At 44.4% G+C, this 72,089-nt stretch overlaps 1 protein-coding gene across 1 annotated transcript; it reads right to left on the bottom strand.

Moving 5' to 3' along the window:
• Window positions 1-12,323: 12,323 nt before the first annotated feature.
• Window positions 12,324-69,872, bottom strand: LOC137097768 (tumor necrosis factor receptor superfamily member 1A-like). Its single transcript, XM_067472897.1, has 5 exons — window positions 69,701-69,872; window positions 47,682-48,097; window positions 28,705-28,833; window positions 27,422-27,542; window positions 12,324-12,517 (listed from the first exon to the last, which is right to left on the bottom strand). The coding sequence occupies exons 1-5, from the start codon at window positions 69,870-69,872 to the stop codon at window positions 12,324-12,326; spliced, it is 1,032 nt and encodes a 343-aa protein (XP_067328998.1).
• Between the last annotated feature and the right edge of the window lie 2,217 nt (window positions 69,873-72,089).

Raw genomic sequence — 72,089 nt, 5'->3', positions numbered from 1 at the left:
ATACACCATATCACTCAGAGGCTCACCAGGCTCCTCAAGCCCCATCACCGTCCTCCCCTCATGTTGATTCATGTAGGAACCAATGATACTGCTAGGCATACTTTTCAAAAGATCATAAATGATTTTCGAGCTCTCAGAACAAAGCTAAAACAATCTAATGTACAGATGGTCTTTTCATCCCTCCTGCCAGTTGTAAGACACGGTCCTACAAGGGCCAGAAAAATAGTACAGGTCAATGACTGGCTTAGAAAATGGTGTCAGGAGGAACGCTTTGGCTTCCTCGACCATGGCCTGCTTTTCCAGGAGGATGGCCTACTGGCAAGGGATGGGGTACATCTCGCACAAGTAGGAAAACACCTTTTTGCTCACAGACTCGCAAATCTCATTAGGCGCACTTTAAACTAGGTCCACCGGGGGAGGGGGACAACAGCCTTGCGAACACTACTTTACCCACAATGTCAGGGAACTGCCAGAAGGCTAAACAGAGGGCTGCACAAACACAAAAAGGACCAAGTACCAAAAGCACAATAATCCCAATTCAACAACTCAGGGGAAGATCTCAGGGACTCACATGTCTTTACACTAATGCACAGAGCATGGGAAATAAGCAAGACGAACTCCAACTTTTAGCACAACTCCACAAATATGATATCATAGGCATCACTGAAACCTGGTGGGATGACTCCTATCGCTGGAATGTAGACATCGAGGGCTATAACCTCTTTCACAGAAACCGAACAAAGGGGAGAGGAGGTGGAGTAGCCTTATATGTCAACAACTGTTATGCTGCAGAAGAGATGCAAGAGAGCAATCCAGGAAACCAGCTTGAAAGCATCTGGATAAGAATCAAGGGAACTGGGACTCAAAAAGATCTCATTATAGGCGTCTACTACAGACGTCCAAGCCAGGAGGACGAACTTGATGAAGTTTTCTGCCAACAGTTGACCAAACAGGCACAGAGAAGAGATGTAGTAGTCATGGGCGATTTCAACTATCCCGATATTTGCTGGAAAACAAACTCGGCCAAGAGCACAAGGTCCAACAAATTCCTCGCTTGCCTTGCAGACAATTTCTACGATTCCTGCCGGTACCCAGGCAAGAAGTAGAGAAGGAAAGAAAAAAAGGAAAGGGAGGAAGGAGGGAGAGAAGAAAGGAGAGAAAGAGGGACAAAGCCAAAAAGGACCTGATCTTATATCTTTTCATATTATCTTACCCTCATTGATGTTAAACTCCATGTTGATCAGGGCTTTGGGTGGTTGAGGCTGATGCCATCACTGGACTCCACTCAATTAGATAACTTTCGGCCAGTTTCCAACCTCCCCTACTTGGGCAAAGTCATGGAATGTGTGGTGGCAACACAACTCCAGGCATTTCTGGTAGACACTGATTATCTAGATCCAGCACAGTCTGGCTTTAGACCGGGACATGGAACTGAGACAGCCTTGGTCGCCTTGGTCTTGAACTTCACCGGGAGCTGAACAGGGGGAGTGTGCCCCTGTTAGTTCTGCTGGACCTCTCAGCGGCCTTCGATACCATCGACCATGGTATCCTTCTGGGACGCCTCGTAGACATGGGACTTGGGGGTACTGCTCTGCAGTGGCTCCGGTCCTTTCTCGAGGGATAGTTTCAGAAGGTGTTACTGGGTGACACCTGTTCAGCCCCACAACCATTGTTGTGTGGAGTCCCACAGGGTTCAATTCTGTCCCCGGTGTTGTTTAACATCTACATGAAGCCCCTGGGAGAGATCATTCGGAGTTTTGGAATGAGGTGTTATCTCTATGCAGATGATGTCCAAATCTGTCACTCCTTTCCACCTGTCACCAAGGAGGCTACCCAGACCTTGAACCGGTGCTTGGCTGCTGTGTTGGACTGGATGAGAGCTAACTAATTGAAACTGAATCCAGACAAGGCAGAGGTCCTACTGGTCAGTCGTAAGGCCGAACAGGGTATAGGGTTACAGCCTGTGTTAGACGGGGTTACACTCCCCCTGAAGACGCAGGTTCGCAGCTTGGGAGTGATCCTGGACTCATCGCTGAGCCTGGAACCCCAGGTCTCGGCGGTGGCCGGGAGAGCTTTTGCACAATTAAAACTTGTGCGCCAGTTGTGCCCATACCTTAGGAAGTCTGATCTGGCCACAGTGGTCCACACTCTCGTTACATCCCGAATAGATTACTGCAACGCAATCTACGTGGGGTTGCCTTTGAAGACTGTTCAGAAACTTCAATTAGTCCAGCGGGCGGCAGCTAGATTACTCACCGGAGCATCATACAGGGAGCATACCACCCCTTTGTTATGTCAGTTCCACTGGCTGCCGATCCAATTCCGAGCACAATTCAAAGTGCTGATTTTGACCTACAAAACCCTATATGGTTCCAGCCCAGCGTATCTGTCCGAACGCATCTCCTTATACATCCCGCCGCGGAGTTTAAGATCTTCTGGGGAGGCACTGCTCTCGACCCCACCACTATCACAAGTGAGATTGGTGGGGATGAGGAGCAGGGCCTTCTCGGTGGTGGCTCCTCACCTGTGGAACTCACTCCCCGGGGAAATTAGGTCATTGACATCCCTCCTCTCCTTTAGAAGGAAATTAAGGACATGGATTTGGGACCAGGCCTTAGGGTAATCTGGTGGATAGATAAGGGACAAGCGACGACTAGAATTGATGGATTGGACAATGTGGAATTTGAATTTACGGACTATGAGCTGGTAAACGTTGAGCACTATATTGTTTTTAGGGATTGTGATGTATAATGGATTGTTTTCATTGTTTTAATTACTGTTTATATGATTTATTTTTTACCTTGTTGCTGTGCCGGCATCGAATTGTGCCTTTTTGTAAGCTGCCCTGAGTCCCCCCTCGGGAGTCGAGAAGGGCGGGGTAGAAGTGCGAGAAATAATAATAATAATAATAATAATAATAATAATAATAAAGAGGGTGGGAAAAAAAGAAGGAAAGAGAGAAGGAAGGATGGAAGCAAAGCGCAAAGGAAGGAAGGTATCACCGCAACGGCCCTTGCCCGGTATATATAGTCCCTACATCGTGGATTTTCACTTATTGTGGGTGGTCCTGGAACGTAACACCCACAATAAGTGAGGGAACACTGTATAGTAGGGCTAGTCAATTCGTTTCGTTAATTCGTAATTCATTAAAAAATTCGTTAATTTTTGAATTACGAAACGATTACAAAACTTTTTTTTTAACCTGGAAGTGTTTTTAAATATCGAAACGGCAGGCGCCAAAAAAATTTGTATTTCCGTCCATTTCGGAAATACATAAGATGGCCGCCTGCCGATGCTTGCTGGGAGCTCTCCTCTCTCGGCGCCGGCTGAGCAAGCGAGCGAGCGGCGAGCGAGAGGGGCGAGCGAGGCATTCTCTCCTGACGTTTTGCCTGCATCTATGGCAAGCATCCTCAGAGGTAGTCTGTTGGAAGTAGGAAAAAAGGTTTATATTTATGTGGAATAATGACCAGGGTGGGACAAAGGACTCTTGTCTGCTGGAGCGAGGTGTGAATGTTTCAACTGACCACCTTGATTAGCATTTGATGGCTTGGCAGTGCCTGGAGCAATCTTTTGTTGAGAGGTGATTAGATGTCCCTGATTGGGTTGTTGTAGGTTTTTTCAGGCCATATGGCCATGGCCTAGAGGCATTTTCTCCTGACTTTTCGCCTGCATCTATGGCGAGTGAGAGGGGCGAGCGAGTGGCGAGCGAGAGGGGCGAGCGAGTGGCGAGAGAGCGGCGAGCGAGAGGGGCGAGCGAGCGGCGAGCGAGAGGGGCGAGCGAGGCATTTTCTCCTGACTTTTCGCCTGCATCTATGGTGAGCGAGAGGGGCGAGCGAGCGGCGAGCGAAAGGGGCGAGCGAGAGGGGCGAGCGAGAGGGGCGAGCGAGGCATTCTCTCCTGACGTTTTGCCTGCATCTATGGCAAGCATCCTCAGAGGTAGTGAGGTCTGTTGGAAGTAGGAAAAAGGGTTTATATTTATGTGGAATAATGACCAGGGTGGGACAAAGGACTCTTGTCTGCTGGAGCAAGGTGTGAATGTTTCAACTGACCACCTTGATTAGAGGGCCCGCCAGAGTGAGTGCCTGCCTTCCCTCCTTAATAATAATTTTAATTTCTCCTCCCTATTCTACTAAATTAATAATTAAATTTAAAAAATATTTAAAAAATATTGGAAAAAAAAGGGCGCCATCTTTACAAAATGTTTTGTAAATATTTACGAAATTTCGTAAATACCGAACTTTTTTTTGGGAAAATTTTGTAATTATTTTAAATATCGAAACAAAAAAAACCCCAAATACAAATCGATTTTAGAAACAATTTTTTGCGTTGTTACCCAGGCCTACTGTATAGCAGTTAACTTTCATCATTTAAAACCATGTATTGTTGAAATGCAGTCATTCCTACATGAAAGGAAGCTACGTTTTGGTTCGGGAGTGGCAAGAGAACAATGTTGGCACCAGTTGGGCCTCCAAAGGGAGGGACAAAGCCAAAAAGAACCTGATCTTATATCTTCTCATACTATCTTACCCTCATTGATATTAAACTTGGGTGGTTGAGGCTGATGCAAAACAGCTCCCTTGGCATTGCAGCGATCCATCGATCCGTCTCCCAAATTGCAGAGAAACCCTCCTTCGAATCAAGACGTTTCCTTATACTTTGGGAAGGGGTTACTGATCCCGGCAATTTGTCACTCGGAAATTATGAGCGCGGAGTGCAATATGACAGGGGCTGAGCGAAAAAGCTGCAGATCAGATGCATAATGCATTGGGGCGGGGATTAAAAGCCCCCCAAAATTTGGATATATTCCTAAAAGCCTTTGTTGATCCGGTGCGCTCTGTCTTGTCATTTGCTCTTCCGTAGTTTCCTGCATAAATCAACTCGTAAAGGGGCTTCAAAGTCTGACAAGCTTCAAAAAAAGGGGAAAGTATTGATTAAAGGGCGTTTAAGAGGATTGATCTTAGAAGCTGAGGAGGGCCGGTTTCGGTTATTACATGGATGGGAGTGAATCCTGAATGCTCCATTTCTGTTTGCTTTTCCCCGCTTCGCCTACAATCAAAGAGCATGCTGAACTCCACCAATGAGTGAATTGGGCCAAATTGGCATACAGAACTTGTCAGGATTAATCTATATATATAAATCTGTTAGGTTGGTTCAACCGGACAGCAAAACTCCACAACCCCCCAACGAAACTTAACCAAAATTCCCATGCCCATAACACAACCCACAAGGTACAAACATATCTACTCAAAATGAAAAACAACACAACAACACACTCACAAAACGGCAAAACAACAAAACTCACAAACCCCTCAACGAAACTTAACCAAAATTCCCATGCCCATAACACAACCCACAAGGTACAAACATATCTACTCAAAATGAAAAACAACACAACAACACACTCACAAAACGGCAAAACAACAAAACTCACAAACCCCTCAACGAAACTTAACCAAAATTCCCATGCCCATAACACAACCCACAAGGTACAAACATATCTACTCAAAATGAAAAACATCACAACAACACACTCACAAAATGGCAAAACAACTGAGCATGCGCATTGGTGCCCAGGCGCAAGTTCCCTGGCGTGCGCACACAGCCTTCCGGCCAACGTTCCCTCTGCAGAAGCCATGCCCACTCCAAGCCCTGCCGCGCCGCTTCCTGCACACACACCCCCGCCGCACGCACACACACAACCCCATGCTCCATCACTCCCCCCGCCACCGCACACACACACGCAACCCCACGCTCCATCACTCCCCCCGCCGCCGCACACACACACGCAACCCCACGCTCCATCACTCCCCCCGCCGCCATACACACACAACCCCACGCTCCATCACCACCCCCCCCGCCGCCGCACACACACACGCAACCCCACGCTCCATCACTCCCCCCGCCGCCATACACACACAACCCCACGCTCCATCACCACCCCCCCCGCCGCCGCACACACACACGCAACCCCAGGCTCCATCATTCCCCCCGCTGCCGCACACACACACGCAACCCCACTCCCCCCGCCGCTGCACACACACACGCAACCCCACGCTCCATCACTCCCCTCGCCGCCGCACACACACACGCAACCCCACGCTCCATCATTCCCCCTGCCGCCGCACACACACACGCAACCCCACTCCCCCCGCCGCCGCACACACACACGCAACCCCAGGCTCCATCATTCCCCCCGCCGCTGCACACACATAATAGTCCAGATATCTACCTCAACTTTGATAAGTTTTACTATAGGCCACAGCAACGCGTGGCAGGGCACAGCTAGTTTAGTTATATGTGTGTTTTCAAATGTGCTTCTATGTAATTCCAAGAGGGATTCTACTGTGTATTAGAAATGCAGAATGTTCATGAGGCTGTGATAATGTAACCTTGAGAGAAGTGAGATAATCTTTTCTCTTGCCGGGAACAGAAGGGAGTATTTCATCTCAGCAGAGAGAAGAGAGATAAGCAGATGTGAAGAGACTTTCGTTTTGACTAGTTTCTGAGTTGTAGCTCGCTGTAGTAAGACGTGTCTATTGAATGTGCTTAGTAGGCTTGGGCGGTTTCGTTCGATAATTTCGTAATTCGTTATTAATTCGTATTTAAATTAGCTTACGATCCAATATTGAGCCATGCAGGAATTGTGTGAGGAGTAATTAAGATTTGAAACATTTTTTTCAATTTATTTCGTAATTATTTCGTAATTATTTCATAATTATTTCGTAATTATTTTCGTATGTCTGGTGCATTGTATTGCATATTATATTATATTATTATATATTATATTATATTACTATATTATTATATTATATTATCATTGTATAATATAATATAATATATATAATATAATATAATAAATTATTATATTATATTATATTATATTATATATATATTATATTATAATAATATATAATATAATAATATTATAATAATATAATATAATATATAATAATAGAATATAATATACAATAATATAATAATATTATAATATAATATACAACAATATAATATAATATAATAAATATAATATAATATAATATAATATAATATAATATAATATAATATAATATAATATAATATAGTTGTTTGTTTTATCACACCAACAGTCAACAACAGAGGGAGAGGAAAGCTTCAGAAGTTCCCCCTGTCCCATTTGGAGGTTTTTTTAGCATATTGCGCAATCGCGTCCGCCATTAACGAATCGATTTGTAATTTACGAAATTTCGGAAATTTTGAAATCTTAAATTTTGGAAGTCCTCAGAATTTCGAAACGCTAGCGAACCCTAGAAACGAAACGAGTTTAGAACCAATTTTTTTCTAGATCGCCCAAGCCTAATAAGCAGGTGTGAAGAGACTTTCGTTTTGACTAGTTCCTGAAATGTAGCTCGCTGTAGTAAGACGTCTCTATTGAATGTGCTTAGTAAAACTTAGTTTCTTTTGGGAAAGAGTTCCAGAGTCGAGGGGCCACCACCGAGAAAGCCCTATCCCTCGTCCCCACCAATCACACTTGCGATGCAGGTGGGATAGCGGGTAGGGCCTCTACAGATGAACGAAGAGATTGTGTGGGTTCATACACCGAGATGCGGTCACGCAGGTAGGTGGGTCCCAAACCGTTTAGGGCTTTGTAGGTAAGAACCTGCACCTTGAATTGGGTCCAGAAAATAAATGGCAGTCAGTGGAGCTCCTTAAACAGGAGGGTTGACCGCTCCCTGTAAGGAGCACCGGTTAGCAACCTGGTTGCCGCCTGTTGCACCATCTGGAATTTCCGAGCCATTTTCAAGGGCAGCCCCACGTAGAGTGCATTACAGTAATCCAGTCTAGAGGTGACTAAGGCATGGACCACCTTGGCCAGATCCGCCTTCCCGAGGTACGGTCGCAGTTGGCGCACGAGTCTTAATTGTGCAAAGGCTCTCCCGGGCACCGCCGATGCCTGAGCTTCAAGCGTCAGTGATGAGTCCAGGAGGACACCCAAACTGTGGACCTGTGACTTCAGGGGGAGTGTAACCCTATCCAGCACAGGTTGCCACCCTATACCCCGGTCCAGTTTACGATCGACTAGGAGGACCTCTGTCTTGTTGGGATTGATCCTCAGCCTGTACGTCCTCATCCAGACAGCCACACTGGTCAGGCACTCGTACAGCACCCGAGGGGCTTCCTTGGAATTGGGTGGAAATGAGTAGTAGAGTTGTGTGTCATCTGCATAGAGATGGCACCCAACTCCAAAACTCTGGATGACCTCTCCCAGAGGTTTCATGTAGATGTTAAAAAGCATGGGAGACAGAATAGAGCCTTGCGGGACCCCACAGGTCAAAGGCCAGGGGTCCGAGCAGGCGTCTCCCAGCTTCACCATCTGGGTTCGTCCCTCCAGGAAGGATCGGAGCCATGACAGGACTGTGCCTCCAAGGAGAGTCGACCCAGAAGGATACCATGATCAATGGTATCAAAAGCCGCTGAGATGTCCAAGAGAACCAACAGAGTCACACTCCCCCTGTCCAGTTCCCTACGGAGATCATCCACCAAGGTGACCAAAGCTGACTCGTTGCCATGGCCAGGTCTGAAGCCAGACTGTGACTGGTCCAGGTAATTGATGTCATCCAAAAACCCCTAGAGCTGAGAGGCAACCACCCGCTCCAACACCTTGCCCAGAAAAGGGAGGTTTGAGATTGGTCTGTAGTTGTTCAGCACTGTGGAGTCAAGGGATGTCTTTTTCAGAAGTGGTCGAACCACCCAGGGCCGTAGCCAGAAAAAAATTTCGGGAAGGGTTGAAATTTTCGGGGGGGGGGGGGGTTGAAACCTGCCTCCTAGCTCACGCTGAAGCAAAGAGTAGAGCAGGGGGCAGAGCAGCCTTCAATAGCCTGCAGCTCTGCCCTTGTCAACCACCTCCACCAAGTCTGGCCTCCTTAATGAGAGCATTCAACATCCCCCCGCCCCAACTTGGTAGCTTCACTACTGTTCTGTCGTGTGCTGGGCCTGTAAATAATTGCCTTTAGAACAGGATGTGCAACCTTTGCCCAGCGGGAAGCCAGGGGGCCTAAAGAGAAGTTCTCAGAGGTTTCCACCACAAACAGTCTTTAGATGGCTTGAGAAGTACAACAAAGTCTTTTATTAATGAACAATCCAACAGAAACTTCTCTTGTCTTCCGTAAAGTTAAGCAAATGATTCCAAGCTTTTAGGCAACTGGTGAATTCCTAATCTTGCCCACAAAGGACAGGCAACTGTCTTCAATAACTTCTTCTTTAAAGGAAAATCCCCGTTTTAACTTCTCCCGGGCTGACTGTAATCTAACCCTTACTGATGTGGGCTCCGCTACCGGGTCGAACTGCGTCTCGAATGCCGAGTGGACCTACCAGCAAGGCAGTAGATGTTCTCCAGCTGGAGTTCTTTGGTCTTTAGGGCTGTTTTCCTGGAAATTCTTTGGAGACTCTTAAGACCTTTCTCCCCTGGAAGGTCTTAAGGGTTGAAGCTTTTGTACAGGGGAAGCTTGCACACATCCTATACATAAGCTTACCTTGCTGAGACTAACTAAAAATGGCTCCCTTCCCTTCCCAATTGCCCTGAGCAAGGGGCGGGACCAAAACTTAACAATACTTGGAGGAATGAGGCCCACCACGTCCATCCTAGACCCCTGCCCATCCTGGCTTCTAAGGGAGGCCAGAGCGGGATTGGCTGAGTGGGTAACAGTGGTGGTGAATGCCTCCCTTCGGGAAGGCAAGATTCCAGCGAGCCTAAAACAGGCTATTATAAAGCCGCTGTTGAAGAAACCATCACTGGACCCCACTAAATTGGACAACTTTCGGCCTGTTTCCAATCTCCCCTTTTTGGGCAAAGTCATGGAAAGCGTGGTGGCCTCACAACTCCAGGTATTCTTGAGAGACACGGATTATCTGGATCCGGCACAGTCTGGTTTCAGACCGGGACATGGTACCGAGACGGTCTTGGTCGCCTTAGTGGATGATCTGCGCCGGGAGCTAGACAGGGGGAGTGTGTCCCTGTTGGTGCTCCTGGACCTCTCAGCGGCCTTCGATACTGTCGACCACGGTATCCTTCTGGGGCGCCTTGTGGAAATGGGTCTTGGGGGCACTGCTTTGCGGTGGCTCCGGTCATTTCTGGAGGGTCGCACCCAGAAGGTGTCATTGGGGGACTCCTGTTCTACACCACAACCTTTGACTTGTGGGGTTCCACAGGGTTCCATACTGTCCCCCATGCTGTTTAATATCTACATGAAGCCGCTGGGTGAGATCATCCGGAGTTTCGGGGTGCGGTGTCATCTGTACGCAGATGATGTCCAACTCTGTCACTCCTTCCCACCTGCTACTAAGGAGGCTGTCGAGGTCCTGAACCGGTGCCTGGCCGCTGTGACGGTCTGGATGAGGGCGAACAAACTGAAATTAAATCCAGACAAGACAGAGGTCCTCCTGGTCAGTCGCAAGGCCGAGCAGGGCAAAGGGTTACAGCCTGTGCTGGATGGGGTCGCACTCCCCTTGAAGGCGCAGGTTCGCAGCTTGGGTGTGACCCTGGACTCATCGTTGAGCCTGGATCCCCAGGTTTCAGCGGTGACCAGGGGAGCATTTGCACAGCTCAGGCTCGTGCGCCAGCTGCGCCCGTATCTCGGGAAGTCTGACTTGGCCACGGTGGTACACGCTCTGGTCACATCCCGCCTTGACTACTGCAACGCTCTCTACGTGGGGCTGCCCTTGAAGACGGCCCGGAAGCTTCAGCTGGTTCAGCGCGCGGCAGCCATGTTACTAACTGGAGCGGGTGGCAGGGAGCATACAACACCCTTGTTGTCCCAGCTCCATTGGCTGCCGATTTGCTACCGGACCCAATTTAAGGTGCTGGTTTTGGCCTACAAAGCCCTAAACGATTCCGGCCCAAAATACCTTTCGGACCGCATCTTGGCCTACGAGCCCACGAGGACCTTGAGATCGTCTGGGGAGGCCCTTCTCTTGATCCCGCCTGCCTCACAGGCACGTTTGGCGGGGACGAGGGAGAGGGCCTTCTCGGTGGTGGCCCCCCGGCTGTGGAACACTCTCCCTGCAGACATCAGACAGGCGCCCTCCCTTATGTCCTTCCGAAAAAGCCTCAAGACATGGCTGTTCGAGAAGGCATTTAATTAAGTGCTATAACAATGTGGTAAAGATGACTGGAATGGAACAAGGAATATGAGATTGGTTATGATTCCACTATGAGACGAAGCGGATTTTTAGTGTAGTTTTTGTAATTGTTATGTAGTTTATATGTTGTTGTAATTACCTCTTTGTAAATTGTCTTTTATATGTGTGTACACCGCCATGAGTCGCCCTAAAGGGCTGAGAATGGCGGTTAATAAATGCATCAAATAAATAATAAATAAATAAATAAATGATGGACAGGTGACTTGCCCTATGACTGCAACCAAAGAAGCCACCTATCTGCAGAGTCCCTGAAACCTAGGACTGCAAGCAAACATTGAATACAAAGCAAATAAAGTTGGAGCTCCTGGTACAGCTGTACCAGAACAACTACATCGGCTATTGCTGCAAGTAAGGACAGTGTGAATAAATGGCTAATATTTGCTTGAGATAGTGCTTGCAGTTCTGGAGGGACTCTTGATTTTTTGCATCTCATAGATTTAGCATGGGGATTTGGTTAACCAGTTAAAATTCATGAGTAAACCAGGTTTTTTAAAAAAATCTGAAACATTTCGGGGGGGGGGGTTGAACCCCTAACCCCCCCCCCCTTGCTATGGGCCTGGAACCACCGCCTGTTTTAGCCGAGATGGAAATTTCCCTGCTCCAACGATGCGTTAATGATCAACACAAACCAATCAACCAACCCATCCCTGGCCGATGGATGCGCTCCTTTCCTCCAGCTTCGAACCTTTGCAAAATGGCCCTGGATCCAACCTCTGGGTGTGAGGATAAAGAAAGGTGGGTCCCTTTGTCTTTTCCTGCCCCGCTCGCAGGATTCAGAGAGTTCCTTTCCCCAACCGTTCCCTAACAAGAGGATGATTGATGCGTCAGATTCCTCTTTCCAATATCCTGCTCATTTCTCTTTCCTCCCTGCAAGCTTTTTTCGCCCATCGTCGCAGGCGGGGAAAGAAAAAAAAGAGAGATTTCAGGAATCATTGTCAGATTTGAGGTCACTTCTCCCCGTGATTAAAACATCCCAAATTAGAAATCACTCAACGAGGGGTCCAAAAACCCCTCCTTGTTGTAAGGCAAGGCTTTGCGAGAGCCAACTTGGGAGGCTGAAGGTTGGCAACGTGGAAGGCGCCTGGGCCTCTTCCCTCCCGTCTGTTTAAGACCGAGCCGTGTTTGAAAGTGACACTTGTTTAAGTGGGTCAGTCATGCTTGCGGTGCGCAGGACGCCGGCCGCATATTAAGCGCGTGGCGAGAGGCAGAGCGGTCGGCGGAGGGGAGGCTGGAAGCGTGGATTCGAAATAGGTTGTCATTACGGCGGGGAGCGGCACAAAGCAAACGCCCCGCTGGGGGCTTAATGGGGACGGCGACGGCGTTTCTCGGAGGACGTTTTGTCCTGAATGTGTACATAGAGAGAGAAATAGATAGAATTGGGAAGACACCCCTGGGGGCATCCAATCCAACCCTTTGCTATGTAGGGAAAGCACTGTCAAAGCACCCCAAGAAATGGCCTCCAGTGGACTCCTAGATTTCACATTCCACTGTTGAACAGCTCTTAAGGTCAGAAAGTTCTTCATATTATTCAGGTGGGATCTCCTTTCCTGTCAAACCATGGCTCCAAGTTATATTCTCCAGAGCAGTGTTTGCAGAGGCGGCCCTAGGTAATTTTCAAGGGTAAGCAAACAGTATTTTGCCCCCCCCCCCCCAACCAATCATCTATATATATAAATCTGTTAGGTTGGTTCAACGGGACAGCAAAACTCTAAAACCCCCCAATGAAACTTAACCAAAATTCCCATGCCCATAACACAACCCACAAGGTACAAACATATCTACTCAAAATGAAAAACAACACAACAACACACTCACAAAACGTCAAAACAACAAAACTCAAAAAACCCCCAATGAAACTTAACCAAAATTCCCATGCCCATAACACAACCCACAAGGTACAAACATATCTACTCAAAATGAAAAACAACACAACAACACACTCACAAAACGGCAAAACAACAAAACTCAAAAAAACCCCAATGAAACTTAACCAAAATTCCCATGCCCATAACACAACCCACAAGGTACAAACATATGTACTCAAAACGAAAAACAACACTACAACAAACTCACAAAACGTCAAAACAACAAAACTCAAAAAAACCCCAATGAAACTTAACCAAAATTCCCATGCCCATAACACAACCCACAAGGTACAAACATATCTACTCAAAACGAAAAACAACACAACAACACACTCACAAAACGACAAAACAACAAAACTCAAAAAAACCCCAATGAAACTTAACCAAAATTCCCATGCCCATAACACAACACACAAGGTACAAACATATCTACTCAAAACGAAAACAACACAACAACACACTCACAAAACGGCAAAACAACAAAACTCAAAAAACCCAACGAAACTTAACCAAAATTCCCATGCCCATAACACAACCCACAAGGTACAAACATATCTACTCAAAATGAAAAACAACACAACAACACACTCACAAAATGGCAAAACAACTGAGCATGCGCATTGGCGCCCAGCCGCAGAAGAGAAAGAAAAGGGGGGAAAGAAGGAAAGAGGTAGAGAAGGAAGAATTTATAGACAGAGGGAGGGAAAGAAAAAGGGGGAAGGAAGGAAGGAGAGAAGGAAAGAAAAAAGGGAATGAAGGAAGGAAAGAGGGAGTGAAGGAAGGGGGAAGATGTAGAGAAAGAGGGAGGGAAGGAAAGAAGGAAAGAGAGAAGGAAGAAAAGAGACCAGAAGAGAAAGAAAAAGGGGGAAGGAAGGAAAGCGATAGAGAAGGAAGAGGAGAAGGAAAGATGGGAGGGAAGGAGGGAAAGAAGGAGAGAAAGAGGGAAGGTTGGCCACAGCATCATGTGGCGGGTAACGGTTGTTATTTCTATGATGATTATTATGCTATTATTCTTCCTCTGAGACCCTTTTAGGGGGAATGGGAGAGGTGTCAGGTCCCAGAGGCAATGCATTGCATTATTGTTATTGTTATGATGGTGGTGAAATAAAAGGAAATAAAAAGTGAAAGAAGGAAGCAAACAGGGAGGGAAGAAAGGCAAAGGAAGAAAGGGGGAGGGAATGAAGGAAAGAGAGAAGGATGAAACCAAGTAGTGAAAGAAGGAAAGAAAGAGGTAGAGAAGGAAGAAAGGAGAGAAAGGGGGAGGAAAAGAGGGAAGGAATAGGTATGTACCTCTCTTTCATAATAGTCCAGATATCTACCTCAACTTTGATAAGTTTTACTATAGGCCACAGCAACGCGTGGCAGGGCACAGCTAGTTGATATATATTTTCTGTTTGTCGTGGGAGTTCTGTGTGCCACAACCAACCAATCATTGATATATATTTTCTGTTTGTCGTGGGAGTTCTGTGTGCCATATTTGGTTCAATTCCATCATTGGTGGAGTTCAGAATGCTCTTTGATTGTAGGTGAACTATACATCCCAGTAACTACAACTCCCATATGTCAAGGTCTCTTTTCCCCCAAGAGCGGCCCTGGGCAAAATCAACTATACTGCAAATGCTTACTTTGCGTAATGGGTTGAGCCGCTGCTGCTTGTCAGTATTCTTGTGTAAAAGGCATGGCCCGACTTACCGGGCCAAGAAGTTGCGGTGCAGGACGTCCCCCACCTCCATTCTTGCCTTAGGGGGGCTTCTTCTTCCCAGAAGCCCCCTCTATTGGCGGGAAGATTCCCGCCGGCGGGTCAATGGGCCTATGGCCAACTGACCACGCCCGCTGCGGGAGAGGCCTGAGATGGCCTCTCCCACCTTTGTGGGCAGCCTTCATAAGGCAGCCCCAGGCTCCCCAGCAGGCATTGGGCCTGCAACAGCTGTTCCATCCCACCCACCCTGCATGCGGTTTATGTTTTCATTGGCAGTTAACTTTTCTTGGTGTTTACCTTGTCATGGTTACCTGTTAAGAGTTACTTGTTTGTTTTATACTCCTTGTCACAACTCCTTGTTGGCGTGAGGCATGGGCCCTGGATCTCGTTTGGTACCCCCCCCCCCCAGCGGAAAGGAGGGATGCCCGGTGGTCCCAGGGGTGCCAAGTTGCGTTTGCCCGGTATTGTGCCGGCGGCACCCTGGTGTGTGCGGGATCGGGCAGTATTGGGCTGCCCGATCGTGATCCAGGAGCCATGCTTGGCTGCCAATCTTTTTTTCCTGTTATCAATAAATGAGTTGTGGCCATGGTTTATCCCAACAACATGTGTGAGCGTACTTCTTGGGTTGGCTGTGGGAGGTGTATCGCACTTGCACACGCAACTAAGTCAGAACTGTTTATGTAACCATTACGCTTTCAAGACAAATCTCTGTAACAGCCAAGGTTAGTTCCTGCATTCTTCCAGTTCTTGTAAATAAACATCATTGTTTAGTTTTCATTACATCTGATTTAAGTGTTCCTCTATCCTTAAAGGTTCAAACGCAGCTTTAAGCAGAAGTCAAGGTCTATTTCCTCCCAAGAGCGACTCAAGAGCACCCCTGGGCAAAATCAATTCTACTGCAAATGCTTACTTTGCGTAAAGGGTTGAGCCGCCCCTGAGTGTTTCTCATCCTGGGGGTCGGGACCCTTGGGGAGTCATGAAGGGGTTTCAAAGGGGTTGCCAAAGACCATCAGAAAACATGGATTTTTGATAGTCTTAGGAACTCCTTTGGCAGAGAAGGCTGAAGATCTCTCCGCCTGTCCTTCTCTTCCTTTTTGGAAACAGAGGGTGAATCCTCCCACCAAAAGCCCTCCTCCTGCTGTGATTGGCTGGCCTCTCAGCCAAGGAAATAATAATAATAATAATAATAATAATAATAATAATAATAATAATACCCCGCCATCATCTCCCCAAGGGGACTCAGGGCGGCTTACTTGAGGCCAGGCCCAACAATACATCAATGCAAATAAACAACATACAACAACAAGGGTTGTTTCTGAGACTCCAAGCAGGGAGGGGAGAGCAGGCATGCGTTCTGCATGGCAGCGTAGAGAGCGTTTAAGGCTGGAGGGAGACTCGCACCAGTGACACTTCAAGTCATGGGTGTTCTGTGTGGGAAGTTTGACCCAATTCTATCATTGGTGAATCCTCCCACCAAAAGCCCTCCTCCTGCTGTGATTGGCCAGCCTCTCAGCTGAGGAAAAAGATGTTTCTGAGACTCCAAGCAGGGAGGGGAGAGCAGGCATGCTCAGCATGGGCATTCTGTGTGGGAAGTTTGACCCAATTCTATCATTGGTGAATCCTCCCACCAAAAGCCCTCCTCCTGCTGTGATTGGCCGGCCTCTCAGCCGAGGAAAAAGATGTTTCTGAGACTCCAAGCAGGGAGGGGAGAGCAGGCATGCTCAGCATGGGCATTCTGTGTGGGAAGTTTGACCCAATTCTATCATTGGTGAATCCTCCCACCAAAAGCCCTCCTCCTGCTGTGATTGGCCAGCCTCTCAGCTGAGGAAAAAGATGTTTCTGAGACTCCAAGCAGGGAGGGGAGAGCAGGCATGCTCAGCATGGGCATTCTGTGTGGGAAGTTTGACCCAATTCTATCATTGGTGAATCCTCCCACCAAAAGCCCTCCTCCTGCTGTGATTGGCCGGCCTCTCAGCCGAGGAAAAAGATGTTTCTGAGACTCCAAGCAGGGAGGGGAGAGCAGGCATGCTCAGCATGGGCATTCTGTGTGGGAAGTTTGACCCAATTCTATCATTGGTGAATCCTCCCACCAAAAGCCCTCCTCCTGCTGTGATTGGCCGGCCTCTCAGCCGAGGAAAAAGATGTTTCTGAGACTCCAAGCAGGGAGGGGAGAGCAGGCATGCTCAGCATGGGCATTCTGTGTGGGAAGTTTGACCCAATTCTATCATTGGTGAATCCTCCCACCAAAAGCCCTCCTCCTGCTGTGATTGGCCAGCCTCTCAGCTGAGGAAAAAGATGTTTCTGAGACTCCAAGCAGGGAGGGGAGAGCAGGCATGCTCAGCATGGGCATTCTGTGTGGGAAGTTTGACCCAATTCTATCATTGGTGAATCCTCCCACCAAAAGCCCTCCTCCTGCTGTGATTGGCCGGCCTCTCAGCCGAGGAAAAAGATGTTTCTGAGACTCCAAGCAGGGAGGGGAGAGCAGGCATGCTCAGCATGGGCATTCTGTGTGGGAAGTTTGACCCAATTCTATCATTGGTGAATCCTCCCACCAAAAGCCCTCCTCCTGCTGTGATTGGCCAGCCTCTCAGCTGAGGAAAAAGATGTTTCTGAGACTCCAAGCAGGGAGGGGAGAGCAGGCATGCTCAGCATGGGCATTCTGTGTGGGAAGTTTGACCCAATTCTATCATTGGTGAATCCTCCCACCAAAAGCCCTCCTCCTGCTGTGATTGGCCGGCCTCTCAGCCGAGGAAAAAGATGTTTCTGAGACTCCAAGCAGGGAGGGGAGAGCAGGCATGCTCAGCATGGGCATTCTGTGTGGGAAGTTTGACCCAATTCTATCATTGGTGAATCCTCCCACCAAAAGCCCTCCTCCTGCTGTGATTGGCCGGCCTCTCAGCTGAGGAAAAAGATGTTTCTGAGACTCCAAGCAGGGAGGGGAGAGCAGGCATGCTCAGCATGGGCATTCTGTGTGGGAAGTTTGACCCAATTCTATCATTGGTGAATCCTCCCACCAAAAGCCCTCCTCCTGCTGTGATTGGCCGGCCTCTCAGCCGAGGAAAAAGATGTTTCTGAGACTCCAAGCAGGGAGGGGAGAGCAGGCATGCTCAGCATGGGCATTCTGTGTGGGAAGTTTGACCCAATTCTATCATTGGTGAATCCTCCCACCAAAAGCCCTCCTCCTGCTGTGATTGGCCGACCTCTCAGCTGAGGAAAAAGATGTTTCTGAGACTCCAAGCAGGGAGGGGAGAGCAGGCATGCTCAGCATGGGCATTCTGTGTGGGAAGTTTGACCCAATTCTATCATTGGTGAATCCTCCCACCAAAAGCCCTCCTCCTGCTGTGATTGGCCAGCCTCTCAGCTGAGGAAAAAGATGTTTCTGAGACTCCAAGCAGGGAGGGGAGAGCAGGCATGCTCAGCATGGGCATTCTGTGTGGGAAGTTTGACCCAATTCTATCATTGGTGAATCCTCCCACCAAAAGCCCTCCTCCTGCTGTGATTGGCCGGCCTCTCAGCCGAGGAAAAAGATGTTTCTGAGACTCCAAGCAGGGAGGGGAGAGCAGGCATGCTCAGCATGGGCATTCTGTGTGGGAAGTTTGACCCAATTCTATCATTGGTGAATCCTCCCACCAAAAGCCCTCCTCCTGCTGTGATTGGCCAGCCTCTCAGCTGAGGAAAAAGATGTTTCTGAGACTCCAAGCAGGGAGGGGAGAGCAGGCATGCTCAGCATGGGCATTCTGTGTGGGAAGTTTGACCCAATTCTATCATTGGTGAATCCTCCCACCAAAAGCCCTCCTCCTGCTGTGATTGGCCGGCCTCTCAGCCGAGGAAAAAGATGTTTCTGAGACTCCAAGCAGGGAGGGGAGAGCAGGCATGCTCAGCATGGGCATTCTGTGTGGGAAGTTTGACCCAATTCTATCATTGGTGAATCCTCCCACCAAAAGCCCTCCTCCTGCTGTGATTGGCCGGCCTCTCAGCCGAGGAAAAAGATGTTTCTGAGACTCCAAGCAGGGAGGGGAGAGCAGGCATGCTCAGCATGGGCATTCTGTGTGGGAAGTTTGACCCAATTCTATCATTGGTGAATCCTCCCACCAAAAGCCCTCCTCCTGCTGTGATTGGCCGGCCTCTCAGCCGAGGAAAAAGATGTTTCTGAGACTCCAAGCAGGGAGGGGAGAGCAGGCATGCTCAGCATGGGCATTCTGTGTGGGAAGTTTGACCCAATTCTATCATTGGTGAATCCTCCCACCAAAAGCCCTCCTCCTGCTGTGATTGGCCGGCCTCTCAGCCGAGGAAAAAGATGTTTCTGAGACTCCAAGCAGGGAGGGGAGAGCAGGCATGCTCAGCATGGGCATTCTGTGAAGTTTGACCCAATTCTATCATTGGTGAATCCTCCCACCAAAAGCCCTCCTCCTGCTGTGATTGGCCAGCCTCTCAGCCGAGGAAAAAGATGTTTCTGAGACTCCAAGCAGGGAGGGGAGAGCAGGCATGCTCAGCATGGGCATTCTGTGTGGGAAGTTTGACCCAATTCTATCATTGGTGAATCCTCCCACCAAAAGCCCTCCTCCTGCTGTGATTGGCCGGCCTCTCAGCCGAGGAAAAAGATGTTTCTGAGACTCCAAGCAGGGAGGGGAGAGCAGGCATGCTCAGCATGGGCATTCTGTGTGGGAAGTTTGACCCAATTCTATCATTGGTGAATCCTCCCACCAAAAGCCCTCCTCCTGCTGTGATTGGCCGGCCTCTCAGCTGAGGAAAAAGATGTTTCTGAGACTCCAAGCAGGGAGGGGAGAGCAGGCATGCTCAGCATGGGCATTCTGTGTGGGAAGTTTGACCCAATTCTATCATTGGTGAATCCTCCCACCAAAAGCCCTCCTCCTGCTGTGATTGGCCGGCCTCTCAGCCGAGGAAAAAGATGTTTCTGAGACTCCAAGCAGGGAGGGGAGAGCAGGCATGCTCAGCATGGGCATTCTGTGAAGTTTGACCCAATTCTATCATTGGTGAATCCTCCCACCAAAAGCCCTCCTCCTGCTGTGATTGGCCAGCCTCTCAGCCGAGGAAAAAGATGTTTCTGAGACTCCAAGCAGGGAGGGGAGAGCAGGCATGCTCAGCATGGGCATTCTGTGTGGGAAGTTTGACCCAATTCTATCATTGGTGAATCCTCCCACCAAAAGCCCTCCTCCTGCTGTGATTGGCCGGCCTCTCAGCCGAGGAAAAAGATGTTTCTGAGACTCCAAGCAGGGAGGGGAGAGCAGGCATGCTCAGCATGGGCATTCTGTGTGGGAAGTTTGACCCAATTCTATCATTGGTGAATCCTCCCACCAAAAGCCCTCCTCCTGCTGTGATTGGCCGGCCTCTCAGCCGAGGAAAAAGATGTTTCTGAGACTCCAAGCAGGGAGGGGAGAGCAGGCATGCTCAGCATGGGCATTCTGTGTGGGAAGTTTGACCCAATTCTATCATTGGTGAATCCTCCCACCAAAAGCCCTCCTCCTGCTGTGATTGGCCAGCCTCTCAGCCGAGGAAAAAGATGTTTCTGAGACTCCAAGCAGGGAGGGGAGAGCAGGCATGCTCAGCATGGGCATTCTGTGTGGGAAGTTTGACCCAATTCTATCATTGGTGAATCCTCCCACCAAAAGCCCTCCTCCTGCTGTGATTGGCCGGCCTCTCAGCCGAGGAAAAATATGTTTCTGAGACTCCAAGCAGGGAGGGGAGAGCAGGCGTGCGTTGTGCATGGCAGCGTAGTGAGCATGTGTGGGTGAGGGAGAGTGTGCGAGGCTGTAGGGAGGCTCGCACCAGTGAGTCCCTTTACGGCATGGGCATTCTGTGTGGGAAGTTTGACCCAATTGTATCATTGATGGGCTTGAAGATCTCTCTGCCTGACCTTCTCTTCCCTTTTCGAAACAGAGGGTGAATCCTCCCACCAAAAGCATGCTGTTATTGGTTGACCTCCCAGCCAAAGAAAGGGCTGTTTCTGAGACTTCAAGCAGGGAGGGGAGAGCAGGCGTTCCTTGTGCATGGCAGTGTAGTGAGCATGTGTGCTCGAGGGAGAGCGTGCAAGGCTGGAGGGAGGCTCACGCCAGTGAGTCCCTTCAAGGCATGGAAGTTTGACCTCACTCTATCGTTGGTGGGGTTCAGAATGCTCTTTGATTGTAGCCGAACTATAAATCTCAGCAACTACAACTCCCAAATGTCAACGTCTATTTCCTAGGGCTGGTCAATTCGTTTCGTTAATTAGTTAAAAAATTCGTTAATTTTTGAATTACGAAACGATTACAAAACTTTTTTTTTAACCTGGAAGTGTTTTTAAATATCGAAACGGCAGGAGCCAAAAAAATTTGTATTTCCATCCATTTCGGAAATACGTAAGATGGCCGCCTGCCGATGCTTGCTGGGAGCTCTCCTCTCTCGGCGCCGGCTGAGCAAGCGAGCGAGAGGGCGAGCGAGAGGAGCGAGTGAGCGGCGAGTGAGAGGGGCGAGCGAGCGGCGAGCGAGCGGCGAGCGAGAGGGCCCGCCAGAGTGAGTGCCTGCCTTCCCTCCTTAATAATAATTTTAATTTCTCCTCCCTATTCTACTAAATTAATAATTAAATTTAAAAAATATTTTTAAAATATTGGAAAAAAAAGGGCGCCATCTTTACAAAATGTTTTGTAAATATTTACGAAATTTCGTAAATACCGAACTTTTTTTTTGGAAAATTTTGTAATTATTTTAAATATCGAAACAAAAAAACCCCCGAATTACAAATCGATTTTAGAAACAAATTTTTGCGTTGTTACCCAGGCCAATTCCAACAGACCTCACTACCTCTGAGGATGCTTGCCATAGATGCAGGCGAAACGTCAGGAGAGAATGCCTCTAGAACATGGCCCTATAGCCCGAAAAAAACCTACAAGAACCTTTTAATTACTACATTTGGCCCTGCCATAGTTTTTAATTGTGTCATTGTGTGTTGTTAATGTTATTGCTTTGTCTTTGATTTATTTTGCTGTATTATTGTTGTTATTGTTTTATTGTTGTATTTGGGCTCGGCCTCATGTAAGCCGCACTGCGTCCTTCATTCTTTCACGTAGGGAGGTGTATGTGGCAGCTTTCTGATCGGCTCCCACTTTCACAGGCCACTGTGACCCGCACAAGTGATGGACCTGGACCAAACTTGGCACACATAACCCCAATGACCCACGCTACATCGTGGTGCAATTTGGGGGAGGTGGACCATAGATTATGGGATTTGTAATACTTTCAAACTCTTCAGTTCCCACAGACCACCGTGGCCCCCAACAAATACCTATAAAGACCAAACTTGGCACACAGACTCCGCATGACATGCTTTACGTCCTGGTGAAGTTTGGAGGAGGATGGACCATGGATGATGGGACTTCCAGTACCTTCATTCACTTACTGATACTATTTCTACCCACACCAACAGCCAATAAAGTCAAAACTGTCCCACAGAGCCCCCATGACCCTCTCTACATCCTGGTGCAGTTTGAAGGAGGATGGACCATGGATGATGGGACTTCCAGTACCTTCACTCACTTTCTGAGACCACTGCGACCCTCATCCAATGACTGATCAAGACCAAACTTGGCACACAGAGCCCCGTGACTCACTCTACATCCTGGTGCAGTTTGGAAGAGGATGGACCATGGATGATGGGATTTGCAGTAGTTTCATTCAATTACTGATACTATTTCTACCCACACCAACAGCCAATAAAGACCAAACTTGACACACAGAGCCCCCATGACCCTCTTTACCTCCTGGTGCAGTTTGAAGGAGGATGGACCATGGATGATGGGACTTGCAGTACCTTCACTCACTTTCTGAGATCACTGCAACCCTCATTCAATGACTGATCAAGACCAAACTTGGCACACAGAGTCCCCATGACCCACTCTACATCCAGCTGCGGTTTGCAGGAGTTTGGACCATGGGTAATGGGTCTTCCAGTACCTTCACTCATCTTCTAATGCGACTGTGACCCAAATCAATGATGGATCAGGACCAAACTTGGCACACAGAGCCCCCATGACCCACTCTACATCCTGGTCCAGTTTGGAGGAGGATGAACCATGGACGATGGGACTTCCAGTATTTTCACTCATTTCCTGATGCCACTGCGACCCAAATCAATGATGGATCAGGACCAAACTTGGCACACCGAGCACCCATGACCCTCTCTATCTCCTGGTGCAGTTTGAAGGAGGATGGACCATGGATGATGGGACTTGCAGTACCTTCACTCACTTCCTGAGACCACTGTGACCTACACCAATGACTGATCAAGACCAAATTTGGCACACAGAGTGCCCATGACCCACTCTACATCCAGCTGTGGTTTGCAGGAGTTTGGACCATGGGTAATGGGTCTTCCAGTACCTTCACTCATCTCCTAATGCCACTGCGACCCAAATCAATGATGGATCAGGACCAAACTTGGCACACCGAGCACCCATGACCAACTCTATCTCCTGGTGCAGTTTGAAGGAGGATGGACCATGGATGATGGGACTTGCAGTACCTTCACTCACTTCCTGAGACCACTGTTACCTACACCAATGACTGATCAAGACCAAATTTGGCACACAGAGTGCCCATGACCCACTCTACATCCAGCTGTGGTTTGCAGGAGTTTGGACCATGGGTAATGGGTCTTCCAGTACCTTCACTCATCTCCTAATGCCACTGTGACCCAAATCAATGATGGATCAGGACCAAACTTGGCACACAGAGCCCCCATGACCCACTCTACATCCTGGTGCAGTTTGGAGGAGGATGGACCATGGACGATGGGACTTCCAGTATTTTCACTCATTTCCTGATGCCACTGCGACCCAAATCAATGATGGATCAGGACCAAACTTGGCACACCGAGCACCCATGACCAACTCTACATCTTGGTGCAGTTTGGAGGTGGATGGACCACGGACAACGGGACTTGCATATGGGAGTTGCAGTTCACCTGCAACTTGGAGACTAAACTGGGGCACAGACAAACAATGCCTTTCTCAAATAACCCGTGCACCACCCTGTCCCCATTATAATAAAACAGGGATTTGCTGCAAGTAGTTCTTTGCTGACTGCATTTCCTCTCACAGCAAAACCCACTGAGATGGAAATGGCAAGGAAACAGCAAAGTTGCATTGACTCGATTATTCTCACCATTTTAGGCAGTTGGCCTAAAGCGGCGGGGGCCTAAAATATTTATGTCACCAAGTGATGTCAGCCGGCTGCAAATGGATTACAGGACCCGGGTCTGGCCTTATCGGGTCCATAATTGAATGGAATAAGCTCTCTTATCGGAGCAGAGCGATGGGCTTTCCTCCCCCTCCCCTTAGCCACCGTCGTGCAAAGATGAGAGATTGCAAATGGCCGCCGTAGTTGGGAGGAGGGCGGGTTTAAAATCCCCTTCAAAGGGCCGCCTCGCTTTGTCACTTACGCAGATATGCATCTGGTTAACTTTCAGCTGGAGCTCGGCAGGATTGGAACAGGAAGCGGAGAAGATGCCCCTTTCCAGAGAGAGAGCAGAAATGGCTTTCCTCCTAGAACTCTATGTATTATTTGAAAAATGTTCTGTTCCTGGTTTGGAAGTGATATTTCCTGTTTAATTGTGCAGTCCTTACTTTGAAAGTTGTTGTTCTAATCCAGAAACTTTGTTTTTGTGTCTGCCACAAACTAGGTAGGATTGGTTAGGGCTCGAGATATTCATTGAAAAACTATAGCAAGGTGTATCGTCGAAGGCTTTCGTGGCCGGAATCACTGGGTCGCTGTAGGTTTTTCGGACTGTGTGGCCATGTTCTAGAAGCATTCTCTCCTGATGTTTCACTTGCATCTGTGGCAGGCAACCTCAGAGGTTGTGAGGTCTACTGGAAAGTAGGAAAACAGGTCCATCATGCCTGGGGGTTTCAGTGGTCTCTGGAAGTAAGTGAAGGTATTGCAAGTCCCATAGTCCATGGTCCACCCTCTAAACCACACCAGTATGTAAAGTGGGTCATGGGGGTTATGCGTGCCAAGTTTGGTCCTGATCTGTCATTAGTGGGCATCACAGTGGTTTAAAGGAGCCAAAGCTAATGAAACTGCCAAGTTTGGTCCAGGTCCATCATGAATGAGGGTTGCAGTGGCCTCTGGAAGTGAGTGAAGCTTCTGCAAGTCCCATCATCCATGGTCCATCCTCCCCCAAACTGCACCAGAATGAACAATGGGTCATGAGGGTTATGTGTGCCAAGTTTGGTCCTGATCTGTCATTAGTGGGCATCACAGTGGTTTAAAGGAGGTGAAGCGAATGAGAGTGCCAAGTTTGGTCCAGGTCCATCATGCATGAGGTTTGCAGTGGCTTCTGGAAGTGAGTGAAGCTTCTGCAAGTCCCATCATCCATGGTCCATCCTCCCTCAAACTGCACCAGGATGTAGAGTGGGTCATGGGGGCTCTGTGTGTAAAGTTTGGTCCTTATCCATCATTGGATGAGGGTTACAGCAGTCTCGGGAAGTGAGTGAAGTTGCAGTACGCAACTCCCATCATCCATTGTCCATCTTTCCCCAAACTTCACCACGACGTAAAGCATGTCATTGGGGAATCTGTGTGCCAAGTTTGGTCCAGGGTTACAGTGGCCTCTGGAAGTGAGTGAAGCTTCTGCAAGTCCCATCATCCATGGTCCATCCTCCCCCAAACCTCACCAGAATGAACAATGGGTCATGGGGGTTATGTGTGCCAAGTTTGGTCCTGATTTGTCATTAGTGAGCATCACAGTGGGTTAAAGGAGCCGAAACGAATGAAAGTGCCAAGTTTGGTCCAGGTCCAGCATGCATGAGGGTTGCAGTGGCCTCTGGAAGTGAGTGAAGCTTCTGCAAGTCCCATCATCCATGGTCCATCCTCCCCCAAACTGCACCAGAATGAACAATGGGTCATGAGGGTTATGTGTGCCAAGTTTGGTCCTGATCTGTCATTAGTGGGCATCACAGTGGGTTAAAGGAGGTGAAGCGAATGAGAGTGCCAAGTTTGGTCCAGGTCCATCATGCATAGAATCATAGAATCATAGAATCAAAGAGTTGGAAGAGACCTCATGGGCCATCCAGTCCAACCCCCTGCCAAGAAGCAGGAATATTGCATTCAAATCACCCCTGACAGATGGCCATCCAGCCTCTGCTTAAAAGCTTCCAAAGAAGGAGCCTCCACCACACTCCGGGGCAGAGAGTTCCACTGCTGAACGGCTCTCACAGTCAGGAAGTTCTTCCTCGTGTTCAGATGGAATCTCCTCTCTTGTAGTTTGAAGCCATTGTTCCATTGCGTCCTAGTCTCCATGGAAGCAGAAAACAAGCTTGCTCCCTCCTCTCTGTGGCTTCCTCTCACATATTTATACATGGCTATCATATCTCCTCTCAGCCTTCTCTTCTTCAGGCTAAACATGCCCAGTTCCCTAAGCCGCTCCTCATAGGGCTTGTTCTCCAGACCCTTGATCATTTGAGTCGCCCTCCTCTGGACACATTCCAGCTTGTCAATATCTCTCTTGAATTGTGGTGCCCAGAATTGGACACAATATTCCAGATGTGGTCTAACCAAAGCAGTATAGAGGGGTAGCATTACTTCCTTAGATCTAGACACTATGCTCCTCTTGATGCAGGCCAAAATCCCATTGGCTTTTTTTGCCGCCACATCACATTGTTGGCTCATGTTTAACTTGTTGTCCACGAGGACTCCAAGATCTTTTTCACACGTACTGCTCTCGAGCCAGGCCTTGTCCCCCATTCTGTCTCTTTGCATTTCATTTTTCCTGCCAAAGTGGAGTATCTTGCATTTGTCACTGTTGAACTTCATTTTGTTAGTTTTGGCCAATCATCTCTCTAATCTGTCAAGATCCCTTTGAATCCTGCTCCTGTCCTCTGGACTATTGGCTCTCCCTCCCAATTTGGTGTCGTCTGCAAACTTGATGATCCTGCCTTCTAGCCCTTCATCTAAGTCATTAATAAAGATGTTGAACAGGACCGGGCCCAGGACGGAACCCTGCGGCACTCCACTTGTCACTTCTTTCCAAGATGAAGAGGAAGCATTAGTGAGCACTCTCTGTGTTCGTCCACTTAACCAATGACAGATCCACCTCACCGTAGTTTTGCCTAGCCAACATTGGACTCGTTTCCTTGCCAGAAGGTCATGGGGGACCTTGTCGATTCGTAATTATACGAAATTTCGTATATTTCAAAAATTTTAAAAGGAACATTTCGGAATTATTAAAAAAAAACGAAACGCAAGGGCCCCCTAAAAACAAAACGAGTTTAGAACCAAATTTTTCTGTGGTTACCCAAGCCTAATAGCAAGGTGTATCGTCGAAGGCTTTCATGGCCGGAATCACTGGGTTGCTGTAGGTTTTTCGGACTGTGTGGTCATGTACTAGAAGCCTTCTCTCCTGATGTTTCACTTGCATCTGTGGCAGGCAACCTCAGAGGTTGTGAGGTCTACCGGAAAGTAGGAAAACAGTTCCATCATGTCTGGGGGTTAGGCTTGGTTGATCCAAGTCGTAAGTTTCTTAAATCGTAATGAAATCGTAAATAAATTACTTTTTGAAGCGATCTCGACGCGTTTTGGCAACCCGGAAGTGTTTTTGCCATATCGAAGCCGCGTCCGCCATCTTCCTTACAACTTCTGCCAGTGAATCGTAAATGCTGGGGGCGTGGCCTTCAGGAACAGCTGTTCTTACCCACGCTCACCTCCTTCCTCTTTGCATCGGCGGCTTTGCGAATTGGGCTTCGCGAGGTGGCCGTGGCTATGCCCAGCAATTCCGCATCGCCGCTTGTCGCCAGGGAGGTAGCCACGCCCACCTTGCAAAGCCGCCAATGCAAAGAGGAAGGAGGTGGGCGTGGGTAAGAACAGCTGTTCCTGAAGGCCACGCCCCCAGCAACCTTCAAGGAGAGCTGTGTCCAATGTGCGGCAGCCAGATTGCTAACAGGAGCGGGGTACAGAGAGCATATGACTTCTCTGTTATGCCAGCTCCACTGGCTGCCGATTAGCTTCCATGCACAATTCAAAGTGCTGGTTTTGACCTATAAAGCCCTAAACGACTCCGGCCCAGTTTACCTGTCCGAACAGATTCTCCCCTATGAACCATCAAGGCTATTAAGATCTGCTGCTCTTGGTCCCACCGCCCTCGCAATCACGGTTGGTGGGGACGAGGGACAGGGCCTTCTCGGTGGTGGCTCCCTGGCTTTGGAACTCCCTCCCACTAGAGATCAGATCTGCTCCCTCCCTCCTGACATTCAGGAAACTACTAAAGACCTGGCTCTGGACTGTGGCATCCGAGGACTGAACCTATAACCGCCTTCCTTGTGGTGAACTGTGGTGAACTGTGACTACGAGTATGACTATGACTATGACTGGATTGACGACTTGGCTTAGGTAATTGTGATGATGATGTTTTTATTAGGCTTGGGCGGTTTCGTTCGTTAATTTCGTAATTCGTTATTAATTCGTATTTAAATTAGCTTACTATCCAATATTGAGCCATGCAGGAATAGTGTGAGGAGTAAATTAGATTCGAAACAATTTTTCAATTTATTTCGTAATTATTTCGTAATTCTTTTCGCATGTCTGGTGCAAGTTTTATAGTTGTTGTTTGTTTTATCACACCAACCGTCAACAACAGAGGGAGAGGGAAGCTTCAGAAGTTCCCCCTGTCCCATTTGGAGGTTTTTTTAGCATATTGCGCAATCTCGTCCGCTATTAACGAATCGATTAGTAATTTTACGAAATTTTGTAAATTTCGAAATTTTTTAAAGGAAAATTTCGGAATTATTAAAAAAAAGAAACACAAGGGCCCCCTAAAAACAAAACGAGTTTAGAAACAAATTTTTCCGTTGTTACCCAAGCCTATAAGACCGCTGCCATTCAGGACTTGATCCTGGATGAGAGGGCGGACCTGGCTTGCATCACTGAGACCCAGGTTGGACGGGCTGGGTGGGGTAAATCTCTCCCAGCTGTGCCCACCTGGTTTTGGGGTGCATCAGCAGGCCAGGTCTGGGGGACAGGAAGGTGGGGGTCACAGTAGTCTTTCAGCAGTCCATCGCTGTGATCAGATGCACTCTTCCGCAATCTCCCAGGTTTGAGTGTGTTCACCTGAGGGTGGGAAACCATGATAGCTGATAACTACATCCCGGTCCTGTTTGGAGGAGGATGGAAGATGGATGAATGGGACTTGCAGTACCTTCACGTACTCCTGAAACCACAGCATCACTCAGCCAAATAACAAGAGAGACCAAACTTGGCACAGAGAGCCCCCCTGACCAACTCAACATTCTGGTGAGGTTTGGGGGAGAAGACTATGAATAATGGGACTTGCAGTACCTTAACTCACTTTCTGAGATCACTGCAACCCTCATCCCAATGACTAATCAAGACCAAACTTGGCACACTGAGCCCCCATGACCCACTCTCCATCCTGGTGCAGTTTGGAGGAGGATGGACCACAGATGATGGGACTCACAGTACCTTCACTAACTTCCTGAGACCACTGCGAGCCATATAAATAAGACATAAAGACCAATCTTGATACACAATGCCTTTCTCAAATAACCCGGGCAGCACCGGGTCCCCAAGCTAGTAAATAAATAAATAAGAGACCATTTAGGGGCTCATTGCCAAATCGGTAGAGGGTCCTAGAACCATAAAAGAAGTTTGGGACGGGGTGCATGTGACCGACCGGCCCAACTTTGCCCACAACGGACATTGAAAAGTCCCTTCTAGACTTCCGGTGGACATGGCGACGGGATAGCCTCGTCGAGAGGGAGCTCCCGACGAGGACCAGCGTGGGTGGTTAGGTAGAGCTATAAAAAAAGCTCCCCCCTTTGCCGGATTGAGTGCAAAGGTGTCGTGAACCCCAAGGACGCTTGAGGCCCCAAAGATCTCTCCCCCCTCAAGGAGGAGAAATCGAGAGGGTCCGAGCGGGAAGGGGAAGCGAGCCACCCCGCAAGGATCAAGCCGCGAGGCTTGTCTAACCGACGCCAAAACCACTCAAAATAGAAGAAGAGGAAGACAGAAGAAACCCCGGCTGGGGAAAGGAAAAAAGAAAGACCCCAACCCCAGGTAACGGGAAGGTGTTCCCAAATTAATAATATTTGAAGGAAGGGAGGAACGGAGGGAAGAGAAAGATAAGGAAGGCTGAAGAAGGAACAAACAATAAGAATAAAGAATAAAGAATCAAAGAACAAAGACAATCAAGGAACATAAATTATATATAGGTGATTTGATAACTTGGGCAAATTGGACTAAATTGGATAAGAGGAAATTTGGCGAAAATAGATCAAATTAATGGAAAATAAGCTGATCTATGGAAATTAATCTTTATACATATACTATAATTTACTATAAAAGAAGTAAGGAGGATAAAGAGCCCCTCACGCAATCCTAGTGGAGGCTCCTTTTGGAACTAGAGACGGAAGAAAGAAAGATAAACAATACCGACCTTGACGCCATTATTGTTGAGTCTACCCCTGCCTTCTTTATAAACAATCTGGCTGCATGAAGTAAAGGAAGTGACGGAGCAGGAACAGGAAGGCAGGAGACTCTGGAGGACTAAGAAAAGAGAGGAACCAAGAGGGGCCGGAAAGGAGTGAAGGAGGAAGTGACGTGGCGGAAGGAGAGCTGGCGCCATTTTGGATCATAGAGAAAAAACGTTATAGACTGGCAGAGAAGGAATTTGTGCATTTGGAAGACAGGGAGAATTGGAGGAGCAAAGGAGTGGCGGTGCAAGCATAAGAGTCATAAATAGAAGTGACGGAGAGGAGATACGAGGACGAGAAGAAGAAGACGACGGACCAGGAAGAGAAGAAGACGGCGACGGACCAGGAAGAGAAGAAGACGACGACGGACCAGGAAGAGAAGAAGATGACATCGGACCAGGAAGAGAAGTAGACGAAAATTACTATAATTGGGAGGAGAACTGGATGATAAATAACCATTGAAGGAACAATCATAAAGAGGAACAGATAAGTAAAGGACTAATCTAAAATTTTGGTGCCCCCAAGTGGAGGAAAAGAGTCTGTGCTTCCTATTAGAAAGTTTATATTTTAGAAATTTTAGATTGGTGATAAATTGATAACCCATTGTAGTCAATATACTATTACATGAAATTGACTTTAAACAAGATAGTGTCATATCCTTTTTAAAAGGGGGAAAATTAGAATAAAATAAATAAAATTAATTAAAATTGGTGAAAGTATTAGATTTTAAATATTAGTGGGTAGATATATTATGAGTGAATGAATCAACTTTATAATTTGTTAATAATTGAATAATTGAAGACCTTTAAGAAGTAAGAAGTAAGAAATTGACTTATATCACAATTGGCTATGAAATTAAATTAAATTGATGGACTTTTGCTTTGAAAATCAATACTATAATTGATAATAGATGTAATTAGAATAAAGATTTTTGGGAAATAAGAGGCAATTGGGAAATGACAACTCCAGGTAAAGCAGAGTCAAGAAGAGGATCATTGGATATAAATCCTAAAATGGATAATCTTTTAAAAGAGATTAAAAAGATATCAGAGAAACAAGATGCATTGAAAACAGAATTGAAGGAGGAAATGAAGACTAAACATGAGGAGTATTATAAGAAACAAGAAGGAATAATTACTAAAATGACAGAAGAATTTAAAGTAATGAAAACAGAAATAAAAGAGGAATTTGGACAGATAAGGAAAGATATAACACAGCTGGATGGAGAAGTAAAGGAATTGAAAGCCTCTAAAGAGAAAATAGAAGGAACGCAAAAGGAGATGACACAAAAAATAAAAGGATTAGATAGACAAAGGGAAAAAATAGAACTAGAACAAGAAAGACTACTGCAAATGCAAATGGATTTTCAATTGAGACTCAGAAATATAATGGAAGACGACAAAGAAGATATAAGATTATTGATAATCAAAATTCTGGCAGATTGTTTGGAATGTGAGGGAGATGAATTAGAACAGGAAGTGGACCAAGTCTACAGGATATCATCATTTTATTCTAGAAGAAATAAGACAGATAGGGACGTGATAGTGAAATTTACAAGAAAGAAGGTACGAGATGATGTGCTTTATAATAATAATAAAAAACCAATCTTTTACAAAGGAAAGAAAATTGCGGTTCTGAAAGAATTCCCACAGGCAACCCTAGCAAGAAGAAGAAAATATTTTTTCTTAACAGAAGAATTGAAGAAAAGAATGATAAGGTTCAGGTGGGAAAGAAAAGAAGGGATAATGGTGACATACAAGGAAGAAAGATATTGGTTGACAACAGAACACAAGGCCAAGATTTTTTATGAAAAACTTATGAAAGAGAAGGAAGGAGATGAAGAGCAAGGAGAAGAGGAAGAAGAAGAAGAATTAGGAGAAGAAGAAGAGGAAGAGGAAGCAGAGGTAGAGGAAGGTGAAGAAAGAAGATTATCTACACCAAGGAAAGGAGTAAAGGCAAAAAAGGCAAGATATAAATCACCAAAGGATTATGGCTTTTTAGGAAAAGAACCAAAACCACAGAGAACGACACCACGGAAAAAGGAGGAAAAAGGAGGTCAGAGTTCGGAGCAACCGGCAACTGAAACAATGGAATTGGCTTTTGGCGACACAGGATTGGGACCAGATAAAGATAAATAAAATGATGGAGAGACAAATAAAATGTTTTTCGAATAATATTAACGGTATGAATTCCCCCCAAAAACGGAAGAGAGTATGGAGGAGTCTGAAGACACAGAATTTTGATGTAATAATGTTACAGGAAACGCATATCTGTGATAAACATGTGGCACACCTTCCGAATAAAAAATTAGGAAAGGAATATTATTCGGCCTATGAAAAAAAGAAAAGAGGAGTGGTTACGTATGTAAAGGACTCAATAGATTCAGAATTGGCATTTAGAGATACAGAAGGAAGATGTGTGGCAGTGAAAATAATAATTGGAGATTCCAAAATATTGATTTGTAATATATATGCTCCCAATGGACCGAAGAAGAAATTTGCTGAATTCTTAAATACTAAGTTAAAGGAAACAGAATTTGATGAACTGATTTTGGCAGGAGACTTTAATGGGGTCGTCGATTGTCAGATAGATAAAAGTTTGAAGAAAAAGAAGTTTAAGGGAGGGAAACTTCCCCAGAAATTCATGGACTTACAAAAAGACTTCGATCTTGAAGACGCATGGAGAATTAGAAATAAAGATAAAAGAGACTTTACCTTCTTCTCGAATAGACATCAATCCTGGTCAAGAATTGATATGGTTTGGATTACTAAGAACCTCTCTACTAAAGTGAAAGAGATTAATATTCTGCCACGAGACTTATCAGATCACTGCCCTCTGGAACTTGTCGTAAATCAAAAAAATTATCATAGAAAATGGAGATTAAATGAGAACTTAATAAAAATGGAAGATGACAAAGAATATTTCAAGAAGTTAATACAGGACTACCTACAAACAAATAGACTAGATTCAATGGAGCCACGAGTGGTTTGGGATGCCCTTAAGGCAGTCATGAGAGGACACTTTATTCAACAAGGAGCAAGAAGGAATAGAGAGAGAAATAAAAGAATAAACGAGTTGAGGGCAGAAATAGCAGTAAAAGAAATGGAGTTAAAGAAAAACCCATCTAAACGAACAGAGAAACAATTGGTGACACTCAAACAGGAAAAAAATTATGTGGAGCTGGAATTCCAATCAAGACAGATGAAATTTCTAAAGCAACAGGCTTTTGAAAATGCTAATAAACCGGGTAAATGGTTGGCAAACCAGGTTAGAAAAAAGAGGCAAATCAATCATATTGCTAAAATAAGTACCAAGGACAAGGACTTGAAAACGGATAAAGAAATTCTGGAGGAGTTTCAGACTTTTTATACACAACTATACACAAAGGAGGATATAAAGAAAGAAGATATTATGGAATATATTGGACAAATGAAACTGGATAAAATAACAGATGAAGATAGAGAAGAACTGAACAAAGAAATAACAGAAGAGGAAATCGAGAAAGCCATTAGTAAAATGAATGCAGATAAAGCTCCGGGACCGGATGGGTTTACGGCAGGATTTTACAAAACGTTTAAACAGCAGTTGATACCTATTTTTAAAGTTATAGCGAATGAAGCTTTAAAATCTCGAAAGGTTCCAGACTCCTGGAAGGAGGCAGAAATAACTGTGATACATAAAGAAGGATCACCGGAGAATGATATTAAAAATTATAGGCCGATCTCCTTGTTAAATACGGATTATAAACTGTTTGCAAATATCATGGCCACAAGATTAAAAATTTTTTTAAGTAAGTGGATTGGAGAAGAACAAACAGGTTTTCTTCCAAATAGACATATGAAAGAAAATATACGCAACGTTCTAGATCTTTTGGAATATTATGAGACCAATCATCAAAAAGAATTTGCCCTTTTGTCAATAGACGCCGAGAAAGCATTTGATAATTTGAATTGGGATTTCTTCAAGATTTTGATACAAGAGTTGGATATGGGAGAGAAATTTAATAATGCAATTAATGCTATTTATGAATTTCAAAAAGCTAAGGTAAAAGTAAATGGGCAAGTGACTCAAGAATTTGAAATTACGAAAGGCACGAGACAAGGTTGTCCACTCTCCCCATTAATTTTTGTTATGGCAGTGGAGATCCTGATGAAGAAAATCAGAGAAGATGAAAAGATCAAAGGAACAAAAATTGGTAAATTTGAATATAAAATACGAGCGTTTGCAGATGATTTAATAGGTACAATTGAAAACCCGGAGAAAAATTTACAAAGTTGGATAAATAAAATAGAAGATTTTGGAAAGGTGGCAGGTTTTAAGATGAATATGAAAAAAACTAAACTTTTATTTAAGAATGTGAATAAGGAGAAACAAACAAAGATTCAACAACAGGCTGGAATTGAAGGTGTCAAGAAAATTAGATATCTAGGGGTCTGGATCACAGCTAGAAATGGACAACTTTTAAAGAATAACTATGAATTAGTTTGGAAGAAGGTCCAAAGGGATTTGCAGAACTGGGACCGGCTGAAACTATCCCTCCTGGGTAGAATATCCTTGATAAAAATGAATGTATTACCAAAACTTATGTTCTTGTTCCAGAATATACCGATAATAAGAAGTCAAATTCTGTTCAAACAGTGGAAGAAAGATTTAATGAAATTCGTCTGGAAAGGAAAAAGACCAAGAATTAACTATATGAATTTAATAGATAAGAAAACAAGAGGAGGATTGGGATTTCCCGATCTGAAGACCTACCATGAGGCCTGCGCACTGTCCTGGATTAGGGATTGGATGACTTTAGACAAAGAGAAGTGCCTAAATCTAGAAGGTTATGATTTAAGAGTGGGATGGCACGCGTATATATGGTATAACAGAGAGATGAAGGAGAAAAATTTCGGTAATCATTTCGTGCGAGCCTCCCTACTACGGACATGGATGAGGTACAAAGCTCTTTTCTATAAAACAACACCATTATGGATTTCAGCAATGGAAGCGCATCAAAGAAGACTATTAGGATGGAGGACATGGCCAAGATACAAGGATATATTGGTGAAGGGGACAATAGAGATGAAATCATTTGAACAATTAAAGACTTTATTTAGCAATATAACTTGGTTAAATTACTTACAAATTAAAGACTATTTTAAACAAGATCAAAAAACAGGTTTTGATTGGAACGAGAATATATGGGATAGAATACTAAAAACACAAAGGAAAACGGTTACAATATTATACAATAAATTGCTCCAGTGGATGACAGAAACAGAACAGGTGAAAACCTCTATGATTAAATGGGCGGAAAATATAAGAAGGTCCATCCACTTTGGGGAATGGGAAAGGATGTGGAATAAAAAATTGAAATACACATATGCTATGGACTTAAAAGAAAATTGGTATAAAATGTTTTATAGGTGGTATTTGACTCCGAGTAGACTGAGCCATATGTATCAAAATGTATCAGATAAGTGCTGGAAATGTAGTGAGCAAGTAGGCACCTTTTACCACATGTGGTGGACATGTAAAGAAACAACAAAGTTCTGGTCTATTATTCATGAGGAGTTACAAAAAATATTAAAGAAAAGCTTTAAGAAGAAACCTGAATATTATCTTCTGGGATTTACAGATGATGACTGTAAACTGGATGAGAATGAAGATAAATTATTTACCTATTGCACAACGGCGGCTAGGATGGTTTTTGCCAAATACTGGAAGAATGGTGAGGTTCCGAGTATTGAAGACTGGTGGAAGAAAATTAAAGAAATAAGAGACATGGACGAACTAACTTTTTTGTTGAGAAGAAATGAAGGAAGAGTTTTGAGGAGGACAGATTGGTCCCTGATATATGATTATGAAAAGAAAGCTGAAAAAACAATGGGATGAGAATAGATATTAAGGTGAAGAAATATCTTGAAAAGATCCTGAGGTTGGAGTGGAAGTCATTTTAGAATAGTTTGAGTAGTTGTATTGTATGTATTAGATGGTAGTTAGATATGGTGGGTTTTTGTGTTTTTTTTTGTGTGTACCTCTCCCTTTCCTACTGTTCTATCTTCTTGTTTTTTGTTCCCCCTCTTTCCATGTGTGGATTGTGAAAAACTTAATAAAAATCATTTCAAAAAAAAAAAAAAAGAAAAGTCCCTTCTAGGCCTCTCTACCTGCCCGGCATCTCACATAACACCTGGGCTGAGCTCTTGCCTCGTGTTCTTGGTGTCCTTGTCCTCCAAAACCTCTCTCCATTGGTATTCTTGGTCCTTCCTCCGTTGCCGGAGACCAGGAGCACCTGCTGTGTTGACAATCGCCTGCTTGTTGTCCTTCCTTGCTTCCGATACAAACAAACAATGGGATGAGGAAAATACATATGTATGCTGAAGCACCAGCAGCTTTGAACAGAGGGAGAACGGCAGCAGTGCCAGAAAGCCCTCCCAAATGAAAAGAGATTTGGGATTCACTGTCAATGGCGTCCTTCAGTAATCCGAACCTCACATCCTTTGTTCCTTGATGGAGAATTGCATCTTGGAGCCTTTTTGGAGAAAGACATCTTCTCTGATGGAGAGAGTGGGTCCCAAAGCAGCATAAGAGCATCCAAAATGGGGGTGCGAGCCGAACAGAATCAGTTTGTTCCCAAGACTAAGAATGTTGGACAAGTTAAATCAGTCATTTAATTCCTTACTAATAGGAGTAGGATTTGTTGCTGGTCTCATTTTCTAACTACTGTTCCAAAAACTAAAAGTTTCAAAAACTGCACAAAGACCTATTTGGAGTTGAGGATGTAATGTGAGCAAAAAAAATCATTTGGTGTGTGAGTGCAGGAAACAAACTTATGGTAAGGAGATAAATTAGTTCTCGGCAGAAGTGGAAACAAACTTGTGGTAAAGAAGTCATATAGTTCTGGGCAGAAGTGGAATCTGACTTACGGTAAGGAAATTATATAGTTCCGGGCAGAAGTGGAATCTGACTTATGGTAAGGAAATTATATAGTTCTGGGCAGAATCAAACTTATTGTTTGGGAATCATATAGTTCTGGGCAGAAGTGGAATCTGACTTATGGTAAGGAAATTATATAGTTCTGGGCAGAATCAAACTTATTGTTTGGGAATCATATAGTTCTGGGCAGAAGTGGAATTAGACTTATGGTAAGGAAATAATATAGTTCTGGGCAGAATCAAACTTATTGTTTTGGAATCATATAGTTCTGGGCAGAGGTGGAATCAAGCTTATGGTTTGGGAATCATATAGTTCTGGGCAGAAGTGGAATCAAACTTATGGTAAAGAAATAATATAATTCTGGGCAGAATCAAACTTATTGTTTGGGAATCATATAGTTCTGGGAAGAAGTGGAATCAAACTTATGCTAAGGAAATAATATAGTTCTGGGCAGAAGTGGAATCAAACTTATGGTAAGGAAATAAAATAGTTCTGGGCAGAAGTGGAAACAATCTTGTGGTAAAGAAATCATATAGTTCTGGGCAGAAGTGGAATCTGACATGGTAAGGAAATCATATAGTTCCGGGCAGAAGTAGAATCAAACTTATGGTAAGGAAATAATATAGTTCTGGACAGAATCAAACTTATTGTTTGGGAATCATATAGTTCTGGGCAGAAGTGGAATCAAACTTATGGTTTGGGAATCATATAGTTCTGAGCAGAAGTGGAATCAAACTTGTGGTAAGGAAATAATATAGTTCTGGGCAGAATCAGACTTATTGTTTGGGAATCATATAGTTCTGGGCAGAAGTGGAATCAAACTTATGGTAAGGAAATAATATAGTTCTGGGCAGAATCAGACTTATTGTTTGGGAATCATATAGTTCTGAGCAGAAGTGGAATCAAATTGTGGTAAGGAAATAATATAGTTCTGGGCAGAATCAGACTTATTGTTTGGGAATCATATAGTTCTGGGCAGAAGTGGAATCAAACTTATGGTAAGGAAATCATATAGTTCTGAGCAGAAGTGGAATCAAACTTGTGGTAAGGAAATAATATAGTTCTGGGCAGAATCAGACTTATTGTTTGGAAATAATATAGTTCTGGGCAGAAGTGGAAACAAATTATGGCCAGGAAATAATGTAGTTCTGGGCAGAAGTTTTGTTTTCCACACTGTTTTGGAAAGCTATTCTGAATCTGAGATTCATTCTGCACAATTTTCACAAGTGGTTGTAGAGAAGACAGCATTTTCTGCACAGAAAACAGCATTATCTGCAGAGAAGACAGTATTTTCCGCACAGAAAAAACAGCATTATCTGCACAGAACACAGTATTTTCTGCACAGAAAAACAGGAATTTTTTTCTGTACAGAAAACAGCATTATCTGCACAGAACATAGTATTTTGTGCACCGGAAAACAGGGATTTTTCTGCACAGAAAACAGCATTATCTTCACAGAACACAGTATTTTCTGCAAAGAAAAAACAGCATTATCTGCACAGAACACAGTATTTTCTGCACAGAAAAACAGGAATTTTTCTGTACAGAAAACAGCATTATCTGCAGAGAAAACAGCGTTTTCTGAACAGAAAACAACATTTTCTGCATAGAAAATCAGCATTTTCTGCAACCCCCCCCCCTCCAATTACAGCATTTTCCGTGCAGGGTTTTTTTACTCCTTTTGTCTCAAAATCACAAAGAACGACTTCAGCACATGTAAACACTTCAAGTACCCCACGCTAACCCCAAATCCCCCTGCTCTTCTCCAATAGGTGGTGGAAAGAGACGTTGCATCACTTCTGGCTGCTATTTGGAGGACTGTGGAGGAAAAGAGGACCACGTGGGCTTGCAGTGGGGTAATGTAGAACATGGAGATGTTGGTCCACTATTAAGGGCAGTTTTCCTTCTTTTTTTTTTCACCAGTCAGTCCCAGTGTCCTCTGAATATTAGGAAACCATTTCCTGGAGTGCTGACGGAAGATCGAATGGGTATGCTTGCTCATTACCTCTCTTCATCTCTCATCTCCCGCCCATTGACCTACAATTTTACTCCAGGAACTCCACGATGCACTGCCGACTTTCCTACAACTTATGGCTGTGTCGACTCTGTCAAAGAACAGGTGAAGGCAGCTCTAAATATAGCTCCTCACATGGCTCAGAGGTTAGAAGAAAAGCTTTGCACACATACACACACACACAGGCGTCCGGAAATTAAGGAAGGGCAGCTGTGGTTAATGCCCAGGCGGATGCCTCTGTCATTCAAGGTTTCCCATTCCAAATTATGCAAGGACGTACGTTGATACGTTGCTCCTTTTGGGCGGCAATTAAAATCTCCAGCCCGGTCTCCATCCGGCGAGCAGGAAAGCACCCCATTTGCATTTGAAAAGATGACATTGTGAGCAATTACCAAGGATGGACGGCTCATCGTGATGTTTGAGCGCCCAGGGACGGACTCTGTGAATCACATCATCAATGGATATAATCTCTAGGCCTGGGTAACAACGCAAAAATTCGTTTCTAAACTCGCTTCGTTTTTAGGGGTCCATCGCGTTTCGTTTTTTTTAAGAATTCCGAAATTTTGCTTTTAAAAATTTCGAAATTTACGAAATTTCGTAAAATTACGAATCGATTCGTTAATGGCGGACGCAATTGCGCAATATGCTAAAAAAACCCTCCAAATGGGACAGGAGGAACTTCTGAAGCTTCCCTCTCCCTCTGTTGTTGAACTATAAAACTTGCACCAGACATGCGAAAATCATTACTAAATAATTACAAAAAAATTACGAAAAAATTTCGAAATAATTACGAAATAAATTGAAAAAATTGTTTCGAATCTAATTTACTCCTCACACTATTCCTGCATGGCTCAATATCGGATCGTAAGCTAATTTAAATACGAATTAATAACGAATTACGAAATTAACGAACAAAACCACCCAGCCCTACTAGAAAGAACCCCCTCTAAGGGCCCTTCCACACAGCAAAATAAGATATGTGCAAAAACTATAGTCCAGCCCTCCAACCGTTTGAGGGACAGTGAACTGGCCCCCAGTTTAAAAAGTTTGAGGACCCCTGGTATACACAATACACAGAAGGAAGGAAGAAGGGAGGGAGAGAGGGAGGGAGGGAGGGGAGGCCCCCAGAATGTGAATGAGACAGAAAGTTTGAGGACCCCTGGTATACACAATACACAGAAGGAAATAATAACGAAACAATAACGAAATAAATTGAAAAAATTGTTTACTCCTCACACTATTCCTGCATGGCTCAATATCGGATCGTAAGCTAATTTAAATACGAATTAATAACGAATTACGAAATTAACGAACGAAACCGCCCAGCCCTAGTAGAGATATCTTGTTGTTTAGAAACCGTTGCAAAGGGTTGTTTGTTTTATCACACCAACAGTCAACAACAGAGGGAGAGGGAAGCTTCAGAAGTTCCTCCTGTCCCATTTGGAGGGTTTTTTAGCATATTGCGCAATCGCGTCCACCATTAACGAATCGATTCAAAATTTACGAAATTTCGTAAGTTTCGAAATTTTTTAAAGACAAAATTCGGAATTCTTTAAAAAAATGAACCGCAATGGACCCCCTAAAAACGAAACGAGTTTAGAAACAATTTTTTCCGTTGTTACCCAAGCCTAGTAATGGAGCTTTTTCTCAAAGAGGCACTTTGGCTCCTTCCACAAATTGTGTAATCATATCATTTTAAAGCTGAGAATGACGAATGCCATCACATGACAGAATTATCCATTTTGCCCATCTCTATCTGGATAATTTGCAAAAAATCACTTAGAAAGCATCTAAAACGATAACCCTTTGCGACGGTTTCTAAACAAGATATCTCTACTAGGCTTGGGTAACTACGGAAAAATTTGGTTCTAAACTCGTTTCGTTTTTAGGGGGGGTTGCGTTTCGTTTTTAAAAGAATTCCGAAGTTTTTCTTTAAAAAAGTTCAAAATATACGAAATTTCGTAAAATTACGAAACAATTACGAAACAATTACGAATCGATTCGTTAATGGCGGACGCGATTGCGCAATATGCTAAAAAACCCTCCAAATGGGACAGGGGGGGACTTCTGAAGCTTCCTTCTCCCTCTGTTGTTGACTGTTGGTGTGATAATTTATTTTTTATCACTGATAAAACAAACAACAACCCTAAAACTTGCACCAGACACACGGAAACAATTTCGAAACAATTTCGAAACAATTTCGGAACAATTTCGAAACAATTTCGGAACAATTTTGAAATAAATTGAAAAAATTGTTTCGATTTTTGATTACTCCTGCATGGCTCAATATTGGATCGTAAGCTAATTTAAATACGAATTAATAACGAATTACGAAATTAACGAACGAAACCGCCCAAGCCTAATCTCTACCCTACGTCATGGGATGAACACAGTAGGTTGCCATTTCTAAAGTAGGATTCCATAAATGTGATGACGTGGTAGAACACGGCCAACCAGCCAGGCAACCACACAACCCTCCAGGAAATGCTCTTTCCGCAATTGCGGTGTGTGTCTGTCGCACCATTTGGGAGGCACAAGGAGAGAAGCTTGGTCTCCTGCCACAACCCGTTCCAGTCAATGTTCCTTTCGCTCCAAGATGTTGTGATTTTTCCCTCCTCCGAAGTGCACAATGGTGTAACCTGACCGGGAGGCAATTGGCATCAGCGCTGTCTTTGGGAATCTAATCCTTGCAGCTGCAGCTCCTGCCCGGAGAATTGACAGCATGGCTTCTTTCCCTGGCTGTTATCTCTTTGCCTTCCATCTCCTACCTTCAGTGAGAAAGACATCCTCTCTTATATTTATTTTATTTATTTAGTACACTTGTATACCGCTAATATCTCAGCCTGTGCGGCGACTCATTGCGGTTTACAACATATTTAAAAATACAATATTCACTTTAAAAATATAAAATATATCATCCTTCAAGACTTTCCTGTGGGATTTTCCTGGCAGGAGTGCTTCAGGGAGGACCTGCCCTTGCCTTCCTCGGAGGCTGAGAGAGTATGACTAAAGGCCTTCCTTTGAAAGTGCAGTGTTCCCTCACTGTTTCGCAGTTTGCTTTACACGAACTCGCTGTTTTGCGGTTCGCTTTATGCAGACTCACAGTTTTGTGGTTCGCTTTACACAGACTCACTGTTTTGCAGTTCTCTTTAAGCGGACTCACTGTTTCGTGGTTCGCTTTACACAGACTCACTGTTTCACAGTTTGCTTTACGTGGACTCGCTGTTTCACAGTTCGCTTTATGAGGACTCGCTGTTTCGCAGTTCGCTTTATGCGGACTCGCTGTTTTGCGGTTTGCTTTATGCGAACTTGCTCTTTAGCAGTTCGCTTTACACAGACTCGCTGTTTCGCGGTTTGCTTTATGTGGACTTGCTGTTTTGCAGTTCGCTTTACCCGGACTTGCTCTTTGGCAGTTCGCTTTACGCAGACTTGCTCTTTGGCGGTTCACTTTACACAGACTCGCTGTTTCACGGTTCGCTTTACACAGACTCACTGTTTCGTGGTTTGCTTTACGCAGACTCGCTGTTTTGTGGTTTGCTTTACACGGACTCGCTGTTTTGCAGTTCGCTTTACGCGTACTTGCTCTTTGGCGGTTTGCTTTACACAGACTCACTGTTTTGCAGTTCACTTTAAGCGGACTCACTGTTTCGCGGTTCGCTTTACACAGACTCGCTGTTTCACGGTTCGCTTTACGCAGACTCGCTGTTTCGCAGTTTGCTTTACACAGACTCGCTGTTTTGCGGTTTGCTTTACAGGGACTCACTGTTTCGTTGTTCGCTTTACGCGGACTCGCTGTTTCACGGTTTGCTTTACACAGACTCGCTGTTTCGCAGTTCGCTTTACACGGACTCACTGTTTTGCAGTTTGCTTTACGCAGACTCGCAGTTTCGTGGTTCGCTTTAGACGGACTTGCTGTTTTGTGGTTCTCTTTAAGCGGACTCGCTGTTTTGCAGTTCGCTTTATGCAGACTCACTGTTTTGCGGTTTGCTTTACGAGGACTCGCTATTTCATGGTTTGCTTTAAACGGACTTGCAGTTTCGCGGTTCACTATACACGGACTCGCTGTTTCGCAGTTCGCTTTACGCAGACTCGCAGTTTCGTGGTTCGCTTTAGACGGACTCGCTGTTTTGTGGTTCTCTTTAAGCGGACTCGCTGTTTTGCGGTTCGTTTTATGCAGACTCACTGTTTTGCGGTTCCCTTTACGTGGACTCGCTGTTTCGTGGTTTGCTTTATGTGGACTCGCTGTTTTGCGGTTCGCTTTATGCAGACTCACTGTTTTGCGGTTTGCTTTACGAGGACTCGCTATTTCATGGTTTGCTTTAAACGGACTTGCAGTTTCGCGGTTCACTTTACACGGACTCGCTGTTTCGCAGTTCGCTTTACACAGACTCACTGTTTCGTGGTTCACTTTATGTGGTCTCGCTGTTACGTGGTTCTCTTTAAGCGGACTCACTGTTTCACAGTTCGCTTTACACAGACTCACTGTTTCGTGGTTTGCTTTATGCAGACATGCTGCATAAAGCTTCCCATCAATAAGGTGAAGTATCATAGCGATGAATATGGAAAATAAGGTTGGGGCAAGACCACATCCCTGTTTGACACCTGATCCCACCTTAAATGGGTCGCTTTGGGAATATAGTCCTATCAAAAGTGAAATCTGCCTACACCTAAACAGCTCCATCTGACTCCAAAACGATCTCAGGTTTGCATATTTTCCCGCATGAATTTCTGTCTGTATTGTAAGCCAAACTCGGGGGGCCATCACCTCGGAGGCAGCATTAGAAGCCAATCTACAAATTGCTGATAAGCCAGCGAACACCTCCGCTTTCTGCTTCCCACCTTCTCCATCAGCGCCTTGCCTTTGAAGAAACGGAAACTTGACACAAGAGGTGAGCCTTATTAGCCGGAGCGAGGCGGCCTCCGTCATCGCGGAGTTATAATTGTTCTCCCGCTTATAGTCCCCGTTTTCCAATCACAATCCACGTGGGAATCCGAAGATGGCCTAGCACTCTGCATCACTCCTTTTAAATACATCCAAAGTCAAAACCCGTAATGTGTTGTTGAAGGCTTTCGTGCCTGGAATCACTGGGTCGCTTTGAGTGTTCCAGCAGCATTCTCTCCTAACATTTTGCCTACATTTGTGGCTGGCATCTTCCGAAGTTATGTTGGCAGTGAAGCAAGTAGAGTGTGTGGGGAAAAAACCACCATGGGTTGACTGGTAAGGCATGTGTTGGCAACTGATTGGCTAAGCCACTCAGGAGCTAGAATTCTGATTGGCTACTGTCTGTAGCTTGCTGCTGAGAGAAACAGTTTTAACCACCACTTTTACTTCGGAGAGTGACGAGAGCCTGCTTGGAAACAGCATGCAAAGAGCCAGAGTTCTGGAGCCAGAGTTCACGGAGAGTGAAGAGAGTGCTGACTGGAAAGTGCCAGGAAGGAAATGGCTGCCAGTTCTCTGAAGCCTGATCATTCCTAAGGCATGAAGCACATTGGCTGATTGGCTGAGCATGCCAGGTCTGTAGCTTGCCGCAAAGAGAAACAGTTTTAATTGCCATTTTCACCTCTGAGAGTGAAGAGAGCGCTGATTGGAAACAAGAAGGAAATGGCTGCCAACTCTCTGAAGCCTGATCATTTCTAAGGCATGAAGAACATTGGCTGATTGGCTGAGCATGCAAAGAGCCAGAGTTCTGATTGACTACTGAATCTGGCTTGCTGCTAAAAGAAACAATTTTTATTGCCATTTTCACCTCGGAGAGTGAAGAGAGCGCTGATTGGAAACAAGAAAGAAATGGCTGCCAACTCTCTGAAGCCTGATCACTTCTAAGGCATGAAGCACATTGGCTGATTGGCTGAGCATGCAAAGAGCCAGAGTTCTGGAGCCAGAGTTCATGGAGAGTGAAGAGAGTGCTGACTGGAAAGTGCCAGGAAGGAAATGGCTGCCAGTTCTCTGAAGCCTGATCATTTCTAAGGAATGAAGCACATTGGCTGATTGGCTGAGCATGGCAGGTCTGTAGCTTGCTGCTAAGAGAAACAGTTTTAATTGCCTTTTTCACCTCTGAGAGTGAAGAGAGTGCTGACTGGAAACAGCCAGGAAGGAAATGGCTGCCAAGTCTCTGAAGCCTGAACATTTCTAAGGCATGAAGCACATTGGCTGATTGGATGAGCATGCCAGGAGCCAGAGTTCTGGTTGGCTACTGTCTGTAGCTTGCTGCTGAGAGAAACGGTTTTAACCACCACTTTTACTTTGGAGAGTGAAGAGAGCGCTGATTGGAAAGTGCCAGGAAGGAAATGACTGCCAACTATCTGAAGCCTGATCATTTCAAAGGTGTGAAGGACATTGGCTGATTGGCTGAGCATGCAAAGAGCCAGAATTCTGATTGACTACTGTATCTGGCTTGCTGCTAAGAGAAATTGTTCTAATTGCCATTTTTACCTCTGAGAGTGAAGATAGCGCTGACTGGAAAGTGCCAGGAAGGAAATGGCTGCCAACTCTCTGAAGCCTGATCATTTCTAAGGCATGATACACATTGGCTGATTGGCTGAGCATGCAAAGAGCCAGAGTTCTGATTGACTACTGTATCTGGCTTGCTGCTAAGAGAAATGGTTCTAATTGCCATTTTTACCTCTGAGAGTGAAGATAGCGCTGACTGGAAAGTGCCAGGAAGGAAATGGCTGCCAACTCTCTGAAGCCTGATCATTTCTAAGGCATGATACACATTGGCTGATTGGCTGAGCATGCAAAGAGCCAGAGTTCTGATTGACTACTGTATCTGGCTTGCTGCTAAGAGAAATGGTTCTAATTGCCATTTTTACCTCTGAGAGTGAAGATAGCGCTGACTGGAAAGTGCCAGGAAGGAAATGGCTGCCAACTCTCTGAAGCCTGATCATTTCTAAGGCATGATACACATTGGCTGATTGGCTGAGCATGCAAAGAACCAGAGTTCTGATTGACTACTGTATCTGGCTTGCTGCTGAGAGAAACGGTTTTAATTGCCATCTTCATCTCAGAGAGTGAAGAGAGCGCTGATTGGAAACAAGAAGGAAACGGCTACCAACTCTCTGAAGCTTGATCATTTTTAAGACATGAAGCACATTGGCTGATTGGCTGAGCATGCCAGGTCTGTAGTTTGCTGCTAAGAGAAACAGTTTTAATTGCCATTCACCTCCCAGAGTGAAGAGAGCGCTGACTGGAAACTGCCAGGAAGGAAATGGCTGCCAACTCTCTGAAGCCTGAACATTTCTAAGACATGAAGCACATTGGCTGATTGGCTGAGCATGCCAGGTCTGTAGTTTGCTGCTAAGAGAAACAGTTTTAATTGCCACTTTCACCTCTGAGAGTGAAGAGAGCGCTGACTGGAAACTGCCAGGAAGGAAATGGCTGCCATTTCTCTGAAGCCTGATCATTTCTAAGGCATGAATCACATTTTAAAGACTGTTTAAAAGGACTATGCTCTATGTAAGAATTCAGAGACTGCTCTGTTTGACCTTTTGAACTGAAGTAAAGTCACTGTTACTCGTTTGAGTAGCCCTGAAACTCAGTCTGCATAAAGGTAGCCTGGGCTTTGTTGCCTGGAGGCACCCTCTGTTTGGGACCTTCTCTTAATCAGAGTGTTGGTATTTCTGGTGATTTTGTCGGTTGGGTCCTGTTTGAGTTTCTTGTATGTTGTGCGATCCAAGACTTGTGTATTATTTATTTATTTGTTTATTTACTCTTACATCCTGTGTTTACCTTACCGCCAAAACAGCTAACATTAAAAGCATCCCGCTTTACGTGGACTTGCTCTTTGGCGGTTCGCTTTACACAGACTCGCTGTTTTGCGGTTCGCTTTACAGGGACTCACTGTTTCGTCGTTCGCTTTACACGGACTCGCTGTTTCACGGTTCGCTTTACACAGACTCGCTGTGTTGCGGTTCGCTTTACAGGGACTCACTGTTTCGTCGTTCGCTTTACACGGACTCGTTGTTTCACGGTTCCTTTACGCAGACTCGCTGTTTCGCAGACAGGCCTGTAGCTTGCTGCTAAGAGGAACATTTTAAATTGCCATTTTCATCTTTGAGAGTGAAGAGAGCGCTGACTGGAAACAACCAGGAAGGAAATGGCTGCCAACTCTCTGAAGCCTGATCATTTCTAAGGCATGGATCACATTTTAAAGGTAGCCTGGGCTTTGTTGCCTGGAGGCCTCCTCTTGGGACCTTCTCTTAATCAGAGCGTTGGTGTTTCTGGTGATTTTGTTGGTTGGGTTCTGTTTTAGTTTCTTGTATGTTGTGGGATCCAAGAGTTGTGTATTATTTATTTATTTGTTTATTTACTCTTACATCCTGTGTTTACCTTACCGCACAAACAGCTAACATTAAAAGCATCCCGCTTTACGTGGACTTGCTCTTTGGCGGTTCGCTTTACACAGACTCGCTGTTTTGCGGTTCGCTTTACAGGGACTCACTGTTTTGTCGTTCGCTTTACGCGGACTCGCTGTTTTGCAGTTCACTTTACAGAGACTCGCTGTTTTGCGGTTCGCTTTACAGGGACTCACTGTTTCGCTGTTCGCTTTACACGGACTCGCTGTTTCACGGTTCGCTTTACGCAGACTCGCTGTTTCACGGTTCGCTTTACACGGACTCGCTGTTTCACGGTTCGCTTTACAGGGACTCATTGTTTCGCTGTTCGCTTTACACGGACTCGCTGTTTCACGGTTCGCTTTACACGGACTCGCTGTTTCATGGTTCGCTTTACACGGACTCGCTGTTTCACGGTTCGCTTTACAGGGACTCACTGTTTCGTCGTTCGCTTTACGCGTACTCGCTGTTTCACAGTTCGCTTTACACAGACTCGCTGTTTTGCGGTTCGCTTTACAGGGACTCGCTGTTTCGCTGTTCGCTTTACACAGACTCGCTGTTTCACAGTTCGCTTTACGCAGACTCGCTGTTTCGCAGACAGGCCTGTAGCTTGCTGCTAAGAGGAACATTTTAAATTGCCATTTTCATCTTTGAGAGTGAAGAGAGCGCTGACTGGAAACAACCAGGAAGGAAATGGCTGCCAACTCTCTGAAGCCTGATCATTTCTAAGGCATGAATCACATTTTAAAGTTAGCCTGGGCTTTGTTGCCTGGAGGCACTCTCTGTTTGGGACCTTCTCTTAATCAGAGCGTTGGTATTTCTGGTGATTTTGTTGGTTGGGTCCTGTTTGAGTGTCAGGATGTGCCTTCATGTTTCCAAGAGATTCCAAGAAGTCTTCTTCCTGACACTGTCCTGACACTAGAGGGAGTAGCCATGATAGATTAGTTTATAGTAGGGCCATCTGGGCCAAGCTTTCACTTTGAAGATGTGGGAAAGGAATTGTAGTCTAAACTGTGATAAGCCAAGGGGGAAAGGGGGGAGCGAGGCCAGGAGGGGGATTGGGAGAATCCTGGCGGGAAACCTCAGTTCTCTCTTTGCTGTTGTACTGTATGGACTGAATAAACCGCAATTCCAGGATCTGTACTTGTGAGTGTGTGTTTCATTCTAAGACCCAACGGTACCTGACATTGAGCTTCTTGTATGTTGTGCGATCCAAGAGTTGTGTATTATTTATTTATTTATTTATTTAATCTGACACAGGATTAAGCTAACATCCCAATACAATTGCCTGAGTAAAAAGGTTACTATCTAACATACGATCGAGCCAGGATTGAGCCCCAATCGTCGTCGTCAGCAACAAACATTTCGTGCGGCCAAAAAGTGTTTGCGAGCAAACTCTTCTCTTTCAAGCAAGCGGCGGTTGGTGTCATTAGCATTTCAATTAAAATTGCTCTTTGAAGCAGTTTGTCTCCAGGCTCCGTTCCGTGACATTTTGGGTTTGGCGAACTTGTACAAATCGGGGGGAAATAAAATAAAGACGACCCCGTTTCTTTCTTTCTTTGCTCTCGCCGCTAATTTCCTCTCCTCCCTCCTTCGCGCCTTCGCCGTCGTTGCTTCAAAGGCTTTCGCCACTTCGGAGTGGTGGAAGGCCAACATCCGAATTGAATCAAAATCCGGGAAACAAAAATACGCACAAATAATAAAATGGCGATAGATAGACATGAAAGGAATACGTGGAGGGATTCCCAAGAGGAGAACCCGCCTTTCTGTGGAAGGGCACCTTGGCGATGGAGGGATTGAATGCAGCTGGCTACTAACTAGCTGCGCCACAGCCCGGGAATGCCACAATGTGTCCCCTCACTTATCGCCGGGGTTACGTTCCCAGGCCACCCGCGATAAGTGAAAATCCGCGATGTAGGGACTATCTATCTATCTATCTATCTATCTATCATCTATCTATGTTTCCCATCAATCGATTCATCTTCCTGTTCTATTTGTCTGTCTTTCTCTATCAATCACTGTCTGTCTGTTTATATCTATCTGTCTGTCTATCTTTCTCTCTATCTCTCTATCTATCTATCTATCTATCTATCTATCTATCTATCTCCCTATCTATCTATCCATCCATCCATCCATCCATCTTACTATCTGTCTTATCTATCTATGCATCTATCTGTCTATCTATCTATCTATCTATCTATCTATCTGTATCTATCTATGTTTCCCATCAATCGATTCATCTTTCTGTTCTATTTGTCTGTCTTTCTCTATCAATCACTGTCTGTCTATCTATCTATCTATCTATCTATCTATCTATCTATCTCCCTATCTATCTATCCATCCATCCATCCATCCATCCATCCATCTTACTATCTATATATGCATCTATCATCTATCTATCTCCCTATCTATCCATCCATCCATCTTACTATCTATCTTATCTATCTATGCATCTATCTGTCTATCTATATCTATCTATCTATCTATCTATCTATCTATCTATCTATCTCCCTATCTATCTCCCTATATCTATCTATCTCCCTATCTCTCTATCTCTCTATCTATCTATCTATCTATCTATCTATCTATCTATCTCCCTATCTATCCATCCATCCATCCATCCATCCATCCATCCATCCATCTTACTATCTATCTATGCATCTATCTATTCATCTATCTATCTCTCTCCCTATCTATCTCCCTATCGATCTATCTTTCTATCTCCCTATCTGTGTCTATCTATCTCTCTATCTATCTATCTATCTACCTATCTATCTACCCCCCCCCCTCTCTCTCTCTTTCTATCTCTCTATCTATCTCCCTATCTATCTCTCTCTTTCTATCTATCTCCCTATCTCTCTCTCTCTCTTGCTCTATCTATCTATCTATCTATCTATCTATCTCCCTATCTATCTATCTTTCTATCTCCCTATCTCTCTCTCTATGTTTCTATCTATCTATCTATCTATCTATCTATCTTTCTATCTATGTCCCTATCTATCTATCTTTCTATCTTATCTATCTATGCATCTATCTGTCTATCTATCTATCTATCTATCTATCTATCTATCTCCCTATCTATCTATCTTTTTATCTATGTCCCTATCTATCTATCTATCTATCTATCTATGTATCTATCTCCCTATCTATCTATCTCCCTATCTATCTATCTATCTATCTCCCTATCTATCCATCCATCCATCCATCCATCTTACTATCTATCTATGCATCTATCTATTCATCTATCTCTCTCTCCCCCTATCTATCTCCCTATTGATCTATCTTTCTATCTCCCTATCTGTCTATCTATCTCTCTATCTATCTATCTATCTATCTATCTACCTATCTATCTACCTCTCTCTCTCTCTCTCTATCTATCTACCTATCTATCTATCTCTTTCTATCTATCTCCCTATCTCTCTCTCTCTTTCTTGCTCTATCTATCTATCTATCTATCTATCATCTCCCTCTATCTATCTATCTTTCTATCTCCCTATCTCTCTCTCTATCTCCCTATTTCTATCTACCTACCTATCTATCTATCTATCTATCTACCCATTAATCCATTGAGCTCCCTATCTGTCGATCTATCAAACTATCAATCCATTCATCTATCCATCTATTATCAAACCTTCCATCCATCCAGACAAGGTCTAGAAAGCTGGTGAGATATTTGGATAATAAAAGTGAGGGCTGAAAACAGCAGGTCAAGCCAGATTATGGCATATATATATATATATATATATGCAAATAAAGTCTGCCATAGACCATGCTTTTCCTCCCTTGGGTATCTTGCATTTAGCATGCTCTGCTGTTCATTCGATCACTGGGAAATTAACGTGGGCAGAATGCCAATGTGGTATGCATGCATCAAGGAAAACTTCGCCACGTGTTAGGCACTAATAGTGTTCTTGAGTGAGGCAGGATTCTCCCCACCTCAAAAGAAAAGCAATAAGACTAATAATAATATCTTTTCTGGACAATGGGAGAAAGCCTACCAACTCCAATTTCTCGAGCATTAATCTCGCCTCTCTCCTGAGAAATTGGACCACAGTAAATCTTTATTAAAGCTGGCAACCCATCATGAGGAATAAAGATTTCATTCAGAGATCCGTGTCTTGAGCCAGTGGGCCAGCTTGGAAAACACAGCATTATAGGGGAGGAAAGACATATTTCTTTCTCTCTCGTGTGTGTGTGTGTATGTGCTTGTGAGGCCTCCTTGATTCAAAATCCAACCTGAAAAACTTAAGAGAATGGTTTTCGATGCATAATGCAATGTAACGGTTGTATCTGTCAAGTAGGAAATGTAGGTACTGCTTATGTGAGGAGGCTGATTTAACTAATTTACGATGCCATAAAACTCTCCAGCAGCGTGCAAAAGAATGAGGAAGTACTCTATCGGTGTCACAAGTAGACCATTAATAGTCTAGCTTTGCAGCCTGAAAGACAGTTGCATCTCTCAAGTAGGAAATGTAAGTACCGCTTATGTGAGGAGGCTAATTTAACTAATGTACAATGCCGTAAAACTCTCCAGCAGCAGGCGAAAGAATGAGGAAGTACTCCATCAGTGTCACAAATAGACCATTAATTGTCTAGCTTTCTGTCGACCTTTGCAGCCTGAAAGACAGTTGCATCTCTCAAGTAGGAAATGTTTACGACTCCATAAAACTCTCCAGCAGCATGCAAAAGAATGAGGAAGTACTCCATTGCTGTCACAAGTAGACCATTAATAGTTTAGCTTCCTGTCGACCTTTGCAGCCTGAAAGACAGTTGCATCTCTCAAGTAGGAAATGTAGGTACCACTTATGTGAGGAGGCTAATTTAACTAATGTACGATGCCATAAAACTCTCCAGCAGCATGCAAAAGAATGAGGAAGTACTCCATCGGTGTCACAAGTAGACCATTAATAGTCTAGCTTTGCAGCCTGAAAGACAGTTGCATCTCTCAAGTAGGAAATGTAGGTACCGCTTATATGGGGAGGCTAATTTAACTAATTTATTACACCATAAAACTCTCCAGCAGCAGGGGAAAGAATGAGGAAGTACTCCATCGGTGTCACAAGTAGACCATTAATAGTCTAGCTTTGCAACCTGAAAGACAGTTGCATCTCTCAAGTAGGAAATGTAGGTACCGCTTATGTGAGGAGGCTAATTTAACTAATGTATGATGCCATAAAACTCTCTAGCAGCAGGCGAAAGAATGAGGAAGTACTCCATCGGTGTCACAAGCAGACCATTAATAGTCTAGCTTTTCAGCCTGAAAGACAGTTGCATCTCTCAAGTAGGAAATGTAGGTACTGCTTATGTGAGGAGGCTAATTTAACTAATGTACAATGCCATAAAACTCTCCAGCAGCGTGCAAAGGAATGAGGAAATACTCCATCGGTGTCACAAGTAGACCATTAATAGTCTAGCTTTGCAGCCTGAAGGACAGTTGCATCTCTCAAGTAGGAAATGTAGGTACCGCTTATGCAAAGGGAGGCTACTTTAACTAATTTACGACATGGTAAAACTCTCCAGCAGAATGCAAAAGAATGAGGAAGTACTCCATCGGTGTCACAAGTAGACCATAAATAGTTTAGCTTCCTGTCGACCTTTGAAGCCTGAAAAACAGTTGCATCTCTCAAGTAGGACATGTAGGTAACGCTTATGCAAAGGGAGGCTAATTTAACTAATTTACGACACCATAAAACTCTCCAGCAGCATGCAAAAGAATGAGGAAGTACTCCATCGGTGTCACAAGTAGACCATTAATAGTTTAGCTTCCTGTCGACCTTTGCAGCCTGAAAGACTGTTGCATCTCTCAAGTAGGAAATGTAGGTACCGCTTATGTGAGGAGGCTGATTTAACTAATTTATGATGCCATAAAACTCTCCAGCAGCGTGCAAAAGAATGAGGAAGTACTCCATCGGTGTCACAAGTAGACCATTAATAGCCTAGCTTTGCAGCCTGAAAGACAGTTGCATCTCTCAAGTAGGAAATGTAGGTACTGCTTATGTGAGGAGGCTGATTTAACTAATTTATGATGCCATAAAACTCTCCAGCAGCGTGCAAAAGAATGAGGAAGTACTCCATCGGTGTCACAAGTAGACCATTAATAGTCTAGCTTGCTGTTGAAAGATAGTTGCTTCTCTCAAGTAGGAAATGTAGGTACAGCTTATGCAAAGGGAGTCTAATTTAACTAATGTAACTAATGGAGGAGCCGCAGGATGTTCACAAATTCGTTAGGGCACCCGATTTTTTGGAGGATGGTCCAGAGAGCGCTGCGGTTCATTCACTGTGTCGAATGCCTTTGCAAGGTCGATGAATGCCATGTACAGAGGTTGATTTTGTTCTCTGCATTTTTCTTGCGGCTGTCGTGCAGTGAAGATCATATCTACGGTTCCTCTGGAGGGGCGGAAGCCATTCTGGGATTCTGGGAGGGTGTCTTCTGAGAGGGGCAGAAGGTGGTTTGCAAGGATTCTTGCGAGGATTTTCCCAGCTGAGGTTAGAAGGGAGATACCTTGATAGTTTCCGCAGTCTGTTCTTCCCCCTTTTTTTGAAGAGGGTGATGATGGTGGCATCCTTGAAATCTGCTGGGATTTTCTAGGTCACCCACACTTTTTCTATGAGCTGGAGGGGTTGTTGTGTCAGCTCAGGTCCTCCCTCTTTAAAGCTTTCAGCAGGGATCCCATCAGGTCCGCTGGCTTTGTTATTTTTTTTTTTTGTTGGCTGATGGCATTGCTGACTTCTTCCAAACTAGGCAGTGCTGCAAGCTCATCCTTGTTTTGTTGTTGCGGGATTTGTGAGAGGACCTCTTCGGCCACATTGGAGCTATGGTTCAGGAGACTTTGGTAGTGTTCTTTCCAACGTAGTGCAATTGATTTTTGGTTCTTCAGGAGTTTGGTTCCATCTGATGAGCGTAGAGGCTGTATGCCATGGTTTCTTGGTCCATAGATTACCTTTGTGGCTTTGAAAAATCCCTGAGCATCATGGGTATCTGCTAGGCTTGGGTGGTTTCGTTCGTTAATTTCGTAATTCGTTATTAATTCGTATTTAAATTAGCTTACGATCCAATATTGAGCTATGCAGGAATAGTGTGAAGAGTAAATTAGATTCGAAACAATTTTTTCAATTTATTTCGTAATTATTTTGTTATTATTTCGTAATTATTTCGAAATTATTTCATAATTATTTTGTAATTATTTTTGCATGTCTGGTGCAAGTTTTATAGTTGTTGTTTGTTTTATCACACCAACAGTCAACAACAGAGGGAGAGGGAAGCTTCAGAAGTTCCCCCTGTCCCATTTGGAGGGTTTTTTTTTTAGCATATTGCGCAATTGCGTCCGCCATTAACGAATCGAGTCGTAATTTTACGAAATTTTGTAAATTTCGAAATTTTTAAAAGCAAAATTTCGGAATTCTTAAAAAAAACGAAACGCGATGGACCCCTAAAAACGAAGCGAGTTTAGAAACAATTTTTTGCATTGTTACCCAGGCCTAGTATCTGCCAGGTGTTGGATTTCTTCAGCCTTCTTTGTCCACCAGATGTTCTTGAGTTCTCTTGTCCTTCTTTGGACCTCAGCTTTTGTGCTGGCATAGATCTTTTTCTTAGCAGCACAATTGATGTCTCTCTGCCATGTTTGGAAGGCTTTCCTTTTCTTGTCAGTTAGCTGTTGGATCTCGATGCCATCATGTTATCATGGAGGAGTCGCAGGATGTTCATAAACCTGACAAATTTGCCTCACACAAAGGACTCTTTCCCACTCCGTGCCATTAAAGCCAGTGGCATTTCTCACCCGCCTTCCGTCTCCACTGCAGAAAGCCAGGTAATGAGCCATGCGATGGAAATATAGTTTGCAAAGGTCCCTTAAATTCTAATTATTCCCCGCTCCATAGCAACCGTCGAGTGAAGCCAAAGTCAACAAACGAGCGCGGCGGATTAATTGAGCCTAATAAACAAAAATAGACTATCAAAGCCAATCAGGCAAGGTAACCTTCACTGTTTCCCCTCTTTCATTCCGGCTCCTGGCATCGGTTTATGGATGAGGTTGAGAAGAGCCGTCGTCTGGCCGCTTGGTCCCAGAATCTCCCCCCGAATGTCCAGTTTCATCGCTCAGTGTTCACTATCCAATTAACATCCTGCCCCGAGTTCAACCCGGGAGGGTCATGCGCCAGCGAGGCATTCCGAAGCCACATCCACCAGGATCGTTCATTATATTTTTCCAATTAGACCTTAATGGAAGAATTAGCGACGAGGTGCCGTTCTTTCGCTCATCCCAGACGGACATTTGTAAGCAAGATGTAGGATAATGAACTTTTGCGTATTGGTGTCTGACTCGGCAAAAACCCGTGCCGTTTTCTGTCCCATCCCCCTATTGCGTTTACTGGGAAATTCCTGAAATTCAGAGAGGGGGTCCCATTTTGTACCAGCAACATTTGGTCCGTTTACACCAATGTGAAAACTTTAGAGTCTCGTTTCTCCATCATTTTTAAGCCTGCCAAGTTGCAGAAAGTTTTAACCATAACATTAAAAAAATAACACCACAAGAATTCTGGACATTGAAGTCCCAAGCACACGCCACAAGGGGGGAGGAGAATTGAAACAGTCAAGCAGGCCTCTGATGGGATGAAAAAGCTTTTTAAGCCTGCCAAGTTGCAGAATGTTTCACCAAACCGCTGATTTTTGGGAATTTTTCAAAAGTTTTAACCATAACATTTAAAAAAATAACACCACAAGAATTCTGGGCATTGAAGTCCCAAGCACATGCCACAAGAGGAGAGGAGAATAGACACATTGGGTGAGAAAGATTTTTAAGCCTGCCAAGTTGCAGAATGTTTCACCAATCCGCTGATTTTTGGGAATTTTTCAGAAGTTTTAACCATAACATTAAAAAAAAAAACCACAAGAATTCTGGGCATTGAAGTCCCAAGCACATGCCACAAGAGGGGAGGAGAAGGGAAACAGTCAAGCAGACCTCTGATTGGGTGAGAAAGCTTTTTAAGCCTGCCAAGTTGCAGAATGTTTCACCGATCCACTGATTTTTGGGAATTTTTCAGAAGTTTTAACCATAACATTAAAAAAATAAAACCACAAGTATTCTGGGCATTGAAGTCTCAAACACACACCACAAGAAGGGAGGAGAATGGAACAGTCAAGCAGAACTCTGATTGGGTGAGAAAGAGTGAGACGCACAGAGGGAGAACACCTTAACTCCCATAATGCCCCGGGAGGGAGCAGAGAGGCTCCTTCAAGTGCTGCTGGGAAAGAGAGTTCCCATTTGCCTCAAGTGGCCTGCCCACTAGGATTGTGCAATTCAGCTGGATCACAATCCATTTTGGTATCTGAAATTAATGAGTATCCAGATCCGTTTTTGAGAGTCTTGTGAAATTAGTTAACGGAAAAAGCCGTTTTTGACTCGGCAACTGAAAGATCCAGGAAGATCCAGCCTATTGGCTGCAATGGGGAACTTATGAGGCTCCCCTTTCTGTCATCGGACTTAAGCAACCCCATTTCCTGGGATCCTTACCCTTCTGTCTTTCAAGGAGACCTAGGTTTAAGGGCAATAGACTCAAGAAACCACCCTTTCTGGGATTCATCCTCTTCTGTCTTTCAAGGACACGTAGGTTTAAGGGCAATAGACTCAAGCAACCACCCTTTCTGGGATCCTTCGCTTATTGTCTTTCAAGGACACGTGGGTTTAAGGCAATAGACTCAAGGAACCACCCTTTCTGAGATCCTTCCTCTTCTGTCTTTCAAGGACACGTGGGTTTAAGGCAATAAACTCAAGCAATCACCCTTTCTGGAATCTTTTCCCTTCTAGCGGCTGCCTCCCTCCCCGTACATGTGGAGCCGAAAGAAACAAAAAGCAACTATTTTTCGGCAGCCACTGTTCTGTTGCAAATGGGTAAAAATTGTGGTGAGCCCATGCTGTTATGGGCATCTGGTCCAGTCAAACCAGCCAAACCAGCTGAAGACCCTTTGTGAAAACAGATCCGTGCACAACCCTACTAGGCTTGGGTAACCACGGAAAAATTTGGTTCTAAACTCATTTTGTTTTTAGGGGGCCCTTGCGTTTCGTTTTTTTTATAGAATTCCGAAATTTTCCTTTAAAAAATTTCAAAATTTATGAAATTTCGTAAAATTACGAATCGATTCATTAATGGCGGACGAGATTGCGCAATATGCTAAAAAAAAACTCCAAATGGGACAGGAGGAACTTCTGAAGCTTCCCTCTCCCTCTGTTGTTGACTGTTGGTGTGATAAAACAAACAACAACTATAAAACTTGCACCAGACATGCGAAAATAATTTCGAAATAATTACGAAATAATTACGAAATAATTACAAAATAATTACGAAATAAATTGAAAAAATTGTTTTGAATCTAATTTACTCCTCACACTATTCCTGCATGGCTCAATATTGGATCGTAAGCTAATTTAAATACGAATTAATAACGAATTACAAAATTAATGAACGAAACCACCCAAGCCTAAACCCTACTGCTCGCATGCCGTCTTTGCCTCAGTTAGGGTGCCACTCCGCCCCACTAGCCCCTATGAGCTGAAAAGATCTGGCTGCCTTATCAGCGAAGGCTTTGGCTGCTCCCCATCCCCACCCTGGCCAGGCTCATTTTTGGCAATTCAGCAGCTGAATCTCCCAAATCCAGTACAGTGTTCCCTCACTTATTGCGGGTGTTATGTTCCAGGACCACCCTCGATAAGTGAAAATCCGTGAGGTAGGGACACTATATTTATTTTAATATTATTTTAATATATATACATTATTTTAGTAGTTAGAAAGTAAACTTTCTTACGGTCGATGACCAGATCATAGCAGGAGCATTAGGGTAAGTGACCGGGACAGGATAGGGATTCAGTGTACCGACCACCCCACTGCACTACAGTCTCCCAACCTGAGCTAGCTGGAGTGGTCTTGGACATGGCATTGGAGTCTCAACGGCTTCTAGTGCTGGGAGAATTCAATGTACACACCAAGACTTCTCTGTCAGGTGTGGCTCAGGACTTCATGGCCGCCATGGAAACTATAGGCCTGTCTCAGTTAGTATCATAGCACCAGGCACACATTGGATTTGGTTTTCTGCCAGGGATGGGATGAAGGTGGTGGGGTGGAGGAGCTTTTTCAAGTCTTAATAAACTTAAAATATACTCCCCCCACATACTTATACACTACATAACCCTTCCCATTAATAACCTTTTCTACACTGTTCTGTACTGTACCTGTTTCTTTTAAAACACTCCTGTATCGGAGTTTCCCCACTAACCCCAATAGTTGTACTGGAAAACTTCCCAGAAGACCTAAGAATTAAACTGGAGGGGAAAACTGCTCTTTCCTGGAAGGAATGGATACAAAACTCGATGGGCAAGTTTAATAAATTAGAAGAACAAGGTGCCTTGAATTGGTTTGAGAGGCAACAGCTGTATAATTGGAGAAAGGACTGGTTAAGTAAAAATCCCGGATGTAGAGCACTGAATAAATATGAGGAATGGTTAAGTAAGCTTAAAAATCAAGAAATAATGGGGAAAGGATTAATTGGGAAAATATATAAGGGATTAATTGGCGAAGAAATAGGGCTGAAGCTGTTAGAAAATGTATGGGAAAGAGACCTAGGGCCTCTGACAGATTTTGATTGGAAAGGAGTCCTGAAGTGGAGAGTGGCTAAGAACCTATCAATAAGATTAAAAGAAAATGTATACAAAGTTATATGGAGATGATATACCACGCCAGTCAAACAACATCAGATGGATAACAAGCAAAGTAACCTCTGCTGGAGATGTGGCAAACAAAAAGGGACATATTTTCATTTATGGTGGGAATGCCCCCAAGTGAAGAATTTTTGGAAGGATATATTTATCGAAATAAACAACATTATAGGATTAAATATTATGCCGGATGCTAGGTTAGCATTATTAATGGACACCACGAAGCTGAATTTAGAGACAAGGAAGAAAGAATTGGTGATTATTTTGCTCACAGTGGGAAAAATTATAATAGCAAAGAACTGGAAAATAATAACTAATCTAACACTGGAAACATGGTATAGGGAAGTTTGGAATGTAGCTTTAAATGATAAATTAACAATGGAAATGAGGGTATTCAGGGGGAAATTAACAGATCGGATTTTGAGGCATACTGGTTGGTCTTTATTAAATATGCCTTAGAGAGCGAAAATGGAAAACAACAGAATTTGGTGGGTCAGGAATTTTGGAGATGACATTTGAGTAAGGGTTGATTTATAAATACATGGCGAAGAAAATGATACTTGTTCAGGCCTTGGTGGTGGGGCTATATGTTTGTAAAATGTTTACTGTTTTGTTGTTTTGTTTATACTGTAAGCTGTTATTGTATGTAAATAAAATCTTATATAAAAAAAAACACTCCTGTATCTTTGGCTTCCCCCATCCACCTCTCTGTCAGTGCGGTGGTTGCGAAGGAAGGAAGTAAAGGAAGCAAGCCCTCCCCGCCTTTCCCTTCACCGGATGAAGAGAGAGAGAATGAAGTAAAGGCCCTTCAAGGCTGGAGGGAGGGAGGACTGGGGAGGGAAAGCACCTCAGAGAGCGGCAGTGGCAAAAACCCGTGAAACAGCGAAAATGCTGCGATATATATTTTAAATTAATATTTATTGAAAAACTACGAAACAGCAAATTTGCTAAAAGTGAACTGTGAAGTAGAGAGGGAACACTGTACACCGAAACGATATCGTGCACACCCCTACTTTCATGTGGCACAGAAATTGGCTCATTAGGGCGACATCATTTCTCAGATGAGGATTGCGATCTGTTTGGACCCTTGGATGACGCATCCATACGGTAGAATTAATTCAGTTTGACATCACTTTAAACAGTGAAGTCTCAAAGCTGTGGAATCCCAGGAGCTTCACCATCATTCGTCATTATACAACCACAACTTCCAGGATTCCCTAACATTGAGATTTCGCAGTTCAAGTGATATCAAGCTATTAGGCCTGGGTAACAACGCAAAAATTTGTTTCTAAAATCGATTTGTAATTGGGGGTTCTTTTTGTTTCGATATTTAAAATAATTACAAAATTTTCCAAAAAAAAAGTTCGGTATTTACGAAATTTCGTAAATATTTACAAAACATTTTGTAAAGATGGCGCCCTTTTTTTTCAATATTTTTTCAATATTTTTTAAATTTAATTATTAATTTAGTAGAATAGGGAGGAGAAATTAAAATTATTATTAAGGAGGGAAGGCAAGCACTCACTCTGGCGGGCCCTCTCGCTCGCCGCTCGCTCGCCCCTCTGGCTCGCCGCTCGCTTGCCCCTCTCGCTTGCCCTCTCGCTCGCTTGCTCAGCCGGCGCCGAGAGAGGAGAGCTCCCAGCAAGCATCGGCAGGCGGCCATCTTACGTATTTCCGAAATGGACGGAAATACAAATTTTTTTGGCGCCTGCCGTTTCGATATTTAAAAACACTTCCAGGTTAAAAAAAAAAGTTTTGTAATCGTTTCGTAATTCAAAAATTAACGAATTTTTTAACGAATTACGAATTAACGAAACGAATTGACCAGCCCTACAAGCTATTCATTCGATAGTGTAGATGCCCCCCTCCCACACAAGAGTGAAAAATGTGAGAAAATGTACACAAATAACCAAAACCTTTCTTCTGAGTTACTCCAAGGGAAAACTCTTCGAGTTTGCCTCAAACTGTGTAGACGTCAGAAATAAGAACCCCACTAGGCTCTGCCTTTGGGCCTGAATGCAATCTCAACAAAACCAAATGTTCCTTCAGGTGAAAATGCAAGGTGTGGGTCTGTGAGCATTAAAAAAACATGAAAAGAACCCAGATGTCTGACACGTATTTATCAGCGCGGTACTGCAATCTGTCCTCCAGGTCTCTGAAAAATGCATGAAAAGAACTTCCTTTTGTTTCCTTACTCGAGATGCTTTAGGATTTTTATAGATTGGAGGGTTTGTTTTCCGGAGCTTACCTTATCGCAGAGAGGTGGCCAATGGGGTCCGCTCTTGTTCTGCCTCCTTCTCACAGAGCTGTCGTGTAAGGATGCGCTTCTTCAGTAGATCTCCTTTCGTGGGAAGGAAATAACACTTTTAATGACTTGTCTCCCCACGGTGAGAAAAAAAGTGTTTGAAAGCTACCCAAAATCCAGGACACATTCTGCACAAAAGTCATAGAGATAATATGAGGGTTGAATGAAAAGTAATGCCACCACCTTCGTAACTCCACAACAGATGGCAGTACTGGTATGCAGCAGGTACTGGCTTGTTCAGTACACTCTCCTCTACAGTTCCATTTTGGCGGGAAGCCTTCGCATTGAATGATTGTGTTGTTAAAGTGCAAAGTATGGGACCTGCTGTAAAGGAGTCGTTAAACTGCTGCCACCAATTGTAACGATGACTGTTTTAATGCCACCGAATGCCACCAATTATGAAGGTGCGCGTGGTAAGGCACCCACTGCCACCTTATCTATGAGGGAAGCCGGGCAACGATCAATATCCACCTAGGAGCTATTTTATAAAGGGACTGTTAATTACAGTAGGCTTTATTCACTTGATAGCGTAGCGTTTACTTTCCTGGCTTGACTTTACTGTTGTAGGCTGTAGGCCTGGGTAACAACGGAAAAATTTGTTTCTAAAATCGATTTGAATTTGGGGGTTTTTTTTGTTTCGATATTTAAAATAATTACAAAATTTTCCTTTTAAAAAGTTCGATATTTACGAAATTTCGTAAATGTGAAAAAAATTACAAAACATTAACGAATCGATTTCCGAAACAATAACGAATTGATTCGTTAATGGCGGACGCGACCGCGAAATACGCTAAAAAACCTCCAAAAACTTGTGAAGCTTCCCTCTCCCTCTGTTGTTGACTGTTGGTGTGATATTATAATTTTTTTTCACTAATTAAATAAAAAACTTGCCCCAGACATGCGGAAATAATAACGAAACGACCTCAGAACAATAACGAAACGAATACAATAACAAAATACGAAGCATTTACAAAACGTGTTTAAAAATTCGTTTTTTTAAATAATTGCTCCAGAATGGTTCGTTATCGTTTTGTAATTGAAAAAATTAACGAATTATTAACGAATTACGAATTAACGAAACGAAACCGCCCAGCCCTAGTAGGCTGTTCAACTTAGGAGAAACTGTATCAGGCAAGGCTTGAGGAAAACAGTAACAGGTTTATTTCAACAGGAGTATAACAATGTATAACTGTTCTTCAAAAGAGGCACAAGTCTTGATGGTTACATTGGAAAGGTTTCATGAGTAATCTCAGGCAAACAGTTCAAAAGGTTCCACAGCTGGCACAACAGGCTTAAACCCAGCCAAACCTTGATTCTTAATTCAGAATCAACAACCCCCTGTACCGGGTCCTTCTCTGCAACCACTTGGTCACCAATTGATTCCCTGAATCTCCACCAAGAGATTCAGTCTTTCCCTATAGCACACTGGCTACAGACACATTCCCTGAATCTCCACCAAAAGATTCAGTCCACTCAGTAGCTCGCTGGCGTACTGACTGACTCTTTTTTAAAACAGCTGCCCCTGAAGAGGCAGTTGGCTCCGCCCCTGTTGCTATGGCAACTCAGCTAACGCCAAGCCACTCTCTCCAACAAAACATAATCTCCCATACTTACCATCCCTAAACCACTGTCCAAACTACACATAACCAAAGGATAAAACTTACACATCGTCACACCTGCACAGATGGTCGGTCAATGCGATTTAAGCAACACGCAGTCATTAAATTCTTGACAGCAGAAGCTGTGTGGAGCCCCCAGTGGCGCAGTGGGTTAAAACCCTGTGCCAACAGGACTGAAGACCAACAGGTTGCAGGTTCGAATCCGGTGAGGGGAGGATGAGCTCCCTCTATCAGCTCCAGCTCCTCATGTGGGGACATGAGAGAAGCCTCCCACAAGGATGATAAAAACATCAAATCATCTGGGTGTCCCCTGGGCAATGTCCTTGCAGACAGCCAATTCTCTCACAACAGGAGCTCCTAACACAACAAAAAAAAAGCAGAAGGTGTCACCCCAAAGGTGAATGCCAGATGTTTATGGTGATTGCGTTGATGTGAGTACTGTGTGTCGTAGGTCAATTAAGACTAAAGATGTTGAGGTGGGAACATCTGACTTGCGTGACAAAGAGTTGGACATCCTGTAACAGCAACCACTGAGTTTCACAAGCACAAGGTTGACTGATTGATTCAGGACGATCGTCGTATCACTCAGAGAAATTTCAAGCATAATTGGCATTTCACAAGAATGTGTGGGTCACATTATTGCTTTGCTTGACTATCCAAAGATCTGTGCACGATGGGTACCCAGGATGCCGATGCCTGAAATGAAAGCGCACAGACTTGAAACTTCAGAGATGGGATGTCACTGTCTGTAGTGAAATTGCTACTCTATGTTGAATTTTTGGTGTATAGCTCTATGTTTACATATGGTAGATAAGGAAGAATAGGCACAGACAGGGTAGCAACAGGATTCATTTGCATATGTGAAGCCGATTGGTCATATGCAGATTAGCGTAGGCATTTTGGCTGCTAGGCCAAAATGACAGTTGGGAGAGCAGAGCTGAACATTCCAAAGGGGCGGAGCCAGGGTTTTGAAAGAGGCAGTTAGAGTGAGGGAGTTTGAAAATGACAGTTAGGAATCTGTGTGTGAAAAGGATAGTTTGTTTTTGAGTGCCTGTTAGAAAGTAGCAGTTATGAAGATGTGTTAAAGACTTCTGATATAGAGAAGCAGTTAGTTAAATAGAGCTTGGGTTTTAAGGAACATAAAGAAAGCCAGTGTTGCTTTAGTCAGAATATAATTCAGCCAAGAGTGTGTAAAGCAAGTAACATGTTTGTGAATGTGAAACATTGAAAGTCTATTCAGAAAAGTAAACCAAGTAAATGATACTGACTGTAAGCCTCAAGATTGCAACAAAACACAAATGGAACCACAAGCGTTGGAGCCAGAAGTTATAAATAAACTGTGTTACTTTGTTATACATAAGAGTGTCTCATTGCCTGTGATATAAAGTACAAAGATTAAACAGCACACAGAAAGTCCCAGCCAATATAAAAGAAGAAACTGAATCAGTATAAGGCAGTAAAGAGGTTTATTTTATTAATAACGAAATAGTCTCCCTCCCTCGCCACACCGTCCTACGACATCCTACCTAAAGTCCACATTTAGCACCGTCTGACTTCCATCTCTTCCCGATAATGAAAGAAGATCTGTGGGGACATCATTATCTTTCTGATGAAGACGTTGAGAGAACTGTGAGACGCTAGTTGCGGAAACAGTGTCGACTTCTTCTGTGACGGCTTCGGAAAACTTGTTCATTGTTAGCAAAAATGTATCCAATTGTCTGGTGATTATTTGGCAAAGTGAATAGTGGTTGTTCATCATTGGCAGAAATGTATCCAATTGTCTGGTGATTATGTGGAAAAGTAAATAGTGGTAGATAAAGAGGACATTCTAAGGATTATTTCTGCATTTAATTTATTAAAATATTCCCATCCAAACCCAAGTAACAAGGGGGAGGCATTCAACCCTCGTAGAAGTCCCTCGTAGAGTTTCATTCAACCCCCGTAGAAGTCCCACAGACCAGTGATAGGGGTTTGTTCTGCTGCAGATCAAGACTCAGCAGATTTATGCTTCCAATGACTGTCGATGTGCCATCTCTAGTATGAGGATCAGAACCATATACTATACTGACCCAAAATAAGTCTTGCTGGACTAGAAAGCTCTCCAAAGAAAAGACAGCGGAAAGAAGGACCTAACTTCCATAGCAGTGTGTGGGAGCAACCAACAAGGGTTAAACCCCTGTGCCGGCAAGACTGAAGACCGACAGGTCGCAGGTTCGAATCCAGGGAGAGCATGGATGAGCTCCCTCTATCAGCTCCAGCTCCTCATGTGGGGACATGAGAGAAGCTTCCCACAAGGATGGTAAAAACATCTAAACACCCAGGCATCCCCTGGGCAACGTCCTTGCAGATGGCCAATTCTCTCACACCAGAAGTGACTTGCAGTTTCTCAAGTCTCTCCTGACACGACAACAACAACCAACAAGAAAGTCGGTCCCCATCAATTGATGGACATTTCCATCAATGATGCCCGCGAAGATGTTGGGTCAAAGAGAAATGTCTCCCTTGAAGATCTTACAAACTCCTACAAGAAGATAGCCTTCCAATAGCCTTCAAATCCATCAGTGGTTGGAGAACCTGGGGTGGACAGTCCAGTTGACAACTGGTCTTGTTACATTCTTTGAGCTGGTTCAAGGAGTTATCAACAAAAGAGATGATCAAAGTCTTTGGGATAATGTCCCATGGTTCTTCTCGCATTCTTTCAAGTGGATCAAGTTGTTTACAAAACGTTGGACTGGCAAGGTCTTTGGGATGATCTTCCATGGTTCTTCTTACATGCTTGAGTTGGATCAAGGAGTTGGCAATTGAATGTTGGACCATTCAGTTCTTTGGGATGATCTTCCCTGGTTCCGCTTTGAGTTGGATTGTGGAGTTGGCCATAAAATGTTGGATTCGCAAATTCTTGGGATGATCTTCCATGGTTCTTCGTCCATTCTTTGAGTTGCTTCAAGGAGTTGGCCATAAAACACTGGACTAGCAAGTTCTTCAGATGATCTTCAATGATTCTTCTTACATTCTTTGAGTTGGATCAAGGAGTTGACCACTAAACATTGGACTATCAAGTTCTTTGGGCTGATCTTCCACAGTTCTTCTTACATTCTTTGAGTGGATCAAGGAGTTGACTACAAAACATTGGACTTCCAAGTTCTTTGGGATGATCTTCCATAGTTCTTACATTTTTTGAGATGGATCAAGGGAGTTGACCACAGAACACTGGACTACCAAGTTCTTTGGGATGATCTTCCATGGTTCTTCTTCCGTTCTTTGAGCTGGATCAAGGAATTGTTCACTAAATATTGGATTAGCAAGATTTTTGGGAAGATGTCCCATGGTTCTTCTTGCATTCTTTGAGCTGGATCAAGGAGTTGGCAATTCAATGTTCAACTATTCAGTCCTTTGGAATGATCTTCCATGGTTCCCCTTACATTCTTTGAGTTGGATTGTATTGTTGGCCATATAATGTTGGACTACCAAATTCTTGGGATGATCTTCCATGGTTCTTCGTCCATTCTTTGAGTTGCTTCAAGGAGTTGGCCATAAAACACTGGACTAGCAAGTTCTTCAGATGATCTTCCATGATTCCTCTTACATTCTTTGAGTTGGATCAAGGAGTTGACCACTAAACATTGGACTATCAAGTTCTTTGGGCTGATCTTCCACAGTTCTTCTTACATTCTTTGAGTGGATCAAGGAGTTGACTACAAAACATTGGACTTCCAAGTTCTTTGGGATGATCTTCCATGGTTCTTACATTTTTTGAGATGGATCAAGGAGTTGACCACAGAACACTGGACTACCAAGTTCTTTAGGATGATCTTCCGTGGTTCTTCTTCCATTCTTTGAGTTGGATCAAGGAATTGTTCACAAAACGTTGGACTAGCAAGATCTTTGGGAAGATCCGCCATAGTTCTTCTTGCATTATTAGAGTTGCTTCAAGGAGTTGGCTATAAAATGATGGACTAGCAAGTTCTTCAGATCATCTTCCATGATTTTTCTTACATTCTTTGGTTTGGACCAAGGAGTTGGCCATAAAGCGTTGGACTACAAAGGTCCTTGGAAACACCCTCCATAGTTCTTATATTCTTTGATTCTAGACGTCAGGTTTCTTTTTCAAACCCACAGCTGTGGGTCCAGTGAAGACCAGGTGGACATTCAATGCGGGATCACAGATACAATGCCTCAGTAATTGCTGTTTTTGTGTGTTTGCTTTATACTGAGCACAATGACGGATGGTTGCCTGGCTTCACAGAAAGTCAAAAGAACATCAGACGCTCAGACCCGTTTCTGAGAAACAATGCCAGGAGATGAGGCGGAATGGACCCAACGACTTAAACACCGAAATTGCGCGCAAGATTGAAAGCGCTGGGAGGAATTGGGAACAGAGAGCTCTGACAAACTGAGACAACAAAAGAAATGAAATTGCAAAGTGTTTTTGAAGGACGAGTGTGGTGTCAAATACAGAATTGTGGTTTTTTTTTTGTTATGTGCCTTAAAGCTGACTCTGACTTGTGGCATCATTCTCTCGGGTTTTTCTCAGACAGATTTATTGCAAGGAAATTCATCCTAAGAATCAGAGAGTATATGACTTGCTCAAGAGCACCCAGTCGGTTTCCAAGGAGAGCAGTGATTTAAATCCAGATTTTTCTGAAAAATTAGAGGTGTGCAAAATGGCAGAAATCCATTCTGTTTTCATTTTATTTATTTATGTACTTATTTATTTATTTACAGTATTTATATTCACCCCTTCTCACCCTGTAGTGCACATATTGTCGGAACCCAGATGCCTTAACGAGCCAGACTCAAGAGTATGTCCAAAAGTAGAGTTTATTAACACAAAGCAAAAAGGACTCAGAGACACTTACTTCCGTGTCCCTGGTCAAAACTCAAAAAGCAACAAGTTCCAGTTCAAAAAGCAAACTGAAGTAATAATCCGGAGAGAAGATCCGGATTAAACTGGAGTGCTTCAAAAGTTACGCAAAATAATACAGCAAGTAAAGGACGAACAAACAAAGAGCCGCAAAGGAGAAGATGTAGTCAAACGAAGTCCGAGGTCGATGTAAGCCAAGTCCGAAGTTGCGAAGTTGCAAGTTCACGTAGTCAGCAACAAGTTCCAGTTCAAAAAGCAAACTGAAGTAATAATCCGGATTATCCGGAGAAAAGATCCGGATTAAACTGGAGTGCTTCAAAAGTCACGCAAAATAATACAGCAAGTAAAGGACGAACAAACAAAGAGCCGCAAAGGAGAAGACGTAGTCAAACGAAGTCCGAGGTCGACGTAAGCCAAGTCCGAAGTTGAGAGGTTCCAAAGTCCACGTAGTCAGTGTCGTATGCAAAACAGGTCCAAAATCAAAGAAAGGGAAATCCGCCACTCACGAGAATCCAAGCCGAGTTGTAACACACACGAACGGAAGCAGCAACCTGCAGATCCAGGACCCAAGCCCAACACGACAACGGCAGCGACAAAACCCAAGGCACGAAACCAACACTTTGCCTTCTGCAAATATTCCCCATTTCAAAGCCTACTTTTATCTTACACCTCATCATCCGATGATGAGCTGACCTCCGCCCCACCACCATATCTTGCAGCTGTCCTTGACTTCACACCTGAACTCCGACTCCCATCACTCCAACTCCTCCACCTTTTGTCAAGACTTAGATTTCCCCAAGACTCAGAAGTATCTCCCGATTGCCAATCCCCACCACCAGAAAACCCCACAAACGTGTCACTAGATGTTGGCTGAGCACATACATCTTAAACCTCTTGTACCTTAGTCCAATCCAGTCTGTCATCCCCATCCCCATCACTCCCAGACCCATCAGTCCCAGAGAAACCCATGAAGAACTTTTCATCTGTGGGAGCAGTAAGTATATCCCGGATCTTCTTCCTCTGTTGCTCCTCATTCGATTCCTGCTCCCGAGTAACCCTCTTAGTTCCCCTATTCACATCCACTGTATTTCCTTCCTCTCCCTCACTTCGCTTTCAGAAAACCCTTCGAAGGAGTCTTCGTCGGTAGATGACTTAAGTATATCCCGGATCCCTTTCCTTTGTTGTTCCTCATCCAGCTCTTGTTCACGAGCACTCCTTTTCCCCCTTCTGACACCCATACTACCACTTGCAGTGTTACTAACAGGCTCTACTACAACACATATACATGGCAAACATTCAATGCCGTTTAGACATACAACATATATAGACCAACACAGAGACAATTTAAGCTTCATCAGGATATGCTCGAATTCTGGCCACCGGAGGAGCTGTCGCTTCACAGTCCACTTGTGATACCAAGTCCTTGATGGAGTACTTCCTCATTCTTTCACCTGCTGTTGGAGATTTTTATGGCATCATAAATTAAATTGGCCTCCCCGCATAAGTGGTACCTAAATTTCCTACTTGACAGATGCAACTGTTTTTTAGGCTGCAAAGGTTGACAGCAAGCTAGACAAATGGTTGGGAGAATTACTCCGATCTGGGCTGGCTTTGAACTTATGACCTTTTGGTCAGTGGTGATTTAATGTAGCTGAGTAGAGATATCACACTGGCAATGAAAATCAGCATTGTAAAAGCAATGGTACTCCTCGTATTAACCTACAGATGTGAGAGCAGGACTCCTGAGGTCTCTTGGGGATCTTTCTGTCTTGGAGACTGACGATCCTGTTGATGCCCTTGTTGATCGCTATTAGTAAGATGGCCAGGGCAATTGACACGATCGCTCCCGAACGTCCCCTCTCGTTGCGTAGAGTCACACAGACTCCTTGGTTCATCGAGGAGCTGGTTATGATGAAGCGCTGGAGGAAGGGTCTAGAGGGCATTTGGAGGAAATCTCACGACGTATCTGACCAAGCACGGGCTAAAGCCAATATTAGGGCTTATTTCGTGGCTTTGCGAGCAGCCAGAAAAGTATTCTCAACTGCCCGCATAGCGTCTGCAGCAAATAGGGTGTCAGAGTTGTTTCCGTCTTGTTCTTCCTGATGACGTGGAGGGGATCCTTGGGATGGTGAGGGCGACCACTTGCGCTCTGGATCCTTGCCCTTCTTGGCTAGTGAAGCTGGCCAGAGAGGGGTTGTGGGAAAGGTTTGTTGCAATTAGGGCTGGGCAATTCGTTTCGTTAATTCGTAATTCGTTAAAAAATTCGTTAATTTTTGAATTACAAAACGATTACAAAACTTATTTTTAAACCTGGAAGTGTTTTTAAATATCGAAACGGCAGGCGCCAAAAATTTTTGTATTTCCGTCCATTTCGGAAATATGTAAGATGGCCGCCTGGCTTGCTGGGAGCTCTCCTCTCTCGGCGCCGACTGAGCAAGCGAGCGAGAGGGCGAGCGAGAGGGCGAGCGGCGAGCGAGAGGGCGAGCGGTGAGCGAGAGGGCGAGCGGCGAGCGAGAGGGCGAGTGAGAGGGCGAGCGGCGAGCGAGAGGGCGAGTGAGAGGGCGAGCGGCGAGCGAGAGGGCGAGCGAGAGGGCGAGAGGGAGGTCTCCTTCTCTTTCTTTCCTTTTCTCTTCTTTCTCTCTCTCTCACCTTTCGCAGGGGGGTTCTGAGCTCTCTTCCAAAGAAGGCTCACTTGCTTCCTCTTCTCTCTCTCTCTCTCTCTCTCTCTCAATTCGAGGCAGGAAACCCCTCCATCCTGCAGCCATCTACACTGCAGCCTGGATGAGGTTTGGCACCACATTGGCTCAATGCTGTAGCATCCTGGGAGTTGTAGTTTGGCAGCCTGGGAAAAAGAGCCCCTCCTGGAAGGAACCCATCCTAGCGAGAGGGCGAGAGGGCGAGCGAGAGGGCGAGCGAGCGGCGAGCGAGAGGGCCCGCCAGAGTGAGTGCCTGCCTTCCCTCAATAATAATTTCTCCTCCCTATTCTACTAAATTAATAATTAAATTTAAAAAATATTGAAAAAATATTGGAAAAAAAGGGCACCATCTTTACAAAATGTTTTGTAAATATTTACGAAATTTCGTAAATACCGAACTTTTTTTTTGGAAAATTTTGTAATTATTTTAAATATCGAAACAAAAAAACACAATTACAAATTGATTTTAGAAACAAATTTTTGCGTTGTTACCCAGGCCTAGTTGCAATAATAAATGCTTTATTGGGCCAGGGAAAATTCCAGACCTGCCTTAAGCAGGCGGTGGTAAAACTTTTATAAAAGAAGACCTCCCTTGACCCGACAGTGCGTAACAACTACAGACCAATTTCCAACCTCTCCTTTCTGGGCAAGGTTCTGGAGTGGGTGGTTGCCTCGCAGCTCCAGGGATTCCTCGATGACACAGATTTTCTGGATTGTTCACAGTCTGGCTTCAGGCCTGGGCACAGTACCGAGACAGCTTTGGTCACCTTGGTGGATGACCTCCGCAGTTCTTTTGGATATCTCAGCGTTCTCTTGGATATCTCAGCGGCTTTCAATACCATCGACCATGGTATCCTTCTGGGAAGACTCACTGGGATGGGACTCGGGGGCATGGTTTTGCTGTGGCTCTGGTCCTTCCTGGAGTTTGTTCCCAGTTGGTGAAGCTGGGGGACTCCTGCTCGGACCCCTGGCCATTGACCTGTGGGGTCCTGCAAGGCTCTATTCTGTCCCCCATACTATTTAATATCTACATGAAACTGCTGGGAGAGGTCATCCGGAGTTTTGGAGTATGGTGCCACCTCTACGCAGATGATGCCCAACTCCACTACTCTTTTCCACCAGATTCCAAGAAAGCCCCTCAGATGCTGGACCAGTGCCTGGCTGCTGTGATGATCTGGATAAGGACAAACAAGCTGAGGATCAATCCTGACAAGACAGAGGTCCTCCAGGTCAGTTGCCCATCTGACTGGGGTATTGGGTGGCAACCTGTGTTGGACGGTGTTGCACTCCCCCTGAAGTCAGTTTGACCACAAAATGAGAAGACAGGAAAGCTTGGAGAAGATAAGGATGCTGGGGAAAATGGAAGGAAAAAGGAAGAGCAGCTGACCAAGGGCAAGATGGATGTATGGTATCCTC

The sequence above is a fragment of the Anolis sagrei genome, chromosome 13, assembly GCF_037176765.1.
Source record: "Anolis sagrei isolate rAnoSag1 chromosome 13, rAnoSag1.mat, whole genome shotgun sequence".
Taxonomy (NCBI): Eukaryota; Metazoa; Chordata; class Lepidosauria; order Squamata; family Dactyloidae; genus Anolis; species Anolis sagrei.
This window is presented reverse-complemented; position numbering and strand designations above follow the sequence as displayed.

What these genes read in the sequence shown, in the direction of transcription:
- LOC137097768 (XM_067472897.1), bottom strand. Translation starts at nt 69,872, where the DNA reads ATGAACCAAGGAGTCTGTGTGACTCTACGCAACGAGAGGGGACGTTCG. An exon ending in GTAAAGCGAACAGCGAAACA is followed by an intron (nt 28,834 to 47,681) that starts GTGAGTCCCTGT and finishes TCCCACCCTCAG; the next exon opens with GTGAACACACTCAAACCTGG. An exon ending in GAGGAAGGAGGTGAGCGTGG is followed by an intron (nt 12,518 to 27,421) that starts GTAAGAACAGCT and finishes GTACACATTCAG; the next exon opens with GACAAAACGTCCTCCGAGAA.